Source organism: Oxyura jamaicensis, chromosome 9 (assembly GCF_011077185.1).
Source record: "Oxyura jamaicensis isolate SHBP4307 breed ruddy duck chromosome 9, BPBGC_Ojam_1.0, whole genome shotgun sequence".
NCBI lineage: Eukaryota > Metazoa > Chordata > Aves > Anseriformes > Anatidae > Oxyura > Oxyura jamaicensis.
The window spans coordinates 10473576-10544007 of NC_048901.1; the positions used below are offsets into that span (position 1 = coordinate 10473576).

At 52.9% G+C, this 70432-nt stretch overlaps 1 protein-coding gene and 1 long non-coding RNA gene across 3 annotated transcripts; one reads left to right on the forward strand and one right to left on the reverse strand.

Moving 5' to 3' along the window:
* Window positions 1-17755: 17755 nt before the first annotated feature.
* Window positions 17756-20210, forward strand: LOC118171560 (PHD finger protein 7-like). The gene is made up of 7 exons (XM_035334779.1): window positions 17756-18118; window positions 18309-18410; window positions 18554-18678; window positions 18969-19131; window positions 19219-19325; window positions 19560-19673; window positions 19878-20210. Exons 1-7 carry the CDS (start codon window positions 17807-17809, stop codon window positions 20107-20109), a joined length of 1155 nt encoding a protein of 384 aa, XP_035190670.1. The 5' UTR covers window positions 17756-17806; the 3' UTR covers window positions 20110-20210.
* Window positions 20211-48014: 27804 nt separating this feature from the next.
* LOC118171826 lies at window positions 48015-57842 on the reverse strand. 2 transcript variants are annotated; one of them, XR_004753417.1, is made up of 3 exons: window positions 57688-57842; window positions 52629-54320; window positions 48015-52224 (listed from the first exon to the last, which is right to left on the reverse strand). It is a non-coding gene; the product is annotated as an uncharacterized LOC118171826 (long non-coding RNA). The 2 variants fall into 2 exon arrangements; XR_004753416.1 differs by having other exon boundaries at window positions 48015-54320.
* Window positions 57843-70432: the final 12590 nt, after the last annotated feature.

Below are 70432 nucleotides of genomic sequence, written 5' to 3' on the forward strand. Positions count from 1 at the left end.
GGCAAAAAGGGCTGGAAGAGTACTGCTGGCTGCAGGGAGCCCCAGCGGGGAGGTGCAGGCCCTGACGAGGCAGAGGAAGAGCTCTGCTCTCGTGGCTGAGTGTCACAAGGAGGCCACGCTGGCGATGTTGTTTGCACGAAAGCCTGGACAGCTCAGGAGCAGCGAGATCTTGTTTGCGGACAGCTATCCCAGCTGGCTGCCCACAGGCAGTGATCATCTCCTAGAACAGAACAGGAGGATGGGAACAAATGACGGACAGCCAGGTTTTGGCTAGTCCCGCTTCCCTAATACCAAAAGCTCAGGAATAAAGCTGGGAACAATTATTTCACAAACTCCAGAGCTTTGGTCTCTCGCAAGCCTCACAGTGCGCTCAGCAGAGATCTCTCCTCCATCTCTGGCCAGTTGCTCCTGGCTAATGGTGCACAGCCTGTATAGCAGCAGATGTGCTAGAAGGAGACAGAGGCTAAAAATAAAGATAATGAAAGCAGTATGTCGCATCCACGCTGCTGGCTGATAATGAAAGAGTGTGTGGTGTGGCTCTCTTGCCTGCAAGGTGGCAGGGATCCAGCGGATGTGAGAAATGCTTGGAGGCCTTCCTGGTGGGATACACCCAAACCACGGCAGGAACCTATGCTTCCCCCAAGGCACAAAGACTGGTTCTCTCTCCAGCCCTGCTCCACCACCAGAAGCAGCCTGAAGACAAGCTGGACAGACAAGATGGATCCAAGCACCAGCTGTCTGCAAGGGGCTTCCTGCCTCGCCACACAACTGCTGTCAACATTGGCCAGAGCCTGGCCAAGAACAACATCTGGAGTTCACGCCAGCCAAAGTTTGTTGATGCTGGTTGGCAGAAGTGCCTGAAGGAGCCTCCGGTCTCACGTGGGCTCTTCAACCACCGTCTCCCCCAGGAACACGAGGCACCTTGACCAGTCTCTTGTTTTTTTTTCACACCTCCTCCCTAGGGAAAAGCTATCTAGGACAAGTTTTTGCATCGTGGGGTGCTCTACAGGTTTAGGTGAAAGCTTAATGCCAATGCTGCAGAGCAGAAACTGGGACAGAAGCCTCTCCATCACCAGCTCCACGTGTGAGGACCATTCCCTCACTGTGTTTTCTCCAACACAAACACAAACCCGTGTATAGCTATGAATAAGCAATGGAAAACAAACCGAGTCTTCCCACACCCCCCAGCACTCCCCTGCATTCACTTCTCCTGGGGAGCTGGATGGGAAAACAAACCACATGAAGCAGACACTAGTTGAATTGCTCAGGGCACTACCAGAAGGTGTTCAGATAGCGAGGTGTTAGGAACACACACAGGCAATTGGACAATGAAAGGCATTGGCAAAATAATGAATTCTGCCAGCATTCAGAACCCGCTGGGTAAATGACTTGATGGAAGCAGCCTGCCTTGCCAGAAGCCCCTGGGGAGATGAGATGGGAGCTCGCAGCTGGTTGTTACGCGCACAGAAGGCCAACGTGCAGCTGCACGGCCTCCCCCTCCTCCAGCCCCACGGGAAGTTCTGAGCAAGAGCAAAAGCTCAGGGGGGAAAAGAAGGAGGACAGTGAAGGCCAGCATGACAAACACCCTCTCTTCCTTTCTCTCCAGGGAGCTCACCATGCTCCACATTTCCACTCATGCTGGTCGGAAGCGCGTTTTCCAGCCATGGCCAGAGCAGTGCCTCAAGCACAGGCCTGTCAGATAGGTGCTGTGAGTGCCCATGGGAGCAAGCATACAAAGAGGTATCCCTGTGGTCACTGCTTCCTCCTCAGCCCCCTTCCACTGCCTCTGCTGCCAGAGGGGTGAACCCATCCCATGGCACGGCGCTCTGTGCCGACTGCAGCTGCCCCCTACAAGAGGAGGCTCCACTGCTAAGGTCGCACAGCATCCCCCGTTCATCTGCAGCCTGCCAAACTGTAATGGCTCATGAAAAAATTGCCCATGCCCACAGCCTGCTTTGGGCTCAAATTTGTTGTTGATAACATTAACAAAAGCGGTGACACCGCATTTTCAGCAGATGCCAGGAAAACACTGCCTGTGTTGGAAGAACATGAGGGTGTTGTGTCACACGCTTGAAAATCAACAGTAACTTAGTTCTCTGTGATAAATCTGCTGCTATCACAAAATCCAATCTAGATTAGATTAAAATAAGTGTATCCTTTCTTGCTGCTTTCACACAGAGGTGCTTGAGAGAGGTGCCTCCATTTTGGTCCTTCCACGAGCGATGAGCGTGTGCATGAATCGTGGTAGGCCTCTGCAGCCTCGAGGCCGCGGTGCCCCCATGAGGTGGGCACGCAGGGGAAGCCACCAGTTAACTCCTGCTGCAGGGAGCAATGCTAGGGATGGGTGGGAACAGGTTGCCTGCTGAGATACAATGAAACACTGCCATTTAAAACCAGTCTGCCAAACCCATTGTACTGGGCACTGGAAGAGGACTCTTCAATCATACCCACTCTTCATACCCACCATACTCAACCATGCCTGCTTGTTGTACCAGCCATACTCAACCATATCCTCTCTGTACCACCCATACTCAACCATACCCACTCTTCGTACCAACCATTCTCAACCATGCCCACCCTGTCACTTCAGTGCTTCTAGCGGCTAGTGTGGAGGTGTGGGACTCTGCATTGGAGTTGGCCCCTGGGACTTTTCATGAAAGAGCTCTGTGTTCTCAGGCTTACTGACATGAGGATGGTCACACGGAATAGGACGATTTTGCTCTTCTCTCCGTCTCTGCCAAACTACCTGTCTTTACTAGGAACACAACTGGAGGAAATCAAGCAGCCCTGAGCCCCAGAACAACAAAGGACAAAGAGCCGCCATCCTAACCACACAGGGACAGAGCGGGGAAGGTCACGGGTACTGCCGACACCTTGAGATACTTTCAATTTAGAAATACTCAGAAAAATAAAGTGCAGTCCTCAAGGTGGTGATTGGCAAGAAAGCTTGAATCATCTCTCCTATGCTTACCAAAGACTGCTGTGCAATGCATTAAATGACCGTGCTTATTCCCCCAGCCCGCTTTTCCCCACCAAAAGAAACTCTATGTCAAAAACCACAAAGATCACAGCCTCCCTGTGCAAGTCCCTGAACAGGTCCTCTGCCATCGCAGAGAAGGGAAGGTGTCGAGTCGGAGCCCATAGCGTCAGTGAACCTATTACAGCCAAATTCTCTGTGCACTTAGTATACCGACATTTACTAAGGTCCCTTCTCCAGCTCCCAGAAGCCTTCTTCATGCCTCGCTGACTTGCATCAGACAGTGAGAGCTTCACCAGGAACAGCTGCACTAAGTTTGACAGAGCTGGTTTGGCAAATGTCCTTTCCCTTCGCCTGCTAACAACATCCCCCCCCCCCCCCCTCCGTGAATGCAGCATGCTCCATTTCAGTCCTTTTCCATCCCCATCACTAATGAAGCTGATGGAAAGCAAGGAGTAATTGTGTTTGCAGGTGACAGGGTTGGAAGTGCATTGCTGGGAAACACGTACTTGGCAAGAAGTCCTGGTTCGGAGGTGAGGGAGGGCAGCCAATTGCAAAATCCCTGGCAAAAATGTTTGTGTCAAAGCAGTGCTGCTCTGCTCAGCCCAGCTGCCGCAGAAAATACAGGAGGAAGGTGCTTGGAGGAAAGCAGCGCAGTCAACAAGAGGTGCACAGAGCTGGAGAACCTGCAGGGCACAGCAAAACCCTTGTGACAGCTTTGTGACAGCCAAAGCGTTCCCAGGTTTGCCCGGGGCCGCTGGGGTCACCCTGTAGAAGGTGCGTGTCTTGTAAAGTGGGGGTGACCACGGCTTGTCTAGAAATCTGCGGGATGGACTTGTGAAGTTGCAGTGCCTGGAATAAACACTGTTACCCACAAAACACACCTGGGTGAAATTCGTCCAGGGCCCGGACCACATTGGGGAGGACTCAGTCACTACAGCCTGGGCTGCTCCCCCACGTGGGCGCCCGTCCTGTGCACCCCAGCCTCTGGAGGCACATGGATGTGCTGGCACTGCCTGCAGCCACGGCACCCTTTTGGCAGGTGTCCTCATGTGGGACGTGCAGCGATGGGCAGGTGTCCCCACGTGGGATATGAGCTCCTGGGCATGCAGCGCCAAGCAGCGTGGTTGAAGGGGAGAGGGCCAAGAGCCTCTAAAGGTCCTCCCCAGTCATCAAAGTACGGTGTGGTTGTGGTTTCCCCAGTGCTACCCAGCTCTGTTTTCTTAGGTGTTCCTCCCTGCTACTTCCCTCTTCGCATTTGAGTTAATGCCTGGTATTTCATCCACGAACAGGGGACCGAGGCTAAATTATTTCTGCAGGCAACTTTCTCCTCGCCTGCACGCCAGTTAGTTATCTGCGTCATGTCACGAGTTTGGCTGGAGCAAGGGCAGGGACGTTGTGACCTCTTCAAGGCGGGGATGCTGTCCTGTGCTTGCTGTGAAGTGCCACGCACATTTATGGTACCGTAGAAATAATAAATAATAATAGTAAGTCATCAAAGAAGTGCACCTCAGGGAGGAGTCAAATCATGGACTGCAGCAAGAAGCTTTCACTTTGGGCATAACTATTACACACGAGCTGGTTATTGCAGAACGATTTCCTTCAAGGGTGTATAGCCTGAACTCTATTAAAATGGATGTTCTGGTGGTGACTTATGAATTTAGAAACCAAGAGCTGCACTCTGCTTCCAGCTGCACAGGGTGGAAATCTGGGGTCGCTCCGCTGGCCTCATTCACGGAGGCTGTGATTCCAAGAGCCAGAGCTACCCATGTCCCTGCTGCCAGAGCACAAAGGACTCCGCATCCAGCTGCCAGACACCATATTGTCCTGAATCCTGCCCAAATCAGCTGAGATTTGCAAGGATATGGAGGATGGGTAGGCACCAAGTCAAAAATCAACTTGGTTACTGGGGCAGAGAAGGTAAAATGCGATGGCACAAGGTCCCTTTGTCTCAGGTTTAGCTTTTGCTCACATTGGACAAGAGCACAGAGATGAGAGCCCACCGGGCAGACATCCTGAGCATCAAGCATTTGATCACGAGGCCTGGCTGCTAAACCTGACCTTAGCAAAAGAGCAGTATTTTATTAATTGAGGTCTTCCAAATTAAACAAAAAGTAAAGTCTAACTTTGCAGCAAAGGAGACCTTTGTGCCTTCCGGCTGCCTTTGGGAGCCTGCAGGGTGAGGAGCAGCAATTAAAAGCACTCTGAGCAGCCAAATGGTGAGTTAAGCAGCTGCGGGGAGCTGGGGAGGGTGCAGTGGTTAAAAAACAGGGGGCAAAGCGAGGGGCTCTGCTCACCAGGTTGCTTCCACCCCGCAGACTTCAGGAGAGCATTGCTATGGGGGCTGCACCTCGCTGGAGGAGATGGGCTCCCCTCCTGAGCCTCAGCATCCTCTGGAGGCAGCAGCTCGTAGCAGCCCTGGAGATGAGCCTGCAAGCCCCCTTGTAGGGCAGGGAAAGCCCAGCATGCAGTGTCCAGAGGCTGCTACGTGCTAATTGTAATTGAAATTTTAACACGGTTGTTAAAATGTCTCCTCCCTCCCCGAGGCACCCAGCTCTCTGTGGGCATCAGGGCTGGCACCTAGGAAGGCCTTTGGGTGCTGGGGGCCCATCGTTTCCGAGGGGTTTTGGGGAGACAGTAGGAGCTAGGTGTCCAAAACGCACCAGGAACCCAGCCTAGCTGGTAAATCCCTCCATTAGCGCTCACATTTTCAGGATGCCCTCAGGACGGAACCGGCTCAAGCACTGAAGAAGCACGGGGAGCGCTGGGCACGCTGCTGGGGAGGCAGGAGGCGGAATCCAGCTTTATGAGAGCGCAAATTAACAAAGAGGCTTTTCCGCACAGCAATAATGACACGAGAGGGGCTGAGAAGTCAGACAAGACCTGGTGTGGGGCCCAGGAGTGCCAGGCACCTGGACCCCCATCCTCCCGACCCACACCCCGAGCCTAAAACATTGCTGTTGTCCTAAAACACCGGCACGTCGCTGCAATGCTGACCGGCACGGACAATCCGCACCGCTTCGAGGAAAAAAAATATGAATTCTAATCCTCTCCCCTCCTTTTCTTATTAGCGGTGTGCAGGCTGCCTCTCCCTAATCCCAGAGCTGTGGTGGTGCTGGAGGGGCCCCGCACGCGCGGTGCCTGCTGCGGCTCGGCACCAAAGCCCTGTGCAGGCGGCGATAAGTGGATTCCCCCTCATCGCATTAAAATAAGTCAAAAAGAAAAAAAGAAAGAAAGAAAAAATGAGGTAAAGGGGAAAAGCAAAACACGGCGCAGCCACCGAGTGAAAAACATTTCATTCTTCTCGGCAGCTGGAAGCAAGGCAGATAAGTGAGCGCTGGCTCCCCTCCAGCGTCGGATTTTCCCCCCACGAGGCCGGGGCTGGGAGCAGCTCTCAGCCGAACCCGCGGCCAGGGCAGCCCCAGCCAGGAGGAAGGATCCGTGCTGGAGGAGATGGATGGCAGCGTGCTCCTGGGGGGAGCTTAGCTGTGTTGCAGGCTGTCAGGGGCACTGGAGGGCGAGGTATTTACCTGCCCACAAACCTGGGATGATTTACCTACCTTTTCGCTGGTGTTGCTGTTCACAAATGGGTGTCCGGGCGGTGACAAGGATCCCGGCCAAACACACAGAAGGGTGGACGAAATTTTACATTTCATGCTGGCTGGGGGGGCAGAAGGGAGAGCTGCAGCCCAGGGGCTGGGTTTCCTTAAAAGTTGCCCCCAAAACACAGCCCCTCTCCACGGGGCTGCCCTCGCAGCAGCCTAACCCAGGGGCGCCCCGAGATGCACGCCCCTCCGCCAAGCACTGCGGTGCCACGGGCAGGGCCTTCAGCCCCACAAAAGGTATCGGGCTCCAAACCCCCGGTGCTCAGGGTCCGAGAAGCCTGCCCGAGTAGGGACACCAGACACAGCCCAACCAAGCCCGGATGGCAAAGTCCAAAGCCTACGCAAGCCTCATTGTAAACCAGCCTATTGAACACCCTGCTGAAGCAGGGAGGCCATGAAAAAACAAGGAACCAGCATCCACAAAGCCGACAAAGCCTGGCGGCTGGCTCGGTTTCTCCCCCACCCCGTGCCTTGTTTGCCCATAGCCTCCCCTCCATCCAGCAACGAACTGCTCCTGCAGCAACCTAGCTGCCCCCTGCGATTATTTCTGGCCCTTTCACAGTGGTTTGCAGCATTATTCCTCGTATCACTTTGTTGGGCTTGCAATTAGAAACAATCTGGCCCTATAATGGCCACCATCATCCCTGGAGGGGGTCCCAGCAGCTTTTTCCACCCCCCTCAGCGCCAGCCCGGGGACAGGCGGGCAGGGATGCTCTCGCTGCTCCGCCTGCCAGAGATAAGGGCACGGTGCAGGGCAGCACAGGGGCTGGAGGCAAACCAAAGGAGAATGATTGCTGCTCATGGGAGAGGTGACCGTCAGGGAAGGGCAGGGGATTGATTTAAAGAGGGGAAAGGATGGAGGGAGACGAGGAAGACCTTTTCATTCCTTTCACTAAGTTCTGCAGCTGCTTGACAAAGCCAGGCTCCAAAAACACTGAGGCTATCAGCCCAGAGCAGCTGTTTTCCCCTCTCTCAGCCCGTATTTAATGTGTGTTACACGCTGCCCAACCACGCCAGGCAACTGCAGCTCTTCCCCTTCACTTGCTGCTCCTTCTGGGTGAAGGCAATGTAGGAACACCGCTGCCTGCGCTGCCTCTGGAAGGACCTTCACATGGAGAGGACAAACCCATGCCCCTTCGCCTGGCTTGGTAGGGACCGGCTCCTGCTGAAACCCTAATTCATGGAGGAAGATGCTGGGGCTGCAAGGAAGAGCAGCGAAGGTCCCCGGGGCTAGACGGTACCCAGAGGAAGAGTTTGGGTTAAGTGCTGCAGGAACAAGTCCACGGGGACAGCAACGGGAGAACATTTGCTGGAAGGAAAGTGGTTGCTTGGGCTTATCTGCGCCGGGGTGTTGCTGTAAATGTCTACGCAAGCAAATGTTCTTGGCAAACTCGAGGATATCCAGGACCAGAGATAGCCTCCTGAGCCTGCAGCCTCATAAAGCTGCAGTTAACGTTAAGCATATGCCGAAACCCCAGCCGGCTTCAGGAAGAGCAGCACATGCTTTAAATTAGCCATGTGGTTAAGCACCAAGCCGAAGGAAAACCCAGCCCGATCCCCCGCGCTGGGGAACAGGAGCCCCAAGGAGCGATTGCGACCCTTCCCCTGGCCCTGCCAGCCCCGGGTTCAGGAGGAGGAGGCTCCACGGCCACGTGCAGGACGGCTGCGGCCACCGGCCCCGAAGGAGCCGGCCCCGAGCACCGCGCTGACCTCGGGGCAGCTGCAGGGGACACCGGGTGTTGCGGACACCCCAGCTCAGGAGGGGCCCCATAGGCGGGGATGCATTTTTAGTATTTTTATTTTTTTTAACTTTCTGGCCTCAGACAGAGAATGTGGATTTGAAAGAGAAACTCTTGATTTTGATTCTTCACCACCCAAAGCATGGGAAGCCGCAACCTCCCCTCCCAGCCTCACCCACCGGGCTCTCCTGCCCCCTGCACCTGAGTACATGCTGGGCGAGAGGCAGGAGGAGGAGGAGGAGGAGGAGGAGGAAGGCTCCTGACCCTAGAGATGGGGTGTGAGGCACTGATGTGGCTTCCTCCCCACACAAGCCCTGGCTCCAAATCAAACACACCAGCTGGAGCCTCCTCACGGCTTCCCTAGGCAGCGGGTTCCCCGAGGTGCTTTTCCACCTCTTGTTTTATGTGAAAGCTTTTGCAAGACTTAACGACCCGATGCAGAGCAAAAGCCGGAGGGCGAGGAATGGGATTTGAAACTCCCAAACCCTATTTCTCATGCGGTCCTCCCCAGGGCAGCCCGGACAGATGCTCGGGACGAGGCGAGCTGTGCTGCGGGCTGCCTCTGCCACGGGCCCTCTGCAGCGCTGAGGATCCTGCACAGAGCCTCCCTGCCCCGCTGCGGGCAGGGTCAGCAGTGCGGGGTGCTCCTGCCTTTCCCTCCCCGCCTGCCGTGGGCACACCTCCCAAGGAAGAGCCGCAGAGAGGGGCGGCAGGCGTTTGTCATTCCAGTGGAGGCGATGTTTCGGGGAGAGGAGGATGCACAGAAGAGAAGGAGAAGTCGATGGTGGCCACATCCCGTCCATTGGCATGGCGATGCTCCGCAGCAAGGCAGGGACCACCGCAGCATGCCCCTGAAGCGGGGTGTCGGGGTCTCCTCAACATTCCCCCTTGGGAGCCGTCCCTAAAGCAGGTCGCTGCCTGGCGTGGCAGGTAGAAGCCCTCGCCTTTCCTCGCCTCCTTTCCCCGCCGGTGGCTCAGCCATCAGTAGATAAAGTTAATATCATGCAGGAGCAGCCGCGGGCAGGGAGGCTGTCGCGAGCCATTCCCCTGACTTTGCCAGCACGATAACGCTGTCCTTTGTCAGCGCGGGGATTAGCAGCGCCGCTCGGTGCCGGGATTAACGCCTTCACTTCCCAAGGTCACACGCGGAGCTCAGGGGGCTGGGGCCGGCATGCATCGGGGTCCTCAGCCGGGGGCACAAGCCTGGAGCTCCTGCAGCACGCGGGGGGCAGCTCTGGGCACATCTTCGGTGCCATCCTGCCCCTGCTCCCTCGGGCAGCTCCTCCCAGCTTCTGGAGCCAGTGGGAGCACTGGGAGGCACTGGGGGGCAAACTGGGCAGGTTGGGCATGGGGGAGTGTTTCACCCCTGGGGTGGAAAGGGAAGTGTTGGGGCAAACACCATCTCCTCCTACGTTTTCAGTTAGCCGGCTGAACCTGAGCAAAACTCTTCAGGGGCTGTGTGTGGTTCTGTTTTCCAGCTTGCCTAAAAAAATAGCTCGGTTTTCTCCACAGAGCCATGTGAAGTGGCAGGAAGTTGTCGCTTTCTAATTGTTTGTTTAACAGAAAAACTGCTGCTGCAGCGAAAACATTTACTCCAGCTACTTCTGTTTGGTTGCAAGAGACAAGTGCTTTCGATAGAGAGAAAAAACAACTAGGAATGGCAAAAACAAGGCGGGCGAGCGAGGGAAGCTTTCCTGCTGGAGCCACAAAATAGCTCCGGGCACCAAGATGCTGCTGCAGGAACTTCCCGCGGCTCATAACCACGTCACACAACCCTGCCCCGTCCTGTGCTTAGCTGTACAGAGAAAATCTGATCCATCAGAGGTGAGATTTAAGCAGGGCCACCCGCACCCAGCAGAGAAGCAGGGATGAAAAGGCTGGTGGCGTTTAGGAAGTGAACACAGGCTTTGGCGAGCGCACACCGACTGTTCACACAGGGGCTTTCGCAGCAGGTTGAAGGCAGGCTGATAGTGGGCACGTTCCCTCTCCTGAAGTGTTAAAAGGAAAATAATTTAACCTGATTTATTAACCAGTAATTCTATTTTACCATCAGCGCGCTGAAGGATAATGGAGCCTTGTTCCCATTCCTGGAGGACGGGATTCAGGGAGCACAAACACATCTCTCCCTCGCCCCCTGTAATGCTGTTGTGGGATGGATGTGCGGACGAAGCAGAGGATGAAGGAATGCTTGAAAAGACGGCACCTGCTGCTGCCGAAGCCTCCTCTCCCTTCCCCTCCTTCCCTTTGTAGGGCTGAGCAAAGGGGAGGCTGGGGCTGTGAGGATGCTAACCTTGGACAAGCAGGGTTAAACCTGGAAAACCTGACCTCTGTTTAAAGAGCTCTGAGGGATTTTTGCTGCTTTTTTCCCAAATCTTTATTTTTATTTTTTAAACCATAAAGCCTTTTGCATTTGGTTATAGTGATTCAAGGACTTTTTCTTGGCTGAGGAGGAAGAGAAAGAACACAAGCTGGCTTCATAGGCTGCCGGGTGGGATTCATGCCCTTCCTACCCACGGTACCCACACGATTCTCACTGCAGGCATGCCTGGGTCCTGCACCACCTTTGACACAGCTCCGGTACAACACCCGTGTGTGGTGGGTGAGCCCTACAAATGCTTCCCCTGCTACGAGGGACAGCAGGTGACTTTCTCCCGCATCACCCCAGCAACTCCTGGAGCCCAAAGGCCATTTCTGCACGCAGCTCCGAGTCAATTACACTGACCTTGGCTAACGAAGGGCTGGTTTCTTCCTTCTCCTGCTGCCCACCAGGATGCAAACACCCCTGAGGACCTCAAGCAGGGACCGGCAGAACCCTGAGCATGTCCAAAAGTCACCGTGGGGCTGGCCAGGTCAGTGACCACCTCCAGCTTACATCCCTCCATCTCCCTCATCTGAGGCTTGATGAAGACAAGCACCCACTGCTGCCTTCTTCAACAGGAAGGGGCAGATGCAGATCTAATGCCTTCCTCAGCCTCAGCTGTGTCTTCTCCCTCCTCCAAGGATACCCCAGCACCTGTGCTTTTGGTAACATGCTCCAGGTGGGCTACCACACAGTGACAACGTCAGACACTTAGGAGGAGGGAGAAGGAGGCAAAGTCTCCGCATCGGGAGAGGTTGGCTCCCCAGCAAGGAAAGGTTCAGTCTCTTCTAAGCCAGATAACTCATATTTTACACAACAGCCGTGGCACAAAGCAAAGCAACCATCCCTGGAGCAGGAATTACAGAGCAGGACCTCTCCTCTCCCAGCACCTGGCTTGCAGCCCACCCATCCTTCACCTCACCGCCTTCCCCAGAGCAAGCAGCATACCCGCGGCCCAGCCCGCGGGCTACGGCACTCCCCAGCACCGAGAGCCTTTCCAGACCCTGCGTGCAGGAACAGAAGTCCCTCTCTGTACATTTGTGCACATACAAAATATTTGCAGGGACACGGTCGGACTGAAGCCTGGGCTGGAGCTGGCGACCAGCCGCGATTCCTTTATTTGCTCTGCTCAGCCGCGTGTAACCATGGCTGGCTGAGAGCAACACGGGGAATTTACAACTTCTTTGGCTCCTGACTTTCTCCCGCAAAGAGTGTTACTTGTGCAGGGTGACTGATGTGCGACTGGTGTGTCTAACAGCAGTAACAGTAATAATAATGACGATGACAAGGTCTTTGCTTTTACATAATTCAGCCCATCCAAATATTCCCATCCGTTCAACAGATCTTTTGCTGCACAGGAATCACTTCTACTGCTACAGAGATAACTATTAGAGATGTGAAAGATAGGTGTACAGCTAAAGGAAAGGCCCAATTTCCAGGCAGAAACACGGCATTTTTCAATAATGACACCTGGGGCAGGGGGGGAAAACAGCTGAAAGAGCTTTCTGCAGATCTCCACATTCCCTCTCCTCCAGGGGGACACAACCCATTTACTCTCCATTTTACAGAAATGGAAATGACTACACTGTGTTCCTTACTAATGTCCATCAGACGGTCTTCCAGACTTAATTTTGAATACCACGTTGCCTGGGGAGCAATGCCTCTTTAATCTCCAGTATCTTTGAGAACGTGTGTCATTCCAGCGAGACGTCAGGCCTTTGTGGAGAAAGGTGATCCTGCCTTAGCTTTGTTCGCCAGGAAGCTAAAACATGAATAAATTAATCAAGTCCTTTCAAAAATCAAAATTTCTCTAAATGTCAATTGCTCCGGCAGCCCTTCGAAGGCAGCCTGCTGGGAGGAAACGTGGTGACGTGGAGCTCGGTGACTGCAGCAGGTCCCTGCTTTGTGGTGCCCATCTCCTCCCCTCTGACTCGAGGGGCAGCTGCAATGATCTGCTCAAACAGGGCGGGATTTTGAAGCGTTGTGCAGAGTTTGATCTTAAAGGTGGGACATGCTGCTGCGGGTTTGTCAGTCACATCCTCTTCAGAGGGAGCTCCAGACCCAAAGAGGAGGTGTGTGAGAAAGATGGAGTGATCTGGTCCAGACTTTCTGTCCTGTTCCTCCTCGAAGGCCCTTGAAGGCTCAGGACTCTAGAAGACACTTTGCACCTTAGGACAGCGCGTACTGTGCCACTGATGAGCATTTCCCTGGAGTGTCCCTGTCCTTGCTGCTGGCACAGGCAACACGTGTGAGCTCATGCTGAGTCCTGGAGCTTCTTTGCAGGATTTCTGGTGGCAGAAGACAGCGCAGCTCCTGGACTCATGCAACCAGAAGACCAGCGATGTCTCCATCTAACGGTGCTGAACCATGGCATCAGATCAAACGAGGGTGATCCACAGACGCCACGTGTGACTGCGGGAGATGCAATCTGACTTGGAAAGGAAAAGACCTGCACTGGGCCTGCTGGGCCTCCAGCTGCAGCTGCCCGGGGTAGCTTGCTGCAGGCCACCAGCAGTGCCAGCCCCTGACATCCCCAGGCATCCCATCCCACCCACGAGGTGCCCGTGTGCCCGGCAGCTCCGCAGGGCACACAGAGGCGAAGGAACTCCGCTCAGCTAGAAGCAGGACTGCAAGAGCAACAGCAGCCTCAGAAAAAAGCAATGGACCCGTTTCTCTTTGCGGAAATTTGGAGAATGACTAAGAGTAATGGCTGCTATCAGCCGGGAAATGCAAGCAGGTGGACTAATGACTTGTACCGGCAAAGCCCAGCACTTATTATTTATGGACCAAACACAACGCTGGCATTTGCTCCCACTCAAGGGTCAGAGCTGCTTTGTCATGTCCTGCATCCAAACCAGCGCCACTAACTGTGTTTTCGAGTAAACTGAAAAGTGACCTTGGTTACTGCTGCGTGGCAGGAACATATTTCTGGTTGCTGCGGCTGCCTGGTATGGTTTCTCGCCTAACATATTCATTAGAGACTAACTGCTACTTACAACGCTGCTTGGGACCCGCCTGGCTTCTCGTTACCTCATTAGACAGGCATGAATAGCCCACCGGGGGCTGTCCCTTTTTGGGGGAACACCGATGTTCACACTTCTGCTGCACCTCCAACAGGAGGGAGCAACATCTGCAGTATCTCCTTCCTGAAGCAGTGATTAAGGCACAGGCAGAGAGAGACGTGCAGGGTTTGTATCCCACCGGGATGCCTGCTGCCTCGCCGGCCTCCCAGTGTCTCCCCAAGACTCCGTGCCGTGGGCAGCTCCATGCTCATCTCCAGCCCAGCCACGTTTGGCCAGCAGCATCTCTGGCAGGTCCTTTAGGAACGATGCCCTCCACATCCCCTCGGTGCTGCCTGAGCCTGCCTGTTTTTTTTTCTTTTTTTTCCTTTTAAAGTGGAGCGTGTGAAAATATGCATTATATGGCAAGGTGGAATATACATGGGAAGATGCTGGAGCAAAATGCAAGGCAATGTTCCTGTATCGATTTGAATGCTCCGAGTCACACGGTGATTCCTACAAATTCATGTGACCAAGAGAATCTGTATTTCAAAACACATATTAGAAAAAATCTAATTGAAGTGGAGAGACCAAGATAAATTTGTGTTATCAGGTGCAGTTACCAAAGCAGTAAATCATTGTCACAGCATAAGCTCTTATCCATATTTCCATATTAACACCAAACTCGCACTCTCTGCCGGTGCTGCTACACGTACAAGGCAGCAGCATGTCTCGGTGCCGCGTGCTGTAGCTGGCTCCTGCCATCGGGTACCCAGGTATGACAGCACTGCGATCCTCGTCCCACAGTCACCGACACTGGGAGCTGCCCCAGCGCCTGCTGGGGGGCTTGGCATCAGCTTTGGAGGTGGCAGGGACCAAGAAACCTTCAGAATGTCCTCTGCTCAAATCGCTGAGCAAGCCTGACAGCGAGGCATGGCTGTACAACATGAGGTGCAATCGCTGAGCTCCAGGAGAAGCCGACGGCATGCGCCCCACTCCCTTACTGCCCCTCCGGCCCTGGCCACGGGCTTCTGGGGCCTCTGAGTCCTCCAGGCCTCCATCCTGGGAAACGGGACCCCCCTCCGGCAGGCCCTGTCACCTCATGGCTGCTCCATGGCACCTCCCAGCAGGGTGTAACTGGTGGCTGTGCCCTGTCCCGAAGCACTTGTGCAGCACTCGGTGAGCTCTGGAGGACAATCCAACTAACTCAGGCATGCCAGGACTTCCCCCTTGCAGGTGCTCACCACCCTAAACGAAGGCTAAATGAAATTTTCTGCCACCAAGCATGCTCTGGCTTGGTCTGAGTACAGGAGCATATGTTACACATAACAGTAAATGAAGCCAACATTTGGTACCACTTGAGGTAATGGCTTGGCCATGAGTGCACATCTCTACAGGCAAGAAATAAAACCTTTCAGGAGAAGACATATTGGGAACGTGTGGTAAACACTCTCATTTTAGACTCACAAGAAATGCTGGTTTCGTTACTGCCTTGACCAATGCTCACTAGTAAAGTGAGGCTGAGCCAAGTCCTCCCTACAAGTTGCCAATGAGAAATGCACCGAAGGGGCTGAACGTGGTCTAGTTTTAGGTCTAGGTCCAGTTTTAGGTCATGGTCCAGTTTTAGTCTGGTTTAATAGGTCTAGTTTTAGGTCTCGGTCTAGTTTTTGGTCTGGGAACACTGAAGGTGGTCTTGTTTTTGCCTCTTGTTTGCGTGCTTTGTTTTGGAAGAAGACGAGAACCCAGAGGGTCTCACCGAAGCGAACAGAGTAAAAGGAAGAAGTTAACTGGGGACAAATTGTCAGCTTTGCATTCAGAGCCTCAAACTCTTTTTCTTGAAAGGAGATGCTTTTCCAGTAAAACCTGTTGGTTCCGCCCACTCTCTCTGTGTTACCAGGTCAGCACTTTTCTTGCATAATGTCCCCACGATTTGCTGCTCTCCTGCTGCACTCGAATGGCTCTTGGCAGAAGGGGCTGCCGCTGCACAGAGCACGCTTTGCATGCACGGCCGGTCCCCACCGAACAGCGGCTAGGAATAGGGAAGAAGCCGGCATAAAAGCTGTCATAAAAAAGGACGATGTCTCATCGGCATTGCAGAACGGCACACGAGGTCTTTACCCATGGATGTGAGCAGGATGGTCGGAGCTTGGTGTAGTGGGTTTACGTGGCAAGATTTTGGCAGCAGGGGGCCATAGGGGTGGCTTCTGTGAGAAGGATCTAGAAGCTGCCCCATGTTTGGTAAGGGCCCCACTGCTGACCAGAGCTGAGCCAGTAAGTGATGTTGTTTGTGCCTCTGTGAGAGCAGATTTGAGATAGGGAAAAAAACACTGCACCACACAGCAACTGGGAGAGTGAGAGGAGTGAGGAACAGCCTTGCAGGCACCAAGGTCAGCGAAGAAGGAGGGGGAGAGGTGCTCCAGGCGCCGGAGCAGAAGTCCCCTGTGGCCTGTGGTGAGGCCCATGGTGAAGCAGGATGTCCCCCTGCAGCCCACGGAGTACCACGGTGGAGCAGGGTTCCACACTGCAGCCCGTGGAGGACACCACGGTGGAGCAGGGGGACCTGCACCAACGGAGGCTGCGGCCTGTGGAGGACCCTCGCTGGAGCAGGCCCCGGGCCGGAGCTGCAGCCCGTGGAGAGGAGCCCACGCAGGAGCAGGGGGGCTGGGGGGAGCTGGGGGGAGCTGCTGCCTGTGGGGGACCCAGGTTGGAGCCGTTTGCTCCTGAGGGATGGACCCCGTGGTACGGAGCCATACTGGAGCAGTTCTTGAAGAGCTGCTGCCTGTGGGCAGCCCACGCCGCATCAGTTCAGCAAGGATGGCATCCCGTGGGGGGGATCCCATGTTGGAGCAGGGGACAAGAGTGACCACGGAGGAGCCGTGGAGACGAAGTGCTAGATACTGACCGCAGCCACCATTCCCCCATTCCCCTGCGCCGCTCGGGGGGAGAAAGTGGAAGAGGATGGGTGGGAGAAGGTTGTTCTGTTTCTTTGTTTCTCACTTCTCTAACTTGTTAGTAATAGGCAATCAATCTTACTATCTCCCTATTCTGGGTCTGTTTTGCCCATCACAAGAATTGTTGAGCGATCTCCCCATCTTTATCTCAACCCTTGAGCCCTTTGCATTGTATTTTCTCCCCCTTTCCCTTTGAGGAGGGGGAGTGAGGGAGCGGCTGAAGAGGAACGCGGCTGCCCACCCGAGTAACACCACCGCACCACGTCATTCTCCCAGCTCAGCCTCACCTCCCAGCCTCATGTTCGAGCGGCACAGCCCAGCAGCTTTACTGACTGTATGTGGTTCCCAAGGCTTTGGTAGATGGGGTGAGGCTTCAGGGGTGGCCTCTGTGAGAAGAGTCCAGCAGCTGCCCCACGCGGAAGATGAGCCAGCCCTCGCCAGCTCCACAGGGACTCACTGCAGGCCAGAGCCGGGCCACCAAGTGACACTGGCTGCGCTTCTAGGACAGCGAGTTTAAGAAAGGCTGAGAAAGTGCTGGGTGCAGCTGAGAGAGGGGGCTGAGAACGAGCGAGAGAAACAACTCCCATTCCCCGATGCCCTGCAATGCTTCAGGGGAGGAGGCCAAAGAAAAGTGGTGGGGAAAAGGTGTTTTTAGGTTGCTTTTAATTCACACTGCTTTACACTCTGATCAACTGGAAGTCAAGCAAACAAATCTTCCCCAAACCAAGATGGTTTTGTCATTGACAGCAGCCCATGAGCCATCTCCCTGTGCCCTCATCACAACCCATGAGGGTTTCTCCCTCGTATTTTCTCTCCCCGTCACGCTGAGGAGGGAACGAGAGAGCAGCTGGGTGGGCACCTGGCAGCCAGCCTGGGCCAAGCCACCACGGCCATTCACAGGGATGAAGAGGCTGCACCATGGGCTTGGAAGCCCAGGGCATGTCTGTGAGGCTGGGGGAGCTCCTGGGCACTGCCACCTCAGCATTCCATGGCACCATAGTGACAGGTCTGAGGGGACACAACGAAACCGGTGACAGAGGCGAGTCCATGAGGGACTTTGGGTCTCTGGTGAGCACCAGGTGTGGAGGCAGCAGCTCCTGGCAGCTCAGCTCACCAAGAAGGCGTTGCTGCGCAGCATGGCTGCCATAGAGGAGAAGGCCCCCGAGCCACAGGAGGATGGTGAGAGCAGATGCCCCAGCAGCTCCCTGGAGGTGGAGGGCCCTCAGGACCCCCTGGGGCTGTGCAGAGCCGCTTTGGCTGGGGACACCCGGGGATGCCCTGCCAGGAGCCCCCGACCAGGCCCTTGCGGGCATCCCCTGGGGAGACCTGCCAGGTCCTCAGGGGGTGCTCAGTGGGGGGATGCCCGCACCCATTGCTGCTGCCCTGCCTCCCCCAGAGTGTGTGCTGTGCCGCCGCTCGGACTCCCCCATGGATGGCTGCGGGCCGATGCAGCAGGTGGATGGGGTCTGTGCCCACGTCTTCTGCCTGGTGAGCTCCCTGCAGCTGCCCGCGCCTTTCCCCGGCCCCTCGCTTGGCACCCAGAGCCCACAGGACTGTGACATCCCCACCGCGCTGCTCGCTGGCTGTCACCTCCTCCTGCTGCGCTCCCAGCACAGCCTCCCCACCATGGTCCCTATCTCCTTGCCCTGAGCAGCTCCGGGGCCTTTCTCTCTTGCAGTATCCAGCCCAGGGGCTGTACCAGCGAGGCGCTGAAGGGGAAGGACTCTGCCGATTCCTCCCCGTGGATATCAGGCGGGTAGCGAAGCGGGCAGCTCGCAAGGTGAGGGCCTTCTTTGAGCAGATGGGACTTGTGGCAGCTGAGCCCAAGCCCTGGCAAGGAAATCCTCGATGCTCTGGACAAGCTCTGGGTAAGTCCCAGTGGCCCCAGCCACGTCCCTGACGGGGCTGCTGTGCTCTTCGCAGCGGTGCTGCGTCTGCCGAAAGAAGGGGGCCACCGTCGCCTGCCGGCAGAAGCGGTGCTCACGCCGGTTCCACCTGCCCTGCGGCTCCCAGCGGGGCTGCATCTCACAATTCTTTGGGGACTACAGGTACGAGCTGCCCTAGGTTGGGCTGGAGCCCCCTCTGCCTCTGCCCTGCAGGCAGTCCCCACCTTGGCACGAGTGCCCCAGGGCCCAGCAGGGAAGGGCAGAGCCCCAGCCTCAGCCAGGACATGTGGGGAAATTTGGGGTGGGGGGATCATTTGGGGAGGAAAGGGCTGGCAAGGGGGGCACATGTGCGGTGCCTCCCGGGGAGGTGGTGTCCTCTCCAGGCTCTGGCCAGAGCTGTGCATGGCCTCTGGCAGTCCCTGGCCTCACTCAACTCTTCTGTCCTCACCCAGCTCCTTCTGCTGGGAGCACCGCCCGCAGCAGACCCTGGAGACGCTGCAGGAGGGGCACACCATGTGCATCATCTGCATGGAGACGGTGGAGGACAGCCCCTCCTACACCACCATGGTGTGCCCCTCCTGCAAGCACGCCTGGTTCCACCGGGGCTGCATCCAGGTGGGAGGCCCTTCCCTCTGCTAGCCCGCAGGGACACCATGTGCCCACAGAGGCGTCCTGCTCACACGAGGAGTCTCTCTTCCACAGGGACAGGCACTTCGGGCGGGCCTCAGCCACTTTGCGTGTCCCCATTGCCGGGACCAGGAGCGGTTTGTCCCTGAGATGCTGCTGATGGGAATCCAAGTGCCAGACATGTGTGTTGCTTTCTTCCCACCCCACTCAAGGCAGGAGAGGGCACAGTCCCAGCGCCGTGCCAGGCTGGCCCTGCTCCCTCCAGGCAGACTGTCCCCAACAAGAGGGGCTGCCTGGAGGACAGGAGGACACTGGCCTGCTGCCAGGGATGCCCCCGAGCCCTGTCCCAGCGCCAGCGGTGACAATTGCTGAGTGCCCCAGGGGAGGCTCATGACCTTTCCTACTTTCTCTTGAAGGAAGCCGGCTTGGGAGGAAGAGGAGGAGGCGGTGGCACTGTCACAGCTGTATGGCCACTGCGATGCCAGGCGGTGCCTGTACAGGGGAGGCCGGGAGCAGTGGGAAGAGGAAGGGTGAGCCTCCAAAGCAGCAGCTCCCAGGCTGCCGGGGGCTGCAAGCCAGACCTCCGCCAAGCCGTGCAGTGGCTGCTGGGGCTCTGCCCAGGCACCTTCCCCCCTGCTGGGGCTCCATGAGCGATGGCTCGGGAGCCCTGGGGGCCTTTGTGGTGCCACTGCCTGCTGGGCTCTGCGTGGTCACCAGCCCAATGGCTTCCCCAGGCCCTGGCAGCTGCTGCTCTGCTCCTCGTGTGCCGCCAGCGGGACCCACCGCCGATGCTCCCGCCTTGGGGACACCACGCAGCAGTGGGAGTGCGCTGGCTGCGCTGGGGTGGGCACTGGTAAGGGGCACAGGGTGCTCAGGCTCGGGGCGGCAGAGCCCTTCATGACCTTGGAGGGAAGGACTGCAAAGCTGGGGCCTCTGCGGGCCAGGCAGGGTGGCCAGATCCGCTGACCTTCCTGCCTCCCCTTGCAGCTCCCAGCTCCTCGCTCTCACGACCAGAGAGGAGAGCCCGCCGGGGCAGGGTGCTGCCCCACCACCACAGCCCCTACGCCCGGCCATGAAGACCGCTGGCCACGGCGCTGATCCCAGCCCGGAGAGAGGTGATGATCCCTCTTGGTGTCCTGCCACCACACAGGGACAGGCCGTGCCCTTGTGGGTGTCTTCAGGGAGGGGTCCTCAGGGGGTGCTCAGCGAGGGGACGCCCGCACCCATTGCTGCCGCCCTGCCTCCCCCAGAGTGCGTGCTGTGCCGCCGCTCGGACTCCCCCATGGATGGCTGCGGGCCGATGCAGCAGGTGGATGGGGTCTGCGCCCACGTCTTCTGCCTGGTGAGCTCCCCGTGGCTGGAGCACAAGTCCCCTGCGGCCTGTGGTAAGGCCCATGGTGAAGCAGGCTGTCCCCCTGCAGCCCACGGAGTACCACGGTGGAGCAGGGTTCCACACTGCAGCCCGTGGAGGACACCACGGTGGAGCAGGGGGAGCTGCACCGATGGAAGCTGCAGCCTGAGGAGGACCCTCGCTGGAGCAGGCCCCAGGCCGGAGCTGCAGCCCGTGGAGAGGAGCCCACGCAGGAGCAGGGGGGCTGGGGGGAGCTGCTGCCCGTGGGGGACCCCGGTTGGAGCAGTTTGCTCCTGGGGGATGGACCCCGTGGCACAGAGCTATATCTGGAGCAGTTCTTGAAGAGCTGCTGCCTGTGGGCAGCCCACGCCGGATCAGTTCAGCAAGGATGGCATCCCGTGGGTGGGACCCCACAGCACAGGGGACGAGAGTGACCGAGAAGGAGCGGCGGAGCAGAAGCGCTATAGACTGACCATAAAACCGCCACACCTGGCACGAGCTGAATGTGATTTTTAGCACCTCAAGAGGGCCGTGCAGCTGGGGCACTGGCAAGAGTCCTCTGCAGATCCCACAGTGCCCTTTTAAGCGCAGCCGCAGTGGCAGGGGACAGGATGCACTGAGAACGTCTCTTTTATTTTCTGGCAGACAGCAGAGCCCCGTCGTGACGTGCTGAAACTTCTCACAACAGAACAACCACATGCTAGGGGCTTATTTATTTTTGATGGGCTGGACGGGATCCAGAAGCTCCATCTGCTTACCTACCCCTCCCCAGGCTGCATCCAACCCACCCATTGCTCCCTTCCCTTCCCTTGGACTCTCTTAACATTTATTCCTCTATTTCCTGCCTGAGCAGAAAAAGCAAAAGAGAAACTTGCTGATTGATTTCAGTCTCGGAAAGTCCCTGTCATCTTGTTTGATGACTTCATTGCAAAAATGAAATAGGCAAGGGAGACGCAATGTTTTCAAAACAATTTGGAGCAAGAGGAGGAAGGTAGTAGGAGGGGAGCCATGGGAAGTTGATGGCCTTTATTCTTCAATTCCCATGTTGCGGCTGGCTTGCTGCAGGCTATAGAGAGAAAGCAAAATTGTTATGATTCTTATTAGCTTTTATTTTATAAAGGCTGAACTACACTCTGTAGGGGTTTCAAACCGGAGCTGCAAATCATACGCATGCCTGCCTGCCTGCCTGGCCACCTTATCTCCACATTAAGGTACCGCCTGTCTGCGGGGAAGGAAACTTCTGTCGCTTGCCAGTCACAAGCAAGGTGGCTAGTTAGACGGCAGGATCCGTCTCGGTGCTGCACGCCTGTATTTGTGCGCTGGGGAAACACGTCTCGCACGCCTCAGCAACGGCTGCTGTACCAGAGGGAGCGCTCCCAGCTCCCTCCCCGCAACCTCAGCCGAATTTGGGGGAGACGGGGCAGCAGCAGGAGAGCTGCCCAGGAGCCTGCACTGCTCCCGCGTCCCGCAGCCACGGTGGTGGACGGGTCCTCCCCAACCCAGCTGAGGCTTAAGGAGAGCAGGGGGCAAACAAAAGGGGCAGCTGCAGTACCCGGGAGATTTCGCTGTGTGCGTTGGCGGTCTCTGTGCTGAGCCCTTCCCGGCACCCAGCACCCGAGCTCCCATTCCCTGCACGCTCTCTCGCCACCGAGTTGTTTGGTGGCTGAATAACCAAACCGAGGGGGAACGTTATTTATTAATTGCCTTGCGGCACTTGGGGAGGCAGAAAATGACTCAGAGCACCGCGGGGTGAGGAGATGTATGCTCATAAGATGCTGGCCCTGACGAATTTGCAGCCTAACTAGGCGAGACAGAGATGGGTCAGGAGGGGGAACAACAAGCGAAAACAACAAGGCTGGTGTTCAGCACTGATCCCCAGGCTGGCAGCAGTGGATTTCTTGATGCAAGTGAATGGGCCACGGGAACACTGGCCAGATTTATAGCACCTGGAGATGCCTCACTGAGGTACAGGCAATAGTTTCGTCCCTGTCTGAAGAGCTGTCCCCAGGAGTATGACTTCAGTAATGCAACCGGCATTTCGTGCGTGGCACTGCATAAAGCACACGGCCACAGAAAAGCACTTGGACCAGCACTTCAGCCCTCTGCCATCAGTGGGATCCCACTTAAAGTGATGCTTTCTGCTGCTGCAAATCTCCTCTTCCTCCCCCTCCGGGTCATTTCATTGGCACGGAGCTCAAATTCCTGCCCTGCACTGGCACGCAGGGAAAGCAGCCCTGGCCCTGAGCAAACCAGCACGGAGCTCAACGCGATGGGGAAGTATCACAACGCTCCGCTTCCTTTTTTGAAAAAAGAAAAAAGGGCTCAAGATGATGCACTTGTTAATAATCATTATTACACGGAAGATTTGAGGAAGATTATGCTAATTGGCACTGCTAGCGTGATGCTCGTTTCTCCTACGGCATCAGTCCCAGCACATTTCCTTCTACTCCCAGACGCATTCCTGGAGACCGCCTCTACCCCCTCTCCTGTTTACTTGGGAAGGATGCTGGCGAAGAAGCTGTATTATTTTTTTGGAGGAGAAATCTTGGATTTTGATGATAAACAAGGTCCCAAGAAAACAGTGTGGCTCAGACCCCTTGTATGTGCAATGAAAGGGCAGAGTTTCTTTCAGCGAAGGAAATGCAGCAAGATTTCCCCTAACAATGCCTATTCTGTTTTCTCATGAGAACAGCTCACAGGAGCCTGACAAAAAGGAGATGTTTCGGGGGTTGTAGGAGAAAATAAAGCAGAGAGGATCAATAGCACCACATTGCTATGCAATGGCGCTGAGAGAGGCATCGATCCGCGCGCCAGTGCTGATGAGCAGTACGGGAGCCCCCTCTGCACAGGGGACTGTGCTCGGCCGGTGGGCGAGGAGACCACGACGGGGCCAGAAAGCCAACGGGGTGGGGCGAGGATGCTGAGCCCGGCCCCAGGAGAGCAGAGGCTGCTCGGTGCCCGCATCCCAGGCCCAGAGCTGCTGGCTGCGGCGGGGGAGCGAGTTTAGGGGTGCGCTGAGCTGGAGCATCACCAGCGCACGTCCCAGCCCTTTTGCCAGCCGGGCTGCTCGACAGCAGCTAACCAGGCTGAACCGGCAGCCTGGCAGACCCGCGTGAGCGAGATGAGAGCTCTGGTCACAGCGCACTCACGTCAGATGCCCGGACCCAGGGAATTGCCTCATTAACCGAGTATGAAATGCCAAAGCCAGGCTCCGCTCCTCCCGAGCATCACAACACTTGCTTTATGCGCTGTGGCCGCAGCAGGACCAGTACTCTCATCACTGTGGAGTTTACCTGGCTTACTGCTGCTCCATCCACCCAGCATGCACGGAACAAAAACCGCTCCCTCATAATCCCCCAGCTCCACGTGTGCTCAGACGTGCGGGGAGCACCAAACCAGGCTTCAGCCTCTCCACATTTCGCTTTCAACAGCTCGGAGAGGTTCAGAGCTGCTTCGGATTTAGCTCAGACTTTTTCTCGTTTGGCTCAGGATTCCCAGCTCTGAGTGCGAGCCGACAACACCAAGGCTCTTCCTCTTTATTAATTAAGTAATTACAAACCCTGCAGGAAATCACCCACGAGTCCCACGGCAGCAGCAGAGGCTGTTGCGTTTGTTCCACCACAGATAGAAGCGCTGGGAACAGCACATGCCGTGCACAGAAAGCTGAGGGAAGGATTTTGCGAGCCATTTCTTCTCCGAGCGTGGGCTCTGTTTCCTTTTTCATTAGCTGCCCCCGCGTACAGATGCTCAGCTCCGCGCCCGCCAGCAGCACCCGTCCCTAGCAGCAGCACCTGCGTGCCCGAGCGCCGCTGTTCGGAAAAGGCCACGGGCAGGCGTTTACAAGCACATCACTACATGCTCATAACAGGAGAACAGATTGAGCGTCCCTGGGGGATTGCACAGCTTCAAAAAGTACAAGATGGAAACTGGTCCAGGCGGCGTGCAGACAGAAGGGGTGGGAGAACGCCGCTGTGCGCTCGGGGCAGCGCCGCCCTCCCTGCGCCCGCTCCAGCTGCCAGGGCTCGGGTGCCGTCTCCGCCGGGCTTTTAATTCACACCAGATTATTTAACGTCCTCGCGGCTTTACCAGGTAAGGTCAAAGGAGGCTGCCAGAGGCTTTTTATCCACGGAATCGGATTTACAGAGAAATATTCCCAGTAGTAAGATAAGATCTGGCAAACCGCAGCATGAAAGAAAAAGAAGTCCCCAGGGAAAAGCCATTTATTTATTTATTTTTACTCCCCTCCTCTAAATAAAGCGTATGGAGAATAATGGAGGTCAGATGAACAGTTACATATTTGGATGATATCCTCACAGGGCGCACTGGAACAATGTGGACAGTGATAACTGTATCGAAGCGACATATTTATTTGCCATAATTTAATGTCAGCTTCAAAGAGATCAGATTTTTCATGGCTCTTCACATTCTGGCAGGAGAGCGGCACCGATGAGGCAAAAGCGATGAAAAATGTGCGAGATGTCCATAGAGCCAGGCAGTCAGCTCTAAGGCTCGGCCGGACGAGCTCCTGCCGAGGATTTATGTGTGGAAGGCAGAGCTGCGGCCGCCTCCAGAGCCATCGCTGCAGCTGCACAGAAAAGGGGAGCGGGCTCCTGCGAGGGCAGGGCAAGGTTCAGAACGCTCCAAGGGGTCTTCTGCGCTCACCCTGCCTCGATCCGCAGGCGTCCGTGTTCAGAAGATGCTCAAAGTGCCATTGGCTTTCACCGAGACTTGGCTTTCTTATTTATTTATACGCTTTGGCCTCCAGACCCACGAGCTAAGGGTACAAGGGAAGGAGGAAAGGGCTTTCTTTGGCCAGAAACTCAGCAGGCGAGGTCCTCACCTTCAACACCGCCACCCACTGGCCTGGAGCGATCAAAAAGCTGCAGCAAAGGCAGGAGCAGAGCTCCCGGTGGCACCAGACCTCGCTACGGGCCGGGCACAGCTCAGGACCGGCTTCCCCTGCCGTGTGCTTGGCGCTTCGGTGCTGTCAACCAGTGACTTGGGGAAAGGAGAGAAAAGAACCCGTTTTTACCAGAAACGTGCCAATTGGCATCACTGCCTCATCGCCAGCGTTTTGTGGTAGGCTGCCAGATGACACCGTCAGTAAAGCTGCAGGTAACGGGCTCACCCTTCCTGTTTTTGACCAAGCAGACAGATCTAGGCATTGGAGCTAGGTGAAAAATGGGACAAAACCAGTTTTCCTAAAGCGCTTTTATCTGCCTAATGCAGAACAAAGGTATCCCGGCAGCCCTTAGTGCACAGCCACAAAAAAAATCTCATAGCCACCAAAAAAGATCTCATGTCCTTGCTTGGGAAGTTGCTTATTACATGTTACCTGTAATCGGGTCCACGCTGAGCCTCCAACAAGCCAAACCTCTTGCACAGAGACATGGAGGAAGCCCTCTTTTTTGGTGAAAGCCCTCTTTTTTGGTGAAACAACGGAGAATATCCTTAGCTAGCATCCTGCCCCAGCAGCTCCTTGCTCGGGGTTTGGGCACAGGGGCAACCGTGTGCCACAGGAGGCTGCGCCCCCCTGCCCGGCCCTGCGGTGATGCAGAGATGTCCCTTGGGTTTGCTGGGCTTTGGGGTTCCGCCTCTCGCCGCACCAGCTGTGGCCCCAGCACCCCAGGGAAGGCATGGCTGTAGGAGACGGCCCGGCTCTAGCTGAAGGTGAGAACGACCCAGCCAGATGCTTCTTCACCAGAGACGGCCAGTTCACCGACATTTCCAGCCAAACAACAGCTATGTGCAATGACATTTCATGAGGGGGTGGGACAGGCATTTGCCAGCAAGAGGCAGCTCTTCCTCCGGTTTAAAACTTGCCTTTAATCTCGCAGTCAGTTACCAACCACAAACTGTATTTTTAGAAGCTCGCAGTGCAAGAGCGCCGTCACTTTTGTTCCAGCCTGACCTAAACGTTATCATGGACAAGATTTGGAATAGTTTGTGCCTGGTCCTGTCCCAGAAGTGGGGAACGGGAGCTTGACTGGTACTTGCAGGCAAAAATATAACAAAACGCAGGCTGGTTCAAGGGATGTGAATGCGACGCAGAGATGATGGAGAGGGAGAAAGCGTGGCAGCAGTAGGAGATGCTGACAGCAGCGTTTCTGGTGGGCTCTGAGTGCTGGGGGTCCAGGGACTGCCTGGAAGGCATGGCCATTTGGAAGAAGCCTGCCAGAAAGACGCAGCATTAATCCTGATTTCGGGGGGTCGCATCCTCCCAGAGCCCCGCACCTCCCTGCAGCCTCGCCACTGCCTGGGGCCTCGCTCGAGGAATTTGGCGTGGCAAGAGCGGGGTGGCACAGGCCCTCCGGGGGCAGGTAGTAAAGTCTCCTGTCTCCATCTCCCCTTCACAATGCACCTTTTATTACAGTGGAAATATAAGCCACTCCGGTTAATGCCCGGGATTGGACTGTAAAGAAAGAAAACAAAAGGGAAGCAGTTGCCTCGGTTAGGAGCGTTGTGAGCTGTGGTTGTTTCGCATCCCTGCTTCTTGCCAGGTGTTTTGTTGAGTTTAAGTAAAACATCAAAGTCCATTATCCACGCTTTCTCTTTTTTTCCCCCCCTTGCCCCCAGCTCCTCGATTCACCGCACAGTACAAAATTAATTTGCTTTATTCCAGCACACGCGATAGCCGCCTATCTTCCCTGACTCCCCGTCTGCAAGGAAACAAATTTCCTCCTTAAGAGCTTTCCACTTGACCTGCTCTTTTCTCCGCGGAGAAAATTGAGGTCAGGGAGCTGATGCTGCACGGTGGCAGCCGTCTTCCAAGTGCTCTGGGTGCAGCTGTGGGTGCTGCAGCCCCACCGGAGCCGGCAGCCCCGCACCGGGCTCCCGCCTGCTCCCAGCTCCCGCGGGACTCGGGCAGGTTTTGGAAGGCGACGGCCTCATCTCCCACTTGGTCCAATTATTTTTTGAGCTGCTTCGATGCTGGTTATGTCTGGTGAGCCCAATAAATAAAAACAGAGAGAGGAGGTAGGGGGACAGCTGCTAGAGGTGCCAAGGAGTCGGGAGCAGGGTTTTAACTCCAGCCATCCCAGGAACGTGCGCACAGTACCTGACTGTGCTGCTCCCTTCGTGCCACCAGCTTCATTCAGTGACCCACTCAGTGGTCCTGGGCAGCCCACCGAGATGGAGCCCAGGGGCACAGCCAAGGGCTTGGCCAGCACTCGTTGCTTCTGGAGCTTGTTAATCCATATATGCAAATTCACCCAGCCAAGGCTAAGAGGTATTAATGCCAGCTGTGTACCTCTGATGACTGCTGGTGTATTAGCTGCATCTTCGTTCTGCACTCTGTTACGCCTTGATTATGATTTATCGATGTCACGGCAGCGCCTGGAGAACCACGAGAAGATCACAGCCCTGCTGGGAGGCACTGGGCACGCACCACGGGCAGGTCCACCCGAGGGGGAGCTTCCTTTGGAAACGGGAAAGGCACAGCTGCAGCTCGGGGATGGCCAACGCCGGAGCACAGGAATCCCAGCATAGGAGGAAAATCAGCATAACCACGGACGCATCTGCTAGAAACAACCTGAAGACACCAGAATTATTGTTCAGTCCTCAGGTGACGCTGTATGTTTCATTTCACCTTACTCATACTGAAAGAAACAGTTGCATTTCCAAGCTATCAGGTAAGTGGCTTTTTCCCCTATTCCCATCTTCAGTTTCCCAGGGAAAATTCCCTGCCTTGCTGCTACCTGGGCTAAGACGGAGCGAGTAATTTTCGAGAAACGATTTACTGGACAAATTGAGTCTTCTCTCTGCTCCTGGAATGTGCATGAACTAATTGTGGCTTCTTTCTGTTGAAAATTATTCAACACACTGGCTGGTGATTTTGAGCCTTTCTTTTTCACCGTGTGAGCTGATTTTGAGAAGATACCCGATGTCAATACTGGATACTTAGAACCAGACGATTGAGACTTGTTCGTATTGCCTTCTTTTCTCTCCTTCCACAGAAAAAACTAATCTGTGGAGAAGCTGCAGCCAGACAAGCATTGGCGAATGTATGCCAAATAATTCCTGTCTTAACTATAAAGAATTTGCTCAGGCCACCATATTAAAAGCCTCCCAGATCACACAGAAAGGCCATCATGCCAAAGGCTAATAAAGATCGCTAAGTGGCAATTATATTATAATTACCTATCATCTCATTTTCAAAAGCACAAGCAGTTAAAAGCCAGCGAACGAAATGACACCAGACTTCTTACGCTTCCCATATAATGAACAAACACATTGCCCATGGCAAGCTCAGAGGAGCACATCTTTCATTATGAGAAAAGAGTCTTCACCTTGGCCAACACACTGCCGCTCTGTTGGTTTGCTCGTCTTCACGTCCTTTGTTCCAAACCTCATTTTTTTTTGCTTTCAAGCTCTCAAAAGCTAACACAAAATATTACAGAACAGTGTATTTCTTATTTAACAGATGCGCACCAGCTTTCTCCTGTGTCCTCAGATCTCTCTTTCTTACGCAATTTAGAACAGAAAACGCCTGGTAGAAGTTCGTGATTGCATTATTAATGTACAAAGGTGAACGTCTGAAGTTCATACATTCTGCTAATGGGTGCTATATAGCACTTTAAGTCAGGCTAAGGGTGCTACAGAATCTGCGGTATGAGATATTCTGAGGTTACTAATTTAAGCACAATGGTTATTTTGGTCAATGTTTATCGACTGTTAACAGAATACCCAAGCGAGAGCTGACTGAAGGTAGAGGAAGGGTGGGTATTTTGAAGCTGTGTTCTGTACCCACATGAAATACCCCCTTGTTACATTAACACCGTCTTTCTTTGTTTTCCCCAAACAAGTCCTCTGGTCATTTCTAAAACCTTTGTAGAAAAAATTCAAAATGTAATATACTGGCCCCTGGAGAAGGCAGTAAGAATTTCTTGGGTCTTGGAACGCTGCATGCCAGACGGTAGCTCTGAAGGTGAAGGCAGTCTGTGGGCTGATGTTGGGTGTACAAGGAAGAGTATCAACTGTTTGTGCATTACGACCTTTTTCCCCTTTCTCTCTAAATCAACAAAATTGAACATATTTTACAAAGGAGAAAGAGCTACCTCCTAGTTTCAAAAGGGATGAATAAGCTGATGTATTTCAAGGACTCGACAGGCAGCAGTATCGCCCTGAATACTTCGCATTACAGTTTCCATTTTACTTGTCACAAAAGGAGAAGATATTAGCTTAGCTCAAACTAAATGAAAAAATTAATGGGATGCTTAGAGAAACCTAATCTTCAATGCTATATTCCTTGGTGATTTACTAGAGAAAAAAACACCCCTCAGAAGAAAAAAAAACTATTCCAAGGCAGGGTTGAAACCCCTCTGGGTTTTCTGAACAATTGCAGCGTTCTCCTCAACACCGTGTGCTATTCTCTGCCAAATTTCCCAGGGTGAGGTTTGAAGTGCGGAGCCCGACAGCCCGCAGCACTACTGCGAAGCCAAGCAATTAGTGGAGGGAGGATGGATGTGCACAGAAAGGGATCTTCAGGTTCAGCTCTCACAGTTATTGCCAGCAAACGCCAGGCTCCCCTTCCCATCCCCTGCAGCAAGGCTGTCAGTGGTGAGTGAGAGGAGCTCCAAGGGCTCGGCTGGGTTTGGGAGCCCTTCTTAACGAAGCCAAGCCTTGACTGAGGATCGCCCCTTTCTCTGAGTGCGGCGGGGTGCATGCCACGGGTTCGTCAGCAGGATGGAGGACTGGAAAACATGTGAAAAGGGAGGAGTAACCCGGACCCGTGGCCATACATCCAGGTGACTGACATGGGTCCTTTCCAAACAACGAGATGTTCCCTCTGCAGTCCATCTAGTTTCCAGGTGCTTTTTTTTTTTCCCCTATACAATATGGTCTTGCTGAGATACACAGCAAAAGATGGCACAAGACACAAAGCTGAGCAGTAATCCATTTTTCTGGCCACCCTTCAGTAGTGTGAACAAATGGAGCTCCCAGGAGGTGTCAAGGACCTGTGTCCACAAGTAGAATACACTACAGTGAGCAGGTACGCGGCCCCCTGATCTGGGGGTCTGGCTGTGAGGCTGGCTCTGCCTCACCTAGCTCAGGATGCCATCAGATGCCTCTGCGAGCGCACGTCTCCCACCTCTGCTGATAGAAGGAACTCACGTAATTAGCTCGAGATAAATGCCCAACTTCTGGTGAGATGAGATGCGGTTAGTGAAATGAACGCTGCCCTTGGTGTCTAACAAATTTCTGGCGATTTGAATACATTTTATCACTTATTTCACAAGCTTTACAGGCGGCTGAATAACAATTGGCAATTCATGTACATGAGACTTCTGTGTTTATATTATTTCTGATTAAATTATCCTCAAGCAAGCAAATGTATTGTGGCAAGGTCTCGCCACACATCTCCCAGGCACCCTGCCCTGTGTGTGGCTGTGATGACAAGGAGCCATTGCTCCGGGACTATCCCGCAGGCCCACGTTAGGAGCTCCCACCTCTTCCAAGGGAAGAGGAAAGCTCTGTGGCAGAGACCCACGGACCTGAGACAACTCCAGAACTGCTGGCTGGTGGATCCAACCCGGGGGTGAGCTGAGCTAGCTGACAGATCTTGGTGCTGGCTGCTTAGCCACGAGGTGCACCTAGCAGAAGCTTTGCTGGCTTCCCAGCTGTGTTTGCCCAGGATCACTGGCAGCCCTCGCACAGAGCTTCTGCACTTGTTCCAGCCACATGTCCCTTCCAAGAGGTGGCAAAATACGGGGCCAGGAGCCTGGATGCTGAACGCTTGGCCTGTGCCCCCAAGCACAAGTCCAACATGGGGCAAGCTTTAGGTAATCCAAAAGCCCTCCTGATTTCTGACCACACAATTGCTGTGACACCCAGCCACCAGAAGTACCGAACTTCGGTCTGTTAAGTGCAAAAGCTGCTTATTTCTCAAAGGTCTATGCAACAGCTGTGCCCACCCTCCACCCCAGTCAGGGTTGCAGCTGCTGGGAAATGCCCGAGCCTGCTCACAGACCCTCACTGGGATACTCACTGGCAGAGTTTGTAAGCACCTGGCTCGGTGGAGGAGAGCTCTCCCAGCAGCAGGACGATCGTGCGGCTATCTGCTCAAGTAATATCACTTACTGGAGACGGCTTCAGCTGGATCAGCTTTGGTTTTCACTTTGGATTTGCAAGCTGCAAAGTAAACTGGGCCCAGTTTGGTGTTGGATTTAGAGCTGATGGAGAAAATCTTCCCTGGCTACTAGAGAGGACTCTCAAAAACACTAAGAAATGAAAAAATAAAATAATAATAATAAAAAAAAACCCTTAAGGTCAAAAGCACAAGGAAAAAAGAAAAACAGCAATCTACAGCCAGCTCTTTAGACTGCGATTTTCAAGAGCTCCAGAACAGCTCAGGCCAAGCCCGGTCACCCCGGGACCCTGGAGAATTTGGGACTCTTTCTCTGAGATGCCCTTTGAAGGATGCACTGTCTGGGAGCCAGTCCTGACAGTCCATGATTGCAGACAGAGCACTCCTGAGCAGACGAGCTAATCTGTCACAGTAGGGACATGTTTACGAGCAGCTGACAGCCGGCTCTGGGAGGTGATTGATACTGATTTGAATTGTTATGCAAATATACTTCTGCTAGTCTCTTTGCTACAAATTCTCCCAGGTTGCGATAGTGGCCAACTGCAACGCTTTGAAGGCTAGGCTGTTCTTTTTCTCTAGGATTTATTTATTTTTTTCATAAGGAACAGGTGAGCTCGACTCTCTGTGGCCTCAAAACATTCTCAAATAGAGCAAATAGCGTGACAGACCCTGAGGATGGATGTTTATCAGTGCCAAGCAACAGAAACGTGTCTTTTACTTCCTCTTTCCTTGCCATGCACATTCCTTTGCAAGTATTTGTCACCCTCTGTTGATAGATACAATTTTCAAAGGTATCAGAGCAACTCAAAGGACCTCAGTTCCACCTTCAAAGAGAAACTGGGGTTTCTTAAAGACGTGGGTATGCTGCAAAGTGGAACATCAACACAAAAACATTCATCAGAGCCAGATACGAATCCCTGAAGGCTCAGGGCTCAGGCCCTGGGGCAGAGCTGAGGGAAGGGCGACTTGAAGGAGGAGGGAGACGGGGCTCAGCTCATGCCTGGAGACCAGCGAGCAGGCTGTGGTGGCTCGGACTGTCCATGTAACGCAGGGGAAAATACCTCAACAGTACCAAAATGTTATGCTTTGGTGTCCTTGCCAGGCACCTGACCACACACAGGGTGCACCTGCCCAGGATTGTTTCAGAGTAGACAAGCCCATTTGGATTGGGACTTAAGAGCTCTGTTCACGTTCAGGAGGAGCTTTTTAATTTAAACCTTACTTTTGAATCAGTTCATTAAAATCTAAAGGTTTCTTTTTCTATTCTAATTCAAAAGCAAGGTTTAAATTAAAAAGCTTTGTACCATTCATGCAAACACACTCAAGCTATCAAGCTGGCTGGTGCCCTGCAGAGATACACCAGTGGTAGGAAGTCACAGCACAGAAGAACACCAGAGAAAGCCCAAACCTAGCACTACCTTGACCTGCTGGTTTCATCGAACCAAGCTTGACCACGAGCTGCAGTTCTGAAGTTTTGTTAAGCATGAGCAACAAGGGAGTCAGTGTCCTTGTAGCTACGGCAAGGAGAAAGGGCTCTGAACCTCGGAGCAGTTTGCCCCCTGGGCAGCTGTGGCTGGGGACACCCAGAAGACTCTCCAATGGACCCACAGTGCCTTATGCTGGCGTTGGAAGATGCTGCTCAGAAGTCTCTTCTCAAACCTCGTTATTCTCTGGTGACCCCACACCCTCCAGCTTACTCAAAGGCCTTCCGCAAAACACGACCCGACCGCAGCGCTCTGTTGCCCTCATTCGCAAACTCCCTCTCTTATTTCTAGCAATTTATGGTGGCCTCGACCGAACAGAACAGTGCCAGCAGCAAATCTTGGAGCTTGCTGAAAAGCAAAGCCCTGGGAGCAGAGACACAGCAGTCTCCCCGTGGCTGTGGCTGCTCAAGCCCCACGATGCCCACCTGCTGCTCCCCAGGTCTCGAGCCTCCCTGGCACGCTGGCCCCACGGGATCTGATGCTTTCACTGCTCCTTCCCTTCAGCCTCCTGGAACCCCTGCCACGATGTGTGAGCTCCCTTGGGCTCGAGCTGCTGGGAAATGCCACGGCAGGCCTTCGTGCTCGGGGGGCGGTACGGAGAACCGCCGGCACCCACCGCATCTGTCCTCTGCCCACAGCTGCCATTGATCCGCTGCTGCCCCTGCTCTTTAATCAGACACCTTGTAAGGGTGGAAAGGTACATTTACAGCCACTCTCTTTCTCCTCCCAGACAATCAATGGTTATTAAGTGCATCTTTCAGGTGGGTAGACAAGGAAAGAGACAGAGATTCACATTGCTCATCAACCCGAAGAAACTTCATTTTCTATTAGGTCTGATAAACAAGCTGGGGAAAAAAAAAAGATCAGCCACCCGCTCAGACCTGACAGGCATAAACAAGGAGCTCCATCTGCATACAATGCAGTGGGGGGCTCAGACGTGCTTATAGATGTGCTGCTGGGGATGGGGACAGGCAGCACACTGCGGCCGAGCATCTCCGTCCCCGCCGCCCTCCCAGAAATAACTCTGGGGACCCCTCCGTGGTAATGATGTGCGGGAGGCCGATGGGCTGCTGAAAGCTTTAGGAAACGTATTCCAGGCTGAACCCCGCTGCACCTAGGAGAGAGGGGTCCCGGTGCTTCAGGAAACAGCCGGGGCTGCTGCACGGCCGTCCCCGGCGGGGCGAGGAGCTGAGCCCCGGTGCCAGGCTGAGGCTGACCAGAGGGAAAGCGAGCGCAGGGACAAGAACAGAGGCTACTGATGTGAGGCTGTCATGGGATAAATCACGGCGCCGAGCTCACGAGAAAACATTTCCCTTTCACATCCGTACCACTGCTCCCATGAACAAGTGCAGTTCGTCAGCGCGGCTCCTGATTCACTACCCCTTATCCAGGGGAGCATGAAACAAATACGAGCGTCTTCTTAATAGGAAATTTCAAACGCTCCATTACATGCCCAGTTATTCATATATTTCTCCTGTCTTTTGACTCATAGGCAAGCCTTCAGGTCTGGAAGACAATTTCCAGAAATACCCACAAGGTCCCTTAATCACCGCAGGGATAAAGCACACCTCGCAGCATGGGGAGTGCCAGCTGACCACAGAGGTGCCACAGAAAGGCACTGCGCCAGCCCTGCCGTCTGCTTCTGGGGCCTGACACGAGGCTACTGCAAACAAGGAACGTTGAGGACTTGGGGCAGTAAGAGGAGACGCTCCACGGCACGCTTGTCAAAACCAGGTCTGCCCCAGTGAAGGCGCCTCGGTGAGCGCACGGCCCGTGTCTGCACTGAGGGCTCTGGCACAACAAGGAGAAGAAAATCCTGCTAAGACTGCAAGTGCCCGGAGGGGCAGGGCAGAGGCATCAGCAGCAAGCAGCAGGAAATCCAGCCACTGCCCTGCCCGAATACGTGCAGCGACCCGTGACTGGCAAATCCCACCCCCGGGCTCTCCCAGCACTGTACATACGGAGTAATTCCCAAGTGCTGGTTTTGCAATTCAGTTTTCAGTACAGAAAAAAAGGTGCTAAACACTGTTAGAAAATTCCTCATCTATACCAGTTTCAGTTAGGTGTAATGAAGATGCAAGACCTTTCAGTTCAATTCAATCAGGCCCATTCACAGGCCACCTTATGATCCATTAGTTCAATCCCTCCAAATTTGATTGCAGTGTGTTTTGATTCAAATCAATTGTTTTCGGCTCTTCTCCATTGATTTCCGTGGACTCCCATTATTCTACCGAGGCTCCAGATACAGGTGGGGATGTGAACCAAGGCGCTGTGTCACCGTGAGCGGCGAGCAGGAGGCGTCTGCGGGGCCATCACCTGGATGGGGCACGAGAGGCGATGCCCGACGGGTCCCAACAGAGCAGGGAGGACACCAGCTTCAGCTTCGGGCTCTCCCCCAAACCGCCTTCGCTACCCTGTGTGTCCATGGCCACGGCTTTGGGGGCAGCTCGGAGAGAAGAGCTGCACGCCAGGACACACAGAAAGCCTCGTCCCTGAACAATCTGCAGTCTACCCAGACGTGGCCAAGGGTGAAAGGGAAGGGACACACACTGCCGTCTCCAGGTGTTTATACGGATGACCAGAACTAACGCACAACGCTCTGCACTCCCAGCACACTGCCGTGCCCGGGAAGCAGCTGATGGTCAGCCTACAAGCTGTGCCGAAAGCGGGGAGCACCTCTAAGAGGTCCGAGCTGGGGACAGCCCTGCTGGGGAGGCAGAGGGAACGGCAGGAGACTTTAGCAGCTGGGGAGTTTGTCTCCTGGTGAACCCCACGTCTGGATGGACAAGCAGCACACGGGCTGACGGCTTATACCAGTGAAGGGCCTCGGCTCCCGGGAGGAGACCTCTCAAAGAAGACGGGCTCGCTCCTCTCCTTCTGACACTTCCTAGCGTCTGATCGACAGGGCACATTTCCTTCTGCAAACCTCTCGAGCTGGCCTAACTCATGCAGAACTGACATCTATCCTAGCAGGATGAGGGAGCGCGAGGCTCCTTGAGCTTTGTCACAAAATCAGGGCAGCGAAACAAAGGCAAAGAGAATCTCTCGGACCCGGTGGAGGGGTTGCTGTCAAAAACCCAGCACAGCATTTCTACCAGGAAGCAAATCTGAAGAGTTAGCGTAGGCCTGGAGGATGATGGATGCAAATCTCAGGCTGAAGCAGAAGATGAATTACCCTCCCACCTTCGTTGGAGAGGAAGATGTTGACATTGAAGACATTTGGGATGTCCAGGGCTCTTCAGGGTAGATGCAGGTCCCTGAGCCAGCAAGCAGCACCCAGGCCAGGGTATGGCACTGTACCTGCTGGAAAGGTATTTCCAGCTCACACCACTAACATGCCTCTCTGGGAGCCTTGAGGCTTGCAATCATCTCCGAAAGCATGCTGCAAGCACTGCAGGATGCGCTCGGCTCTGCTCGGCTCTGCTCAGGGGTACCTGGGCTTCTGAGAGGTGATTCACGGCATGTGACGAGGGGAAAAAGAGGAGGAAAACCTGACGAGCGTGCTGCTTAATGGAGTGAGAATGAATTGGACAGCACTCCCGCTAACGTGTCGGGATTATGCTTAGCAGTGTGAATGACCTTGTTGAAGCTAAAAAACGAATAAATTCACGGCTACGCATGCAAGACCATCCTGGATGCTCAACGCAAACCCTCAGCGCTACCGCTCTGCTGCTGCCTCCGATGATATGGGTGCAGTTCTCGCCCGCTCCCGCCTGATTTACAGCCCTGAAGCTGCCGAGGAAGGGAGCCCCTCGGGGAGGGCACCGCGAAGTTCGGGCAGCTGCTGCTCCTTCCACCACAGAGAGCATGCTGCCCTTGCGAGAAAGCATCACACGCAACAGCGTGGAGTTACGGGATTGCACAGGCACTAAATTAAGCCTGGGAGCATGTGCTAATGGACCTGACTCCTAAAGAGCTCATTTGGCTTCAGCTTCAGGTTTGCCCATCAGTCTCACGAGTGTTTCATTACCAAAAACGGCAGCGAGGCAGCTTATGGAGGGACCTGCAAAAAATCAGTGGTCCCCGGGAGCTTCACACGTGCCAACAGGCTGCGTCCCGTGCGGTCCCACGACTGCACAGACAGAATTAAAGTCAGTAATTGGTGCAGAGTGTAATTGCAGCACGTATCTGTCCCGTGCACTTAGAATTTCATGGTGGCTTTTTAAAAAATGTCTCTTTTAATAAGAGGAAAAGACAAACACATAAAACTGCTGAAATACAAGGTTTGCTCTCGTTTTTGAGCGTGGATTTCTGCTCAACTCTGCAAATCTTTAAATTCTTTCTGTCAAAGAGTCAGCAACTGAACTGTAAGTAAGTCTACCTGTAGCAGCATTGGAAACCAGAGGCACGGAAGAGAGCTTACAGAGGCTGTGAAAGGGGGAGGATCGCCACATAAATCCCAGTCATGGCAGTCGGTAAGACGTCAAGAGAACTGAAAAATCCAGCAGAGTTGCTGCGTGTGGGCTCGCTCGGGTTCACACCCCCATGGGCTGTGCCTACTTGTGCTCCCGGCTGCTGAAAGCCCTCCTGGCTCCGTGCTGGACATCTCCTGGGCGCAGCGGTGCAAGCTGCGAGCTGGTGAGGCTGCACGAAGTGAGGCCCCGGGGCATCGCTGGTGCCGCCCTCGGTGCAGGAGGCAGACCGAGGAAGGAGCGCACGCCCTGGCCCTGCCGTTACCGCAGTTATTCACACAACTTTGGTGTCCCAGCGGGAGAAAAGCACCTTTATGTGTAAATCAGCAACAGCAGCACCTAAGGCACAGGAGGGCAATGAAATCACGGAAGGGCAGGGGAGGGCTGAGGCTTTTCCCCCTTCCCCTGGTCTCCCGGTAAGGATGGAAATTTCTCCCCACGCTGCTCTGTCTCGGAGGGAGGGAAGGGCTCCCCGCTGCAGGGCGGCACAAAATCCCCTTATCAGGGAGAGGAAGCTGCTGCCTCCCGTCCCTCGCCCGGAGGAGCTCACGCTGCCTCTCCTGCAGCGCGTCCAAATGCTGAGACTTTTCAGGGAACGGTTCGGCTTAAACAGGATTGATTTATGCCCCCTGTACGGTGTTCTGAGCGCGTCTGCATGCTCTGAGTGCGGCTATATACATACTCCCTAACAAGTGCTCCGATGCACTACTTAGAGCGGTGTTATTTAAAAACGACTTCTCAATGACCTATAACATGCCTGCCTCTGCTTTTGTACAACACGCAGCCGGTAACAGATTTGTCAGCGAAATTGCCTTGCTATCAAAATAATAAAACCCACCTCGCAAGGTGACATTTAGGTGGAATTCAATTCACTTCTTTGTGTTTTTCTTTCTTTTTGTTTTATGTATGATATCTCTTTCCCTTTGATTCTCATTTTAAGGTCAGCAGAGCGGAGGAAGTAAGTTGTTATTAAAAGGAAAAGCTTTATTTGATTTAGAGTAGACTCCGGGCTGTTAAGGAAGATTTCTGACAGGGTGACATCAGATCATTCACTTCTGAAGGGGCAGCCCAGATGTATATATTTAGAGGCACAAAGCCAACGTGTTTCACTCCAGACCTCCCAGCTCCAGGAGGACTCAGGCCGCGGCACACCAGCCCCGAATTCCCGGGAGCGTTTTGCTGTGACTCACCACTTCTCTGCGCACAACAGCATCAAGCAACAGCTAGCAATTAATTATAGATGCACTCGAGTCCAGACATGAGCTCACACTGTTGGCTCTGCAAACAAAGCTAATTAATAAATAACGATGATGATGATGAATAAAGATGGGAATAAACAAAGGGTCTCTCCGCTTGGCAGGAAGCACCGATGGATGCTGCAGGCTCCCAACACACGACTTGTGCCGAACCCCCCTGGCAGAGCAGGGCTCCATCACTTCCCAACCACCCTGCAGCTCTAGCACTACATACGGCTGTCAGGCAGGATTTAGGTGGAAATTTCTCAGCTAGGACACGAGAGAAGACTACGACTGAGGATCCTCGCATCGACAGTCTGTAGAAACCAGGCACCTGGGTCAGTACGTGCTACGGCAACGACCCAGGAACGTACTGACACGAAGCGAAGGCAGCAGCTCGGGCCATGAGCCCCCATATTCCACCCCAAGAAAGATGAGCAGCGGTAAACAGGCTGAGGACACTGAAAAGAGCTCCTGAGACTCCCAGAGCGATTGATTTGGGGCCATACCACGTTACCCACCAGTAAAAAAGAATCAGAGGCTGATGCTGTTTATTCCTTCCCAGCCTGCCTCCCGCCCTCTGCCTCCAAACCCTTGTTATATTTGTCCTAACGGAAGTATCGATCTGACCAGAAATGATTGATGAGCTAAAATGCTGAGCTTAACTGACTCTTTCTTTCCTTCAAAAGAGACCTTTCAGCAAGAACCCCAATTAGGGGACATTTCTCAGAAGGACAGAACCTATGTTAACACTCATTTCGCTTTGCTTATTCATGAAGATAATCACGGAGGGGAAAGTTGCTTCCCCCTTAAAGACTGGACGACACTGAGCGCATCCCTCTCGCTAACTGCTGGCTTTGTGCTCGGCTGGAAATTTGCTATCTGGGGATACAAGCCTCAGCCTGCAAAACCAACGGCATACGAAAGACCAGGCTTTCTGCTGAAAATCACAGGATTCAGGTAGTGGAAAACCCACCAGGAGAGAAGCTTGCAGCCAATTGAAACCACTGCAGTTTGCTCATTTTTAATGTTTTTCACCATCACTACTGTTGTCAGTCATTGTTAAGCATTAAATTGCATAAAATACAAACTCTTGGAAGCAAACATCAGTGCTTATCAGCCTATGTCAAAAGTCAATTTTTTTCTTTACAGCAATTTCGCCTGGAAATGACTTGTGGTGAGATGCGCTCTGCGCGCAGCCCTGGGCTGCAGGCAGCGCCCGGCCCCACCGCGCTCCTCCTCCCTCCCCAGGGAGGTGCCCCAAGGGCTGACCTGACACCTTCTGCTGCTCCACCCGAGGTGGGAAGACCGTTCTGGCAGCCTAGGGGCAAGGCTCTGGGCGCCAAGGCTGCCGGCATCTGACCAGAGGTGTAAGCGATCCGAGTCCTGTGGCCCCGCAAAGAGCAGTACACAGAATCAGCCCGCACGCGGAGCCTTCTTACCAAACTTTAGGGAGGATGTTACAGTGCTTAAAGGAAAAAGCATCCCTCAGAGCACAGAGTCCTGGTCTGAACTTCACTTTCAAAGTTTGGGGATAGGTCGTATGGGAAATCTAAACGATCAAATTAGCATCTACACTAATAGGCGTAGTAAAAGAAGAAATCCTAGGGAATTTATACTGTTAATAAATTCCTCTGAGTGTGTTCCTGAGAAACAGTTTGAGAATTACTGTAATAAACAACTACCATTTGCTGATAGACTGCATCTGTGTGCGAGGGGACAGAGAAGTAGTAGAGATGTGTGGAGTTGCCTGGTGTCTACATAATTAAAATGAGCACCACTTTATGATATCAACACCCAACGGCTCCATGCAGGGACTGCGGATGGCCTGCGAAACGATGGGTTTGAGCTATCAGTGCCATCAGGATGAATCAGAACAGTTTCAATTACAAGCCCAGAGCTTGAGGTTGCCTCTCCCATCTCACCTCTCCCACACGTCGCTCTGCTCCGCGACAAGCAGTGCCGGGCAGGCTGCACAAAACTTTGCCTGTCGGCTCCGACAACGATGGAGGTCAAGTTTTTCCAAAGTGGAAGAAAAGGCATTAACTTTGAAATATGGCATCATTGTGTGAAGCTGACCTTTATTTAAGCTCCAGAAAAGGCAGTCGTAAATGCAGTGAGGTTTGAAACCCCCAATCACTCCGGGAACGCCGCACACATTTGTGCTGACAGCACCTTAACTGACTGCTGGAAATTCCCCGAAATGCTCCAAAATAGCTACCAGACACAAGCACGGCCACTCTTTAGATGTCATTTTGGAGATCTCAAGGAAACCTACCCCTTCCTTTCTTCTCGTCCCAGAGCACACAACAAGGATGATCTGGGATTCGTGAGCAGCTCACGATCCATTTGGACCCCTCTGCACCTCCCTGATTTCTGAGCTCTTCTGAGACTTCCACCCCCGCGTCACCTCTCCTGAGGTCTTCGTTCCTCAGCTTCCATGGTACAGACAGAGACACGCAGGGGCTAAATGTCTCGCTCGGGGTCACAGCGACTCTGACAGATTCAGCTTATCGGCCTCGAGCCCACAAAATAGAGATGGCCCAGAAGGTTCACGTTCTGGCTACGCCGAGAGCTGCATCCGGCCATTACAGCACCGAAGGGCTGTGACAGAAATCGCACCGCACCTGGTTCACCTCCGGCCTGCTCACGGCGGCAAAGCAGCCTGCTTCTCCATCTGCCGACAGCACTGCTGTTGTAACGAGGACGAGGGACACCTGGGCAGCCTGTAAGCACACACACACAGCATTAGCCTCATTTCACAGCTAAGAAAACTGAGGTCACTCAATGTGGTTGATGCCAAAGGGTAACTGAAGTGCAGTGCCCGCAGACCCGAGCTGCAAACCTTGTGTGTGATATCCTCTAAGTACCCAATGGCTCTACTTCTGATTACGTGGATATGCAACAACAGACTCTCCAAAATCTGATGAATATAACATGAATATTTGTTTTCTGGGGTACTTGTGCCTTCCGGCCTTCCGAGCCCAGCCACCACATAGCCTTGCGTCCCTCCCATAGGACCTGCAGGGTCACGCATGGGGCCATGCACAGACCGTGTCTCCAAGGGCACGAACAACCCATGCACAGGCCGACAGTCTCCTTGCGATGATCGTCTGCTTGGTCTTGGCTGAGCTCTTTGACGTTTGTGGCAGAATAACCAAACTGGGGCATTTTCACACTGAAGAAGTTTGGGGAGTGTGAAGAGCAGTAGGCTGGGGGGAGGGGGAGGGGGTTTAGCCCCTTATGGCTGCTGAATACCCCCAAAACACAGCAAGAAAAAAGCCCTCACAGCAGGACTTTTTGCCCTGAGGTTTTGGGATGATAAATGGTTCTATCGATCCAGCCTTTGTTCCTTGATCTGACGTTTTCTTTCTATGTGACCCTGGGAAAACCACTTGCTGCCTGGTACTCAACGATCACAGGAATCAGAGGATGCTGTGGGCTGGAAGAGACCTCAAAGCCCACCTGGTTCCTACCCCTGCTGTGGGCAGAGACGCCTCCCAGCAGCCCAGGCTGCCCAAGGCCCGTCCAGCCTGGCCTTCTCCTCTCCAGGCCGAACGCCTCGGCCTTGTCGAGCTGCGGGAGGTCCACATGGGCCCGCCGCTGAGGCCTGTCCGGGTCCCCCTGTCGGGCGTCCCCTTCCCTCCACATTTACAGTTTACAGAGATGTAAACTCTCTAAGGTGTTACCTTAAACAAGGGGGAAGAGGCCCAGAAGTGCCCAACATGTTAATTTTAAAATTCTCCTGCGTGCTGAGTGACACTTTCAAAAAAATGAAATGCTTTTGATCGTCTGAGACCCCACCACATCTCCTGGATCCCAGCTTTTCCAGCTGGGAAAGAGCAGGAACCAAGGAGGTGACCAGGGGCCAGGATGACCTCTCAGAATTGCCTGACATTAATAAAGCTGTCCCTGAATTGTGAGGACCCGCATTGCCCCCCCAGTGTCCCCATCCCGGTGGGCAAGGAGGGCTCGCACAGGACCAAGGTAACGTTTGCAGGAGCACGTTTGCACTTTCTCACCCACCACGGGACAAGAGAGTATAGCACACGTGCTTTGCCAGCAGAGGTTGTGCCGTCTGTTATGCCAAAGTCATAACTCACTGCCAATAACCTTAATTAAAAATATTAATGCTGGAAAAGTGTGTCTGAAAAGTCTGCTGTTCCATTCCCCTTTCCATACAATCGCTCTGTAATTGCAATAATTTCTGTATCTTGGGGAGGATCACTCCCCAGGGCCTGCCTTCCCGTGCCTCCAAGTGCAAAACCCTTCATTATTTTACAGGCTCACTCTGCCACCAAGGTGTTACCACTTAATTAGAGAGAAGGAGAATATATATTAGGCAGAATCCATTATGGACTGGGAACAAGGCCATGCATACAGGCTGCTGCTGAACCGCTCGGCGAGAAGCTTTCTGCGTGCCGGGGCTGCCTGGGAGGGGAGAAGATGTACATCCACCTTACCGGCAGCCCCCGGCTTGGCAGGGAGGAGATGGAGCAGGACATTTCCCAGCAGCAAGATCTCTCCTCCTCCTCCAAGATACACTGCAGCAGCAAGGAACATGAGAAGAAGCACGGAGCAGAAAATTGTTCTCCAAAATGCAGAGGCTTGGGGAAACCAGGAGGAAGGATGCTCCTGCCCCCCAGAGACAGCAGCCTGAGCTGTTCTGCGCTGGACTAACTCCAGAGAAGGAACATGGATGTAAAGCAAGAGGAAAAGAGAGGAGCCTGACGGGCATCATGGGTTTAGCTTTCCACATGTAAGAAACCCAGAGGCATCAGCAGCGTCCTGGCTGCCAATGTAGGGCAGAACCTCAACTGGGATAAACCGGGGTGTTTCGCAACCTTAGGTCTCCCTGAAAATCAACCCAAAAAACTCTGAGTATCAGTGCCACAACCATAACCCAAACCCATCTGTCCCCATGTACGCCTCTTCCCCTCTGCAACGTGGGCATCTACCACTGGGGCATTGCCGTGGCAGAGAGCTTTTCTATGTAGAAAGATTAGGGAATGCTAAGCCATGGGCACATTGAAGGAGAAAGAGCAAACTAACCAGGGACTGACTTAATTTCAGGCATTGGGATCCAGCAAGAGGCGAGGCTGGGTTGTGAGCTCCAGTGAGGGTCAGTGCTGCACGGAGGAGTGGCGGGACAGGGAAAATTAAGGGGTGGCTCTGTCAGGAAGCCCCATATCCCACCTGGGCCATCCCACACCACGGGGACACGGGGACAGCACAGCACTGGCATGGCACATCCCCATCTCCGGTGCCTCCGGGCACCTACATTGCGCTGTGGGGCTCCCCAAGCATCACTTCTCTTTGTGTGCCTTTTAAACCCACCCCCTCCAATCCATCCTTGCTCAGCATCTCTGGCTTTCGGCGTACGTCAGGCAGAACATCCCCCGTGGCCCCAAGCCATCTCTCCAGTACCCACGAGGCACAGCCAAAGAGACCCAAGCCACCCGTGCCACGTCCGTGAAGCCCCGTTTCTCCCTGACGGTGCTGCCAGGAGGGCACTCCGGTTGGTAATAAATACGTAACCGATATCCCAAACTAATCCGTTCTACGTACCACGTGCCGGCAAAACGGTTAGCGCTCGCTGGCGATGCGAGTTAATTACCACACGGTCACCAGCTGCCGGGTGAGGCCTGTCAAGGACTGTGACGAGCACCCGAGGAGAGTTCGGGCAGAGTTGCTCTGTTCAGTGGTAACTTCTCCCCCGTTATTGCACTGCGTATTCCTAAGGGAGAGGCTGAACCGGGGTGACCGGTCCTCCACTTGCAAACCTACGTTCCTGTGCGCACGGTGACTGCGGTGTGTGCAGAGCAGATGCCTCTGCAGCTTTCAGTAAACCTCGTTCCAGCTCCAAAAAGCAACACGTGACAGGGAGCTGGATACGGAAGATCTCTTTCCTCATCCCTCCTGACACCAGGGTGTGAGAACTGAGGTGAAATCCTATTTTTCCCTGCATATTTTGATTAAATGTGAGGAACTTTTATTCCGAAGGATCCCCGTTTTTCACAGAAACATGGAAACATTGGGGGCTTTGGTGGCAGCAGCCACACAGCCAAACGCTGCCTTAGTTTCAGCAGCCCTCGGCAGAAACGGATCCCTGGGCACCAGCGATGCTTTCCCTCGGTACACCTGCTTCGGTCCGGTGAAGTCCTAACAGGGCACTGCTCCGTGACAAAGCAACCAGCTCTCCGGCTGATCCCGAGGCAACACGTCTAACCTGTGTCACGGGTATGAACTTACTCTATATTGCACATATTCAAAGAACAATCAGAATTCATCACATATTCCTAAATATACCTAAAATATATCACATTAAGAAGGCTGCAAGACTGTCTAAGGCACTAGAAGAGTGGGCCACCAGCTTCCCTTTGATTATTCCCCTGGTGGACCAGGACACCCTCATGGTTTCTGTGTGTTTCAGCTCTATTCTGCCCTAGTGCAGGGCCTTTGCAGCCTGCTGCGAGCCAGATGTTGCAGATATCGTGGTGCCCCGGTCCCTTCCCCCCTTCACCAACCAGACCGTCCATTTAAACACATCCCCAAACCCACACAGCACACCAGAGCTGATAGCACGACCTCCAGATTTCAGCAGCACGAAACAAGGATGATGCAGCAGCTCTCCGTGACGGAAGAAGCTCCTTAAAACATCCCTGCTGTGGCTTTGGAGGTTGAGATGACCCTTTGATCGTGGCTGGCGGACCACAGGAGCAGCTCCCGGCCATCCCTCAGGCAGTTCCAGCAGCCCGCAAGATAAATGTGTGAATCACCCATCGCCAGCAGCTTCAATGATCTAATTAGTCCCAAATTATTTTATGTCTTTGAAAACACCACAGATACTGTTGGAATAGCTACTGTGCTTGTGTACGGACTTGCCTGCAAGGATCTGCTTCATCCTGCCAGAAGTGCGCGAGCACAGCATTTCTGGCCCCGGGTACCCTGCCACAGGGTGCATTTTGCTTGTGGCCAATGCCAGCCGAAGCAGATTTCTGTGCCTGCCTGGAGCAAAGCCGGTGTGGAGAGTGCAAGCATCAGCAGCAGGCAGGCACCGCCACCATCCTCCTCTGGCCAAGCCCCCCCAGCACATCGCAGGCACTCCTCCTGCCTTAGGAAGAGTTGGGTGGCCTCCTTGGAGCAGCATCTCCTCCACCTCCACGAGCAGCTGGTCCAGCGAGAGCTTGAGGGAAGCAGCCTGGGCTCTGAGAAATGTCCAAAATGCTCTTGACAGCTGCGGGGCTGGGGGGAACGGTCTGGAGAGAGACTCCTGCTGTTACCTAGGCTGAAAGAATGAACAGAAACCTCACCGGCAATTAGTCAAAAGCCACCCAGGAGAGGAATAAGGGTGCAGGCAGCTCCTGTGCCCAAAGCAACCCTGTGGAGTGAGGGCAGGCTCTGCAGCAGTCGCTTATACGGCGTGCATAATAACACAGGTGTGAGCCGTGGGCAGGGCTGCGCTCCCGGCCAGCCGCTGTGCGGAAACATGCTGGCCGAAAGCACCACCGGCTCTACACACCAGGTCCCTTCGGGAAAAGGAAGGATGAGGAAGTGCTGTACAGTGCATCTGGGAAGTGGAAGAGGAGAATAAAGGTGCAGGTGAATAAATAATAATAATAAAAAAAAAAAGGTGCTGTCCTTTGCCTAGGAAGCACAACACGAGGGGCTGCTCTGTGCCCGTGGCTCAGCGTGGCACTGCTGCCAGACCCTGCCTGACACAAGGGGAACACCCAAAGCGAACATCATCACAGCTCTGGCCATGCAAGGCACGTCACGTTGCTAGCCCCTTGGCTTGCCGGGTTGTTTTCCTACATTTCAAATACAGAAATTCTGCCAAATTGACTTCACACCTGTGTTCAAGGGTTGCCTTCTAGAAAGGCAACTCTGTGCTCAGGAAAACCTGCTGCAGCCTCTAACTATGCAACCATGCTGTCCGAACAGCAAAACGTGCTTCATTTTGTCCAAATTCCACATTGAATCCAGCTCAAAATACTCCTGTTTCCAGCTACCTGAGCACTGCTTCCTCAGGGGACTTTGTGCAACCGAGACCCACGCCAACGTCAGCCATGGGTTAAGGCCACGGCAGCAGCAAAACATTTGCAGTGACGACGTCGTTGGCAGAAATCCCCCTGACCCTCCGTGGTCCTGCGTCCCGCTGCACTCTCTTCCATTTCTTCCTCTGTATTTTTAATCAGTGTGCCTCATGCGATATATCAAAGTGCTTAGAAGCCAAGTGAAGGTGCTCCAGCCCTTGGCATGAACGCTGAGCGAGACAGCCAGCACCGGCTGTGCAGGTAGCCCAGAGGGGATGCTGTTATTAAGTTAAAAATTGCATTGTAAGGTTTGAATACTGTCATCTGTTCAGCCTTTAATTCTCAGGTCTTCCATTTCCTTGTTCAATCACAAGGACAGAGCCTCGTGGCCAAGAACTCCCACGCCAGCCCAGATCTGAAGGTTACGGATGTCCGGCTGCTGCGTCCATCACTCCTGCTGCAGATCCCCGGTGCTCAGTAACAGCCACTGTGCAATTAATTCCATTGCAATAATAGGGCAGCACCAATTACCGAGCAGACTCTTGTAGCAATAAAAAAATAATATACTAAGTCTTACTTTCTAAGTCACTGTGCAATAAATGTCTCTCTTGGAGGACTTCCATCTTTCTATTCCTGCCTCTCAGATCCTCATTATTTCATGGTGCGTGTGTTTTTTGTGTTTTTTTTTTTTTTTAACCTAACACAAATCTCGGTCGCAGAGATGGAACTGTATATCCAGCAGCAGGCCCAGTGGTCCCTCGACCTGCCTTGCGTAACACACAGCAGCGAGTTTCAGCCACCCGGCTGCACCCTGAGCTCAGCTCGTGCCCGGATAAAGCAGCCTTCCCAGCAGGGCGCCCGTGCTCCCCCAAAAGGCAGTGGGAGGAGAGAAAAGGATCCAGCACTACTGAAAGCCAGGAGGACGGGGACGCGGAGCGCTCTGAAGACAGCCATCTATGGAGACCTAATGGCAGTAGGAGGCTTGAGAGGCAGGGGCCCAGGAGGAGAGTGACTATTACGGGGGAGGACTCAGCAGGATTTCCAGGCGAACTAAAGCTTTCCCGCAGCAATATGAGCGCTGCAACCTGCGGGCGATGCCTGCAGGGGTAATTTCCCTCCACCATCTCTCTCCTGAGGCTCACCCAAGGGATGCCTGCTGAGCTGCCGCTAACTGCAGCCTGGCTTTAAGGCAGAGCAAAAGCAGGTTTGGGGCTGGGTTTTAAAGCACCATGGTTGGGTGCAAGCTTCGTGCTCGGCTGAGTGATCCGGGCCCCCGAGGTACGCCGTCCTCGCCGCCAGCCTGCCGGCGCTCGGAGGTGGAGCAGCCCCTAATTGCCAGCCCTATCGCTTCCTTCTCTGCGTGCAGCTCCCCTTCGGCGGGGCTGTGACATGGGCGCGTGGATTTGCTTTTGTGTTGACTGATGTCCACAGCCGGCATAATCCCCACCCTCAGCCTGACCCTGCTGAGGAGGGTTTGGACAAGACCCACGCCTCTGTATGTAGTCCAGACTTACTCCTTGCTTGCCAATTCCCTATAAACCTGCATTCCTGTGCTTGGCTCATTCCCTTCTGCTCCCTATTCCCCATCTCTGCTGTCCCCTGTCCCCACCCCTCGAGGTTATGATCCTCTCCCCTGCACACAGCCACTGGGCGCAGAGCCTCCGTGGCAGGAAAGGGCTGCTCCATCTGAGGTTTTCCACGGCACACAAGGCACAAGGTCCTCAAAACCTGAGCACAGCTCAGTGGCTATTCAGGGGGACGAGCTGAGCATGGCAGAGGTAAAACACTACCAAAAAAATGAGAGAGGACAAAAGAAGGGGAGGATTGCCCTGCGGCCAGGCAGGGAGGCCAGGATGTTCGCAGGGCCACCGTGATCCACAAACGCTGAACGCCTTGACCAAGGAGTCTCTGCTTTAGGCAGAAAATTGGACTTTTAAAAGCTAAAATGAAAACACTCTTCAAGTAAACTCCGGCGAAGTGAAATTCTGATGAGGGCTTCATCACCCTGCCGCCTGCAGACACCCTCTCAGTTCAATTCAATAGTCTGTCACGCTTGTTACTGGGAAATGAATTCCCTTCACACTGACATTTCATATACTTACTGATACAGCATATAATGAACACTCCGCCAACCCTGTCAGCCTCCTGCAAAACTAACTTTTTATTACATGTTTTTTCATTATTATATTTAAATTTTCTTGCTTGCCTTTTTTTTTCCCCAAAACAGAAGCCCAGCAGAACATATCTCACCGTCTGGCTCCTCCTTTGGGCCAGGGTCCGGCTGATTTCCACCACCACGGCCAGCCCCTGGGGCTCCCGGGGAGAAGGCACCGAACTTCAGAGAGGATCCAGCACCGGCGCTGCCGGGGAGCTGCTGTGCCTTGACGAGGGATGAGTTATTAGGCCCCAGATTTGCAGCGCGCCAAAGCACCTTCTCGGCATGAAGCACACAGCGGTGTGATCATACACCTTACTGACCCGGGGCCAAGCGTGTCTATCCCAGCAGCAGGATGCTTGCACCTAATATCTCTGACATTACGATGACTTATTCCTCAGTTAGACTTATTTGCTCTCATTCTCCTCCGGCGTCTAACGCAAGAGAGCGGCGGTGCACGATGCTAGCTCGCGGGCATTAAGGCAGAAATACTCCTAATGAAAATCACCGAGAAGCTGCAGAATCATCCCTACAGCACTTCAGGCTTGAGCACGACACCTGCATACAGCTCCTGCTGGCTTTATTTTGGGCTAGATGCATCTTTGATAACTACAGTATGTGTTGGGAATGGGTCGTAGGAGCTGCACTCACTAGCAGCAAGCAGAACTTTTTCTCCTCCTCTGGGAACACGGCCATCCAACGTAAATGATCTCCTCTTCACCTGGCCTTTTCCTTCGGTCTAGAACTTCAGATAAACGGAACAAACTGCTCTGAAACTCTGTGACAGGAGCCTGAGACACCTGAAATAATAGACAGAAGTGACAAGTGCTCCCAAGAGTGGTTTTCCTTCTTTCCCTGCTTGACAGGGCACTGTTCTGCAGAAAAGGCTGACGCCTTTGCACGTTGTCTCATCTCACTTAAGAAAGCCAGAAGGCTCAGGGAGAGAGGAACTTGTTTTCTTAAGCCTTTAAAGGGCCCTGAACTCCTAGAAAAAAAAAAAAAACTGGTGATAAGCACAAAGTGGTACCTGAAGCTTGTGCAATTTTTAAGTTAACAACCAGACACCGCAGTATAAAATGGAAACCAAGTAACTTGAAAGTAACGTGAAAGTAACTCCCAATTTTTTTCCCTCCATTTACAGAAAGATGGCCGTGTTACATCAGATGAGAGATCTATCAACCTGGGCATCCAGCCTGAAGATACCCTGCAAAGGGTAATGTGCCGATGCTTCTCCAATATCCTCCTCCAGCCTCCTGCAATTGGGGACCAGAGGTGTTTTGTGAGTACCAGAGATGGATTTCTCCCCATGAATTTTTACAAATGTTGTTGAACTTAGTGTTCGAGGTAGCTACAAGCCCCCTAACTACACGTTGCACAGAGCAGTCTCTCCTTTCATCTGAATCCACCAGCTTCTAGTTTTGTGTGATGCTCCACAGTTCTTGTGCTGGAAGAAAAAGAGAGCAGCACCTAACAGCATCTCCTTGCTCCAAACCTCCTGCTACTCTGATGAGCGCCGTGAGCCTCACGACCTGCTCCACGGGTTCATTTCCAGTCTATTTAACCATTTAATCATTCCTCACGTTCAGGTGCTTCCCACGTAGGTAACACTCGCTGCTCCTCCCTGCGCCTCTCCCAGCTCCACAAGCCCTTTCCGAGCTGGCGGTACAGGGCTGCGCTCAGCAGACAGGACGCAGCTCAGCAGCGTTCTGTTTTGGTCTCTGATCCTTTCCCACCAATCCTCCTTCATTTTGACAGTTGCTGGGCTCTGCAATGCCATTTCTGCAGAATAAATTATGGCAGCTCCCGAGGCTCGCTGAGGAATGAGATCCCAGCTCCGAACTCATCATTTTGTATGTAAAGCGACAACTGTCCTTCCCCATGTGCATCACTCCGCGTTTATCTGCGCTGAATTCCACCCGCTGCTTATTGCCTCGTCGCTCAGCCTCATGAGTTGGCTTTCTCTGTTATGACCCTTCCCATCACCATCAGTCTTTACGCTCACTCCCGACTCCTCTTCCCGACCCTCCAGGCACACACGGAGCAGGGCAGCTGCCGGCACAGATCCCTGCCCAGCGCCGCCGCTGGCTCCCTCCCTCGCAGAGGTGAGCATCCTTCCCCCCGTTAGGTTCCTTTAGGCGGCTCTCCACCAAGTGACCTTTCCTCCTAGCCCACAGTGGCTTAGTTTCCTTAACAACCTCCATTGGGGAAGCTGATCAAAAGCCTTGCAGAAATCTAAGGGGGTTTTATCAACTGGATTTACCTTGTCTACACGCTCCCTGATGCCTTCAAAGATTTCTAAGGAGATTTGCAAAGCGTGATGCCCGCCCCTTCCAAAGAACCTGCTGTCCTACTTATCCATGCATCTGCTGATCCTATTCTTTCTTTCTCCAGTGATCCCAGTTCCAGTCTCTAATTCTCCGGACCTCCACATAGCTCTTCTGAGCACCAACATCACGTAAGCTGCTTTCCATAAAACCATTTATGATGCCAGGGCAGCTCTAACTGAGAGGTTGCCTGTTGCAGTCGGAAGTTCAGCTCTGCCATCCTCGAGCTGGGACTTGCAGCCCACTAATTAAGGATTTGGAGGTGACTCCTAGCCATTTCTGCACGTGGAAAAGACTTTGCACATCCTCTCTCTGAGGACATCTGAAGAAGGCTGTAGATGCATTAGCATAAGGTCTCTTTGCTGAAACATCATGAATCGATCTGGAGTCTTCGAGAGCCGAAAAGCGTGGATGACGAGCGTGCATTGAAGTGACCTCGGAGAGGCACAGTGCCACCTGCCTCGGCCGGATCCGTCCTCACACAGCCAACAGCAGCACGAGGGAACAGAGGGCACACGATGCACACTTGAGGCTGCAGCACAAGACCTTTCTTCCTCACTCAGAAGAGATGCAGAGCATGCAGCTGAAAAATCCCTCCCCAGAATACTACTTCAGCATCCCACAGCGACGAGCTACCCCTGACTTTTCCATCCCTGATGCTGAGTGCTTCTGCGGGCTCTGGGCACAGCTGCCCTGCCCTGTCCTGTCCTGTTCCCTCCACAGACAGCCTCCTGCATCCCGCTCAGCCATGCCGGCTGCCCAAGGATGCTGTACCCCAAAAATAACAGCAGGGATGGTCTCCCCCCGGCTCCTCCAGCAACGTCCAGCACTTGTGCAGCGTGGGGAGCAGCTTGTGATGCTCAGGGCTCGGCAGAGCACGTTCCCATGGAAACAGGCAGCCTTCCTCCGTCTGTTGACAGCTTTGGATGGTTTTTCTCTAAAATGCTTGGACACAGAACAGGTGTCTCCAAGCCAGGCGGTAACCAGATAGCGCAGAGCTAGCACAGCCAGATAATGAGACAAGTGGTTATTGGAGATGAAACATTTTCCCCCAGCGCGGGAGCGGCACAGCCTGCACCCAGCCCCGGTGGCTGCGCCGCCCTCCCTCCCCTCCGCGAGCACTGCGGCAGGGACGGCAACGCAGCACTGCCAACACGGCCCCCTCGCCACTGCGCCTCATCAGGGCTCTCCCCCAGAGCCCTTCTGATCCTGGGGATCCATTCGCACAGCGGCAAAGGGATCCCCCTCCAGTTGCTGCTTTCCCCGGGGGCTGGATGTTTGGTTAACTGGCTCGGAAGGGGAGGAGGAGGGGGGTGCAGCACAGCCAGCTCGACCTTTGCTCCAGCCAGCCATTTCCCATCCCACACCACCTCCCATCTCTTCCCTTCGGTGTCTTCCACACCTCGGAGCGTTCCAGTGCCCGAGCTTCAGCCCGAAAGCAGAGCGGGATTGTTTGTAATCAGTAACGTGGTGTTACATCAAAACTGATGCTGAAAAGTAATGCGGGTTTCCAAGTCAGGTGCTCAGAGGGAACAACTTGCCAGATTTAAAATTGCCTGTGCAAATTTTATTAGGCCCACTTGTGCTCACACGTTACGGTGCAGTCTAATTACCCAATTGCCTCCTATTTTTTCCCCCAGACACCTGCCTTGTTCGCTGAATGGATAATTGTTCACTGCAGACTTTTATGACCCTAATTATTATTTAGTACACAACATCCAAATCCTGTGTCAAACAGAAAAGTGCTCATTTCCTCTTGAACCTGGCTCAAGTTTTCTAACCAAGGTAGCTGAAGGCTTCAGAACTGATGGATTTCTCAGCGTAACACCGCCGTGCATCACCACTGCCGTGTACAAAAGTGAGAAACTGAGGCGCAGGGAGATTAAAGCTAAAGCTGCCAACCGTAACCACTACTTCTGCACTACTTCAAACACCCCTGGCCCCATCATCCCCAGGGCATTTAGCATCTCACTGAGTTTAACATGCCGAGTTAAGCCTCCTGGCAACTTTGGTCTGAAGTTACCTGCCCTTCCACACATCAGCCCTACAGCCCACGTACAGAAAGTAAGGGGCACGGTGCCTGCTGTCTCCAGCTTCCTGCGCTGCCTCACGGAAGATGCGAGGCGAGAGATTCCCACCTTGCAGCCGGGCCCGTGGCTTTGTTTTTCCGGGCTGTTTTCGGTCCCCGCAGGCTCTGTGCGTGCTCACCAACACTCAGCTCCCGCGGGAAGCCCTCTTCAGGCAGTCCGAGCACTGGCCGAACGGCACGGCGTGGTGCTGAGGATGGCGTTTGAGAAGGATTGGGGAAAAAAAGGTCACCATTTCATCCCCTCAGTCCAAACGGAACGAGAAAAAGCACAATGCAAGTTGTGTTCTGAATGAGCTCAGGGTGAGAACACTGCTGCGGGGCAAATGGAAGGTCTCGTTCTTAGATCAACCCTCTGTTTCAAACTTGTTAATGTAAAACTCTTCCCAATTCAAAGGAAAATCAACTCTACAGCTAGGGAGCAAATGCAAAACGTTCGTGTTAAAAAGCATGAACTTCCATTCTAAATGCCTTCTATTAATGGCTTTTTTGACATCAATACAATTTCCCAAGGAAAAAAACCCTCTCTTTAATCACAGCCGTATTTCACAACGGCGATCAGTGAGATGAACATTTCTAACCAGCTCCCACAGCCAGCAGAGGAAGGCAGCAGGCAGAATAAGAAACGCGTGACCGTGCTATTGAAGGCTGTGCGGAAAACATCTGCCCAGGGGAGATGGAATAAAGCCTCACAGCCGTCCCTAACCCGACACACTTACAGTGCTCGGTAAGGACATCCTTACCACGCCTTTTATCGCAGGAGCTGCTTTTCTCTGGAGTCCGATGGAGCCTTTCTGCACGTCAGCCTGACAGCCAGGGAAGGCCCTCGGTGGGAGCAGGGTGGCACTGGTGGCGGTCACAGCACGGGGCAGCGCTCGGGCGCCAGTGTGCAGCGACCCCGCTCCTCCCCGCTCCGCATTTTCTTTCCCCGGTCCCCAGAGGAATGAAGTCTCCTGTCTATTTTCTGTTGGTAGCAGAGGGTCAGAAGGGTGATTCATAGTGTTGCGGCTGTCACGATGACAGAGAGAGAACGAAGTAAATGCAAACACAACATTTGGAAGAAAGGGCGAAAATTGAGAAAAACAACAAAAGCATCCCCGAAAACCCGAGACTGAAAGAAAGATGAATGGTATTATCACTGAGAAGATGGAAAACGAATAGAGGAAACACCTAGAGACAGAAGATGGGAAGAGCTTTCGCCTTGTAAGACTGGCTTTTCACTGGAGCCTGAAATGTTTAATGCAGTGGGGGATTTGTGTGTGCTCCGCCACTCAGGGCGAAGGCATTCCTCAGCTCCCAGCCACGGACTGACAGCTTTCATCCCGCAGCCTTCAGCCTCCTTCACAGCGTTCTTTAGGTTGGAAAAGACCCCGAGGTCACCCGGCATCACCGTACAGCCCTCTCCCTGCACCGGGTGCCCTCCAGGGGACAAGGCGGGCAGGCACAGCTTCGCACCCTGCGGCACGAGGGGGGACGTGTGCTGGCCAGATGAGGAGGGCTTTCAGTCCTCATCCCACACCAACCCCTGGATCCATCCCACACGCTCTTCCCAGGCAAGCCACGGTCCCCCTCGTTTGGAAGGAGAGGCAAAGAGCTGCTGAACCCTTCGAAAGGAGACTTAAAATATCATGGTTCAGGGGATGAATCCCTGCTGCTTATTATTCAGCTCAGCTATAGTTAAACCAATTTAAGCTACACAACATAAGAGTTATTAAAAAAGATCTGTGCCTGTCAACTTTTCATTACATTACTGCTCAGCATTCACCTTGTAAAAAAAAAAAAAAGGAAAAAAAAAGGAGACTTTAAAATTAAACTATGTTAAAGTGTAAACCAGGCACGGAAGAGGAAGAAATTAAAACACTATCACTGGAATGCAGCTTGCGCTGCCTGCCCTCTCCCCTCCCAACCCAGCGAGCCTGAAAGAGCCCAAGGGCATCAAGCAGCAATTCAGAGAACACCACCGCCGTCCTGATTGTGTTATTTGTGTTTTCCTTTGAAAGGGATCCAGTTGCTGGAGCTGCTCCTGTCCTCCCGCAGGGGGTCAGGTTCTCATCGGAGGGCTCAAGCTGGGCTGGGGACCTGCTTGCTGCCAGCACGTGTCCGTCCCCCACCACCACCACTCACCAGGGCTGCACATTTGCGGCTTTTCACCTTCCCCAGGAGGATTTCTTCCCTCCCATCTCCTCATCCCTGGAAAAACTGGGCTCCAGAGCCCCAAAGGGGCCTTTTTCCTTCAGGAACGGGTGGGTACATCAGCCACGCTCCTGCTCTTTGTGCCTCTTGTGATGCTCACTGTCCCTGAGCAGTGGTGGAACCGGGCACCACCAGCACGGAGCAGGAGATCGAGAAGGGGAGGACAGCCCAGGGCTGGGGCACAAGGCCAGTGTCAGATCCATGCAGAGGTGCTCCTCATGGGTGCAAACAGAGAAAAGAGTTGGAGTGCCTCCACGTACTCTGCGCCTGGCCACTGCGTGCCTTTCCTCAGCCTGGCACCTCGACACCACCCTCAGCTTCCCCCCTTCCAGCACTCCCCAGCAGCGGCAGGAGCAATGCCAAGCTCAAAGGGCTGAAGAGGATTATTTATCTGCTCTTGATGCCGTATGAAATCCTCACCTACTCCTCTCCCAGGGCCCCACGTCCCTGTTAACTGCTTTGCAGGAGAAAGGCGCGCAGCTCGCTCCCCGCCACCTACGAAGCCAACGGAAGGCAGCGAGAGCTGCACGTTTCCCCTATTACCTGTTCCACTCGAGCGAAACTCCACGACTGGGCGATAGCAGGAGGCACTTGCTCTGAGCAAACGCACGGTTGTGAACACGCCGCAAGCATAATCCCCTCGCGGGGAATTACCCAAAAATCCAAAGCTCCCGGAGATGAGAAAGGAGACAGAGCAGGGAAATGAAGATCGAGAGCTCCCAGCCCCGCAGCAAATCCGGGCACTCAGCCGGGCAGAGCAATGCAAAGCCAGCCCAGCGACAGACTGCTTCCCAGTAATAGTTTCCCCCAAAAGAAAGAACAAGGCTTGCTTACAACTACAAAAGGGCTTCAGATGCTTGATAGTGAAACTGCTCTCCTGCTGGAGCCTTTTCCCTCCGCCCTGCTCGCTGCACAGCAGTTTGGGCAGCACGTTACTGTTTGCTGGGAGTGCTGTCACAGGGGTGCTCATGTGCTCAAGGAGGTATAAGGTAAAAATAAAGGATTTGTTTAGAACCAAATCGCCCATGGTGGACCTGACCCTACAACCTTCCTGCCTACCAGCAGCCTTTACTCACGTGGCAATCCCTCTGACTCTCACTTTGCACGTGGGAGGGTTTCAGGCTGGAGGCCAGGACCGGCCGTGGTTTGCCCAGCAGGAGCTGGAGCACAGGATTCAGCCAGCACCAGCCTGAAGTCAGCAGAGACCTGGGGCTGGGGCCAGTTTTGCCTGCCCCTTGCCATTATGGGCAACGGGAAAGAGAAATCCCTGCTCACTTGCTGCTTTCTTACTAATTAACAGAGGAAGGATGAGAAAAGGCTTGCAATTCTCTTCTAACATCAGGCAGTGATGCTGGGGGCCGTCTCACCCCCAAGGAGCAGCAGATCCACCGAGCAGGCTCTGCCTGCCGCGAGCACGGATGTGACAGATAAACCCAGGGCTGCAGCACTGCTCCCCGTGCTGATCCTATCCTTCCACGGGGCATAATGAATGGGCCTATCCATAAACCACAGGGACAATTTCTGTGGAGAATTAGCGTGGTGTTAGAGCAGAAACAGCAATTCTTCAAGTACAGAAAGCATCTAAAGGCTTAAACGCTGCAAGCAATTGCTAAGAAGCACATTTACATGGAATAATACTCTCACTAAGTAGATAACAGGATAAACTTCCAAAAACAGGATAATGCATGATGAAGATTTATGGGTAATATTTTGGCTTGGTATTTTGCTCCATTTCCAAGTATCCTCTGTGCTTACAAATGGCAATTCTCTTCGTAAAGCAGATCCCAGGGACTTTGAAGGTGTGAGGCTAACAACCCCAGACTAGCCCAGACACAGGCTGCTGGCAGCTGGGATGATGCTCCCAGAGGTGGCCCGTCCTGGGGATGAGAAACCTGCTGTGCTTATGCCAGCCCACCAGAAAAGGGCAAAGAGAGATGTTTGTGGCCTAAAACGGTCCTGCCTGGAGAACCAAGCCATATCCAAAAGGCACAAGGCTCCTGCAGGCAGGAACAAGGATGTCTGGAAATTCCTGAACAGTACCTACATCTGCAAGTCCACCGGGTTTTCCCCCAGAAGATGAGAGCAGAGCTGGACTTTGTGAGGATGTAACCAGAGGTGGGTCTGAGTTCTGCCAGGTTTAAAGGATGAGAAAGGAAACAAATCTGAATTTTATAGCACTTACTGGAAGTACAGCGCCATCTCTGCTTTAAGGTGACCGCTCCTGGAACGAGGCTGTAACCCATGGCACTTTCAGCAGCTGTTTCACTTGCATCCTCACCTGGGGCTTTGCATTCCAAGGAACCCAGAAGTCACAGGGAAAGCTAAAGGTTTCTCAGGGTTCTGAGGAGCCTTACAGGAGAATTATATAAAATAACACACACACCTGCAACATGTCATTCACACTGCAGGGCACGCTTCCTATCTTCTAGCATCAGCTGCTTGACTTCAGCTTCCCCCATTAGACGGCTCTTACAATGGGATCGATCGCCCCGATTGCTGCACAATGCACAGCTTGGATCCCAGCAGCTCAGGGTTCGTGCCTCACCTTTAGCAAAGTCTCAGGTGAAGGAAGATGGATCCTATCCGTGATGTGTGGTTACAGACTTCTGCAGGCATCCTCGTGCTCGGAGGCTGAGCTCTGCAGAAGCTTCTGGTGGCCGCACACCGATCACCCTATCTCCCAAGCTCTGGCTGAAGAGCAGAAGCTCCGGCCTAAATTAACTGTAGAGAAATCTGCTCTTCTCTAATTAGTCACTTTTACCTGGGCACAGACCTCACTCTCTCTTAATATACAGCCCCAATATCCCTCTGAGAGCAGGGAATGGCTCACGTTCCCATAGATGGGGTAATAAAGGATGAAACTGCTGCCTTGTGAAGGTCTTGGAGCTCACCATGTACACGACTCCTGCTTCAGTTCATAATTTATCTTAACTTTCCATGAAACTGCTGCTCGTATAGTGCCATAAAGCTGCTGCAGCTGACTGTACGTATCACACCAAGCACCAGGAAAATTCAAGCTGTGTCCTGCTCCAGGGCTGGCATAGGATGGACCACTCTTCCACGCCACATTAGTCCAAAAGGGCTCAGGCTGAGAGGGGTTTCAAAGCCTGATTTCAGTTCCCAGTTTTGTATTGGGAATGTCCCAGCAAGAAGCAGGAACCCAGCAGAAGGACTTATCTCCATCCAAGCATGCATCTATTGCCAAGGAAATGGCATTTGGCACCAGAAGCAGCTAGGCAAATGCATTAGAAACCAGGAAAGCAGCTGTGGCTACACTGGAAGCGATGGGGAAACACATTTCCTGCTCCTTTCCCTTGAAGCCGCACGCACATGCCTTGTAAATGCCTTTGCACTGCTCTGGTCTTTGCGGCTTTTGGAAAGTTTTCTGGCCTCGGTGCTAAATTGGTGGAAGTGACCACGTATCTTATCGCATGTGCTCACGCTGAAAGGCAAGCAGGAGCTGCCCCCCTGCAGGCTGCCTTCTGCCTGCTCAGACTCCGGCTGGATTCTCATTTCCCCCCATACTTCCCACTTCTTGTAATTCAAACTACACGGAGAACGCTCCAGAGGCACTGGCTGTATTTTATCTCCAATGACTAATAATAACTGAGGTCAAAATTAAACAGCTGACCCAGATCCAACCTCTCTTGTATCTCTCTGCCTCATTGACTCCCCATTTCTTTCTACATCTCATCTGAAAATATATCTTTTTCTCCCTTGGCCACAGCTGTTAATTTCTATGTGTGTGTAAGTCTTGTTATTATTTATTATTTAGCGCTGCAAATCACCTTATGATGCAGCTTTCATGAAAGGCACGACATAAAAGGAAGCCGCTTTTGAATATTTTAGGAACCCGGCATCCTGCTATTGATATTCTAATTCCAGTTATTTGAAAATCAAGTCAGGACCCAACAGGTTATTCAACAAATTAATAAGTGTTGCAGCTTTTGTCTTCCAGAGGGTTTTTAGCCCCTGGGATTTGCACTTTCATGTTTTTCTCTGGTAAAGTCTGCTGTGTTTGTTTGTTTAAGAGAAGAGACCTGATGTTCTTGTATGATCCCGTGACTCCAACAGCTGGGGCTTGAAAAGCAAACAAACATTTCAAGATATGGGAAAAAAGCATGGGGATCAGTCACTCTGAAGCTCTGCCTGCTCAGATAGCTTTTTATGGGACTCTTTTTTTCTAGTTCTTCTTCCAAGGTCTCCAAAACCCTGCAGACTTGAGGTCTCGCAGAAATTTCAAGCCCCTCGATATGGAATTCAGCCAGAGCCAGCTGTCGGATCCCAAAATGGGAGAACTGGGATCAGGGGAGGTCTGAACCCGAGCTCCCCTACCTCACCTTGCCCCAGCCCCTTGTCTCCCAGGGGCTCCCAGACCTCCCCTGGCTGGGAGCAGCGTCCCAGGGGTTCTCCAACCAACCCAGCTCTGCCTGGCAACCCAAAACGCTGTACCCCAGCTCGGCCACCGATGCAAACCCATAGCACAAACCTTAACGCGGTTTCAGGGATGTGTATTATTAACTATCTCCTTAACGTAAATGAGTTCCTGAAAACGAAGAGGAAGAAAGCCAGTCCCACACAACCCAACCTCTGAAAACCATCCCGATTCACTCTGCTGAGCACTCTGGCATCCAGGACCAACCGAAGGCATTTGTTGCCGCAGAGGACGTGAGATACTGTTTTCAATTAACAGGAGCTCACTGGCCTCTTTCTGACCTAAAAATTCCCCTAAATGAAAGTAGAGGAACCTATTTGTTTAACCTGAGCAGAGACATAAACGCAGGCTCCTTCCTACTCAGACTTTTATCCTGTAAACAAAAGGGGGAGGAAAAAGGGGAAAGAATTCACCAAAACCAAACAGCACAATCTGGGAAAAATACATACGTACATACGTACATGTGTATAGAAATATATTGAACGTCCCTGTGCCTGCTACACAAAGAGCCATGCCCTCTCCTTTCCCCCTAGGAGCAAGCTGACAGGCCCCCAGCATCCCCTCGCCAGGAACGCTGAGTTAACCCGGAGAAATGCAGGAATCAGGCTCCGTGAATACACATCTCTCAACAAAGAAAAAGTCATTTCAGCCGCAAATTGGCAGAAAAGCCACATAAATGGTTGCAGTACATATCTGCCCATTACATTTGAGAATCCAAATAGCACTAGAGCATCAGTGGTAACTGTGTTAGCACAGTAGATAATGTAAGGAATAATGTCTCCTCCGCTGTACATAATGAAGTTGCAGTTCCACAGAGAGACTCAAGGGCCACCATAAACCACGAGTGTTAAACCAGAGCCTTCGGCTCCCAGAATTATTGTCTTAATTTATGTGCATTAAAGTGCAAGAGGCAACATATACTATACTTAGATTTTAAAAGGATTTTTCCCAGTTTGCCTCTTGTCCTCTCCTTTAACCTTTCAGTAAATTTCCATTGGTTGTTGTTTCCGAGCAAGCTTGAAATTCTAATTTAATTCCACATCTTAATAACCCAGTTTCTCTGTGGGTCCAGGTATTTGGAAATTAGCAAGGAGTGAGAAAATTTAATTTGAAAAATTTAACCTTGAGGGTTTTTTAATCTCTCCACCTACCACAGAAGTAATGGAGCAGACGACAGAAAAATTTCAATGCTATTTTAACATCTATATATTTATACTTGTGCATATATATATATTTAAACGTATTTATTGCTGAGCTTCTGAGAGGTACACAGGAGCACTCTTCATGTAAGCCAGGAAATGAAGCTGATTAATAGAGCTTCTTCCTCCAAATGCTGAAAGTAAATTCAGCCTAAATGATAATCAGTAAGTTTGATTTTATTCATCCCTTCAGTCTCGAGTCGGAGAGACTGCTTTGAACAGAGGAATACTGATGTAGACATCCTTGCACACTCCATAAGGTTTCCTTTACATTGCAGAGGCTAGAGGGCTGATGTTAGTGTCAGTCAGGGGGTTAAATATTTATAACGTATATAAAAATATATGCTAATTTTAAAGTAGAAGCTAAGTTCACCACATGGCTTGGGGCAAATTTAAACAAAGTCATCAAATCAAGAGCCATGTTTTATAATAAAGCCATAGGCAGAGCACAACAGGTATAACTCTGAATTTGCTACCTGTTAAGGATAAATGCTGAGCTCATGGCACCGTTTGCATACCAATGGCTGCTCAGAGCAGATAACTGCGCCTCCTGGGCCCGTGCTGCCACAGCGGTGCTTCTAACAGGGAGGCGACACTGACCACCACCATCATTCCTCGTGCCTGGGACCGCAGGGAGCTTCACACGTGCCGGATATGAATTTAAAAAAGCAACAAGCTGGAGGCCTGAAGGTGCTGAGCCTTCACACCCTGTAATGGGAAACGGTGTCTGAACAGGTCGGGGCATCACTGGCAGAACAGAAGGGAAGCACCAAGAGGTCCAGCACCGTGGGATCCAATGCCACAGGTCAGTGTCCCTACCCACGAGCGCATCACCTGCAGGACCTTGAGCTCGGGACTTGGCGCACGCGAGCTCTGCCCAAGCCCTCGGGACCTCTCCACCTGGCACACGGCTCGGAGCTGCATGGTGTGCAGGGGGGCTTGCACGGCGTGCTGCCCTCACCCCCCACGCTGCTGCAGTCCGGGACTCTCCTTGCTCCATGGCAAGGCTCTGCTCAGGGTGTCTCAAGCTCACGGCTTTCCTACCTGGACTGAATCGCTCTCTGAGGCTCCCGGATGGCACAGCAGAAAGCAGTTGGGCACCTCTCAGTGTCCTGATGCATTACCGCCATACAAATGATAATACAAAATCTCCCATGTACAGCCCAATGTTTTGTTTGTTTTTCTGACTGCTTCTGTTCATTTAACAGATGTTTTCATTGAGCTGTTCACAATAACCTCTAGGTCTTTTCCCTGAGTGGTTACAGTTAATTTAAAATGCAGCAATGTGTATGAGTAGGTCATATTATGCCTTCCAATGCACATTAACTTGCATTTGTCAACATTTAATTTCATCTGCCATTGCTTTGCCTGTTCACCTGCCTGGATAGAGCTATTTTCAGCCTTTCAGAGCCCATGCTAGCTTTCACTAAATAACTGTGGGTGACTGTCACTTCTTCCATCTTTTCCTCCCCTCCAATTCCGGATTATATTTTTAAAAGCCTGGTCCAAGCTAGGTCTCCCTTACCTGCTGCTCTTCACCTCCTGCCACACTGCAAGTGGATCGTTCATTTTTGCTGTTTGACCCACAGCTGCTTCCCAACCTGTGCCAGTAATTCAGTTACTCATTTAAGGATGTCCTCTTGGTTTGTTCCCTCCTTCTCTACCAGTGCCTTGTCTTCATTGTGCGTGGGGAGAAATTTCAGAGGTGTTTTCAATTTCAGTGTTTTCAATACTATGCGAAGAGAATATATGCATAATTCCAGTACTGCGTGGCGAGGTAACATGTATCATTTCAGTAATGTGTGAAGAGACACATGAAGAGCCAAGGACTCTGCCTCCCGTATATGATTCCATACTCCCCATTTAAATTGCGTCACCCGTTTCTGCTTCCAGTCCTTCACGCAACCGCCTGGGAGGTGCTTTTCTCCCCTGCTCAGGAAAAAATAAAGAGGACTTGTAGTGGAGACAATCCACACTTAGAGTTAGGAAAAAGGCTTGACAGTGGGCTCCTTGCACGGAAAGGAGGCACTGGGCTTTGCTCCCCCGCCAGCCACACTCCCCGGTCTGCCTGGAGCCTGCGGAGCGCCCTGCAGCTGCCCCTACAGCCGAGCACGCAGCCACCTCCATCCCTGCTCTCGCTTCCGAGCGTAGGTGACTTCACGTCCAGCTTGGCCACCTCTGAATAACGTACACAGCAGCAGTCAGGGATATAAAGATAGCAACTGAAAATTCACATGCAATTTAGCTCTGAGAGGGAAAGAAGGGGAGGCAGGGAGAAGCCTCTAGGAGAAAGAAGGGTGAGCCAGGCCTGGGAGCCCCGTGGAGGGCTGGGCACAGCGGTGGTACTGCTGGAGACGAAGCAGAATGGGGATGCTTTCCTACCTGTCTCAGCCATCCAGTCCCACCGGCTCTCCCTCACACCACGTAATTCAAAGACACAAACCTTTAAGGATTTACTGCACGTTTCTACCTGAATCACATTTCCATAGCTAAATTCTGGGAGAAAAAAGGAAACCCAAATCCAGAACTTCATATAACCCACCAGGGAAACCTGACACCATGACTTTGACCTGTTGGCACCTCCCGGACACAGCTGTGGAACACAAGCAGGCATCTTCTCCTTTTATTTCTCCTTAACAATCAAATGCAAACTGCACAAGGCAAGAAGCAACGACGTCCACTAGGAACTGCGAGCCTTGTCAGGAATTATTAATAACAGACTGGGGATTTGCACTTCCTCAGCCCAGAAGAACATGCTGCTCCGACCTAACCGCTTCCAAAATCTGAGGCAGCCTGTAAAGTCACCAACATGGAAGTAGTTCAGAAGCTTAATGCTTGGCTGGTGTAAAACTGTCTTCCCGAGTCTACGGGCAGACGTTTCCCCATTGATTCTTGTGCTGTCAAAAAGCAGCGGTGCTTTTGCTTTGTCTCTGCAGAACCCTACGGATCTGAATCCTCCGGCTGCTCACACAAAAGCACCAGCACCCATAAATACGTTCGCAGTCAAAGCTGGATTAATCAAGACCACTTCTAGTCCTCAGCATCACTCTCCTCTTCCTATTGCTTCTGCAGTGGCCAGGAGAAATGGGGAGGAGGAGCACGGTGAGAATTTATTGTTGGTTATTACCATTCTCGCAAGCACAAGTACCCTGCAGATCATGACCTACATACACCTGGTACCCGCACCCAAAGAGCCTGCGCGCTGACTGCAGCAGGAGGGGAGGCAGTGCCCAGGGGATTTGGAGGAAGCAGGAGAAAGAAAGAAAGAAAATCACCACGTTCCTTGTGTTTCACCCAACAAGACAGAAGTTGTTGGAATGCCGACAAACTTGGAATGTTCCAACAAACTTGGAATGCCAACGGAGATGCAGGAAAATACCTCAGCGGGCACCTCAGCACCCTCCGGTTTTCCAGTTTTTAGAGCTCTGGCCAGGTCTGCAGACAGAACTGATCCCGAGCTTTTCTCAGACCTTCCTGTTCTCGTCCAAGCACTGTAAGATGGTGGCAGAGCAGAACTGCATGCCTCCACCCAGCTTTTGCTGTCGGTGCAGAGCACGGAAGAGACGAGGCCCTGGAGGAACGGCGGGGCGGCGTCCGTGAGGCCCGGCCGGCAGCCCGGAGCAGCACAGGCCTGCCCAGCTCTCTGTGCCCCGGGAGGCTCTGAGGGCTCGGTCGTGGGTGCAAACCAGGCCACTAACGTGTGCGTGAGGCTGTCTGTGGCAGACACACAAGACACCCCTGCGTTTACCTACAGATGGGTGAAGGGAACCATGCGCTTGGATCAGCCCACGATGGGGAAACGACCACTCGGACTGGGCTGCCTCACCGGGACAGCTTACACACGCAGATGGCCGCTGGGCTCTGATGCCAGGGCACCAACGAGCCCCAGTTTTGATGTCCTGTAACGCTTCAAAAGCCACCTGCACAGACAACAGACAGCAAAGTCCCACCACAGCCTTTCAGAAAGGAGCAAGTTATTTTTTTTAATTCATTGATCTGGGGCTTCCCTCCAGGCAGGACAGGGATCCTTGCTACGGGCCAGCTCGCCCCAAAAACACCGCAACGAAGACAAAACTCCCAAACCCTGCCCAAATGCCCGCAACCGAGCACCCTCCAAGCACAAGTGACTGCTGCCCTCATTAGGGAGGACAAAGTGTTATCAGCATCGGGGGGAGGAAATAAAAAAAATAAATTAAAAAAAGCAGCTTTGTGAAACCACGATCGTTTCCAGGGTAGGATGCAGGCTCATTTCAATGCTAACCAGATTATTTAGCTAGCTAATGGCCATCTCTGAAGGGATAGTTGGAATTAGTTGATAGTGATTTAATTTGTGTTGCAGATTGCTAATTAAGCCTGTGAAGAGGACAAAAAAATTAATCCATTTAGTTAAGGAGATACAATGATAGATGTGGCAGCGTTGAGTCACTCACATCCAGGCTTCAATTAAAAGATTCTGCTCCGCGGTGACTTGGAGCGTGGCGGCCGCGCGCGGGGGGCAGGGGACGATGCTGATGGTGCTGTACGTGGCCCGGACCACCCCCAAGCACCAATTTCTCCCCATCCCAGGACATGGGCTCCTTGTGTGAAAGCTACAGCTGGCTCTGCAGCCCTTTTGTGGGACGTGGGCCAGCCCCTGAGCAGTGCTGAGCACCTTGCTCAGCTGTCACAGCTCTTGCAGGGGTGAAGAGAAGCATCTGATGCTCTCTGGCTGTATGGCACCCGGAGGGTCTCATGCCCACACGGTGCCCACCAGTGAGACAGCCTTTGGGATGAAGGCAGAAGCCACGTCACCGAAGGCAGAATTCCTGTCCCACAGGGGAAATGCTCAGCACACTGTGCACAGATCAACGCAGGCTCGGTCTGCAAGCATCAGCACCATGGCTTGACCCACGAGGGGGCTCTGTGCGGGGCAGCAGAGGTGATCAATGGGTAGCTGGGGATCTGCTCTGAGATCGCTTCCAGAGCTCAGAGACTGCACAGAAAGGTGCCCAGTGTGGTAACCCTGCCTGATCCCTTCCCCTCCACTTCCCCAGGGAGGTGCAGGAGGAGAGGGTGCGGGTGTTCCTGCACCACCACCACCCAGCCCGGGTAAGGATGCAAAAACCAGCTCACGTCTGGCCTCCGACGTTTAATTAACCTGTTAACCCCTAAAGCACTTCAGGCAGGGGAAGTCATTTCAGAAAATGCCCAGACATCTTCAAAGAGGGGATTTTCAAAAACCTTGAAGTTACTTTGGGAATTCAATCTGCCCATTACAAAAAATTATTATTAATGTTGAGTGTTTTTTGAAGCCATTTCCAAAATATTTAAGTAAAGATTAAATCAGAAAAGCTTGATTTTTTTTAAATCTAAACTTTTCACTGAGAAGGCTGCTTTCTCCCCAGTGTCACCACCTTGCACGGTAGCCGCTTAGCTGCTGATTGGATTTTTATCACAGAGTTTGGAGAAGCAACCACGAAATCTTAAAGAGGTTCGATGCCTGGATGGCTGCGAAGTCAGGAAGGACAACTTGCCCACCCTGCTCTGTGGCAGCCCGTCCCTTCTCCTGCCCCCCTACCTGGATTTTCTTCGTTTGACCATTTTGATGTGACGCTAGGGGCTAGTTTCTGTGCCCGCTGGGACGCAGGTGCCAGCTTTGAGATGGGGTGGCAGCACCCTGCATTCACCTCGTGCACAGGGTGCCAGCTGGCTGCAGCTCGCAGCAGTAAGAGCTGCGCCACCACCAGGTGCTCACAGCTCCGGGGACACAGCTCCCCCCTGGCCACACTCCAGTAACACCAAGCTTCTCCTTCTTGAGCAGCTGCAGATTTCTGGGCTGGGGGCAGAAGATCAGAAATTATTCTATTGTTAGGGGCTAAGGATGAGGCACACCTCGGGTACTTCTGTCCAGACCACACAAGGCCACCAAAGCCCAGTGAACAAGCAAAGCACAAGAAGAAGAGGGGCTGTTATTGCCAGTGAAAACCGGACAGCTGAAATGCGTGTCAGTGAAGAATAATTAAATTACGTCCTACTCCCCAAAATGAAAACGAAGCAGAACGCTGTGCTCTAACAACTGTTAATAGGCCTGAAAGAGTGTGGCTATTTGTCTACCTCTGGCAATGATTTTGTGAGCACAAATACATCTGTCTCCGCAGCTGAGCCATGCTACATTGCCTCTGCCTTCCAAAAAAGACCATCACCAGCTCCTGTTTTTAGCTCTGCAGCTGCAGAAGTCTCATTTCAACACACAAATCATCCAGGGATATTAATACGGTATTGAAAGCACCAAAGAATCACTTGCAAAGCCCAGTGAATACCTACTACTCTAAGACACAAGATTGATTTATTTAAAAAAAAAAAAAAAAAAAAAAAACACATGGCAAGGGAGGGAAAGGCATGGGGTTTTTTGAAGTCAAAGCAGTGGAGCCACCTTCTCGTTATAGCCTTGAGACCAACAAAACCTGAGCTTTAACTAGGGCACGACTGACACCTTTGGTTGTTTGAAGACCCCACACTGTCCACACCACATCCTCGGTTAATGCAGGCGCAGCAGCTCTGCCGAGGATCTTCACGTCGGGCTGGTTCAACCCTTGAAGAAAACAGGACTTGTATCCCAAAGATCAGCCGGAGAAGTTCAAGCACCTTTGAATTCCGAGTCCAAGAACAGGGCAGGCTGCTTCAGAGTGAGGGCACAGCAGCACAGCAGGAGGAGCAGCTGCAGGCTTCAACGCAGCTCCGAAGGAGCAGAAGCCCAGTACTTGCCTGTGGGAATCCTTAACCGCACAAAGGCCGGGGAGATAGGAGGGGATTGTCTGGATAAAAGTTGATTAGTCCACATTACAGGGATTAGCATTCCCTTTGAACTTTTAACAACTTTTTTATGTCTTTTACTTGCCTTTTTATGTAAAAAAATAAATAAAAAGATGGAGTTGTTTTAAGCTGATTTTTTTTTTTTTTAAGGAAATTATTAATTCTCCCTATTAGCAACAGATAAAGCCCTGGCTGCACTTGAAAGGGGGAGTCAGTAACACGGGAGGCTGGAAGCAGCACAAATCCTCTCGGATGTGCTCTGATTGCCTTTAGACGTTTGCCTTTGTAGCAAGAGCATGGCTGGATCCTCCCGCGGCTGCAGAGACTGCCTGGGAGCACCGGAGGGGAACGAGCTGAAAGGGGCTAATTGGGGGAAGGCAAGAAGGCAGAGGACGGTCCCCTTTTGATGGCTGCAGGAAAGGCAGAGAAATAAGGGTCGGAAGAAATGGTGCAAGCGAGGCCCGGGCAGAGCTGCTCCCCCCGGGGCGGCTGCAGCAAGACAGGGTCAGGCTGGTGTCAGGGCTGAGCAGCACAAGGGTGGGATTTGGACACAGGGCTCTGGGTGGCGGAGGGGGAGTATCTGGCAGGGAAGCCCAAGCGAAGCAAGACGAAGGAGGGATGAGGGGACCGTGAGCATCAGCCTGGCCCTGCTGGAGCTGTGCTCACCACCCCGAGACTCGCTGCAAGTGCAAATGCCTCGAGAAGGGCTACAAGAAGAGATGAGAATCACTGCGGGGGAAAAACAAAGGGGAAAAGCAGGAAAACAAAACTTGGAACACAGAGCAGCCTCCCACTGCTCCTTCTCTGAGATTCATTAACAGGTTAGTTATTTCTTCGGGGAAATGTGTTGTTTCCCTCGTTCAGCTGTGGCTCAGATGGAAACAGGATGCTCTCCCTGACCCTAGGACTGCTGTCAAGAGAGTGTGTCACCTCCTTCGGGCTGAAGTGCTTCATTTATCTAAACGGCTTTAACAACGTGAAACTTGAATCGTGTTCCACTGAGTCGAAAATGTGTTTTTATCCTGCTCCGAGACAGCATTCATCAGGAACCGGGCTGAAATCACAACACTCGTTCCACCTGGGACCTTAAGCTCTGCGGGAAGGAGAGCTGACAGCCTTGAAAATCAACATGCAGCACCATACGGCCCCGACGTGAAATACTGCTTATTATCCAAGACCACACTTGCCTTGTAACAGGATCAACGGGGCTGGGAAATGACCCACCCCTGTTCATCTACGTGCGAGAGCATCTTCCTGCTTCTGCAGATTTAATGATGTCTGGTGGACAGGTTCTGACACAGCATCTTCTGAGCGATGTTTAAACCAGCCCAGGAAACGCATGTAACTTCATTAATCAGCTGCTCTGCAACAAGCAGTTCAATTGACTGATGACTAACGCTGGGTCGGTTTAGCGCCAGATAAATGGAAGAACCTCGTTTTCTAGCGTTAGAAACACTACAGTCACAGGGAGATCCGTATAATTTCATACGCCAAACCTCTTTCAAATCTGCAGCCAATATTAGTTATGAGAAAATGGGAATATCAGGCAGGAAAAGACTGTACCGTCTTGAATTGAGGACAATTAATAATACATGCAGCAAGCCCCTCAAACCACCTCTTTTTCTCCCCTCCCACTACAGAGGCAGAAAATGAACCGAAATGGAAATTCTGTCAGGAAAAGTACATCCTCCAAAATTAAAAGACAAAGGCACGCAGGGAAAATGAGCTGTGTCAGGCTCACTTCTACCGTCGGCGGTACAAGGCGGAGATAACTCCCTCCACAAAGCAAACAAGCCCCGTGTCCCCTGGGCTGCACAAGCACCTCAGCGGGCACTCAGGCTGAGCAGGTAATGCTGCCGAGCCCACAGACAGCCAGGAGAAACACGGTGCTCTTGGCGCCCGGTGCCGTGGGAGAGGTGGGGAAGAGCACGGTACCCAGCACAAACATACTGTGGCAGGACCCAGGCGGGGCTGGCTGCGTCTCAGCAAAGCTCACACGCACAGAAGTTTAAAATTATTAATCGGATCCTTGCTATTATTATTAAATACTCTTTCTGCTGTAATACGGGATGTAGCTGCTGAGATCAAAGCCTCGTCGTTCCGCATGCACATACATAATAAGAGAAAATTCCTGCCCCAGAGCACGTACGAGAGAATGGATATGACAAAAGCTGAGAAAGAAAAGAGACGAAGTGAGCGGTTCCAGGTCAGCCTGGTGCTCTGGGTGAGGGATGGCTTTGTTTCAGGGGGTGCTAAGGGAGCGCTGCAGCACGCTGCTCCAGATCCGCATTCGGCAGTCTCGGGAGTTCCAGAGCATCCTTCACGACCAGCAGGCTCCCACATACAGATGCAAAATTGCCCAGGATCCTGACTTAATTAGCACTGCGTTTCCATCCCACAAAGTGAACATAAAGTGCCCCGAAATGTAAGGGATTGCTGTGAAATGGCAGGAACTGCTAGAGAATGGCACTCTGCTTACTTCCTTTGTAATTCTGGCACCT

Coding starts and splice junctions, on each gene's coding strand:
- LOC118171560 (XM_035334779.1), top strand. CDS start 17,807: ATGGTGAGAGCAGATGCCCCAGCAGCTCCCTGGAGGTGGAGGGCCCTC. Junction 18,679..18,968: donor CAATTCTTTGGGGACTACAG/GTACGAGCTGCC, acceptor GTCCTCACCCAG/CTCCTTCTGCTGGGAGCACC. Junction 19,132..19,218: donor TCCACCGGGGCTGCATCCAG/GTGGGAGGCCCT, acceptor TCTCTTCCACAG/GGACAGGCACTTCGGGCGGG.